At 41.0% G+C, this 72,089-nt stretch overlaps 1 protein-coding gene across 1 annotated transcript; it reads left to right on the top strand.

The window, feature by feature from the left end:
* Positions 1-24,792: 24,792 nt before the first annotated feature.
* Positions 24,793-68,252, top strand: MDFIC2 (MyoD family inhibitor domain containing 2; the record flags this gene model as incomplete). Its single annotated transcript, XM_082288711.1, has 4 exons — positions 24,793-24,880; positions 59,183-59,251; positions 64,197-64,418; positions 67,993-68,252. The coding sequence occupies 4 exons, from the start codon at positions 24,793-24,795 to the stop codon at positions 68,250-68,252; spliced, it is 639 nt and encodes a 212-aa protein (XP_082144837.1).
* Between the last annotated feature and the right edge of the window lie 3,837 nt (positions 68,253-72,089).

Raw genomic sequence — 72,089 nt, 5'->3', positions numbered from 1 at the left:
CTTCAGGTCACAGTCCAACCAATACAGCACGTGCACCTACCCCCTCAGCATCAACACCCCTCTGCATCTCTCACACTGATAAGATCATACATGAAGGAAGATGATCATGCAGGAGGGCACTGCAGGGCCACAGAGACCAGTGTATCTGCTTTTGTATCTTCTTTACCCTCAGTTTGCAAAGTCCCTTATTTTAACTCAGTCCACAGTGGTCCTTGTGAAGACACTGAGGGCCCTGTTTCACAGTCAGTAGTACAATTCTGTGGGCTCACACTTACCAAACACCAACTCGTCACATCTCCCCACTCCAGGAGCTCTCCCTGCACGATTTCTAAAGAACCAGCGAGACACAGCGACCACAGAATCCCAAAAGACCAGTTCCCATTGATTCCCAGACTACAGCCATCATTTAACTCCTGCACCAGCTTCTCCCTGACACCACTGGCTCACAGCCAAATCACCTCCAATTCATCCCCTGACCTGTGAAGCACAGATTTGGGATGTTCAACCCCTGTTTGATATTGTACATGTTCTGATCTGTTCAGTGTTTTTTCATGCTTTCTGACTCACTTTTATCCATAGTACTTTCATTCCCCACTAAATTATCCCAATGCATTTCATTAAAATATCTCATCATCAGAGGTATTATTCTCCACTTTCTACCTCTTTTACCTCGTGTGGATTGATTAAATCAGCATGATGGTAGCTGAGTAGTGTTTAGGACTCAGTGTGACCACATCTGATTTGTTCATAAAGGATTTTCCTTTCTCTGGATGCCAGGGGGGTGCAACTTGATGCTCACTTATTAGTGCCTTTTCTATTTAGAAAATCAGTTACTGAAATTGTTCCAGGTTAGTTTGTTTAATCAAAAGCACCCGATAAAATTAACACAATATTGACAGAGAGAGAACTTTAAACTCTGCAACTGTGCCAGTATTAGCTGCTCCAAGGTAATTCTTGCAGTCTCGTTCTAACTTGTGGCAAACTTGGGATAATAATACCTTAATAATAATAATACCTTAAATTTATACAGCAGTTGTTCTCCAGAACTATCCAAAGGCACTTTAGTGACTATATATAGTCATTACTTCACCTACCACCAAACTGCGGCTACCTTAGGATGGAACAAAGCACTCCCAGCTCCCTGCATCTTTTAGAGTGGGATTGCAAAAGACAGAGAAATTCTCTGTCCTTTCAGGTAAGCAGTTAAGTACACAGAGGGCTGATCTCCAGGAGGACATTCACAGGACAGCTTGCCCCAGTCCTGGGCAGTGTTTCCATGCTTGGTTAGATGCCCCAAGTGCCTGGGGTATTTGTGTTTTCTATGCACATAAAATACTTGTGTCTCTCTTAGTGGGGATGTCTCAACCTGCAGCAAACCCATGAAGGGAGGATAGTACCCAGAAGACTAAATTACACCTCAAAGCCCTTAGAATGGATCTATTTTCCATCTCGTCAGTCCACAAAGCCATGGCTTCCTGATATTTGCAATTCCAAATTTTCTGTGTGTTCAGTTATTTGCATGGTAATTTGCACCAGAATTTGAGCCTTTCACCATGTGCTTGTCACTGACTGCCTTGCTGATAAAAGTGGGAAGATTTCATCTTGTTCCTAAGTCCCTGCTTGCAAAAATACCTCTTTTTCTGCATGCAAACAGCAGAATTTGTTGAGTGAGAAGCCTTATTTCTACATGTGCTCTTCTCTCTCTCTCTCCCGCCCGCCACAGTCCCTACATGGCTACTCGGTTTCTTGGCTACAGCAGCCACCAGCAAGTTAACAACATGTCCCCCTACATGCTTGGCGAGGCTCCACGACGTATCTGCTGGCCCATTCTCTTGCTTGAGAAATGCTAAAAAGCATTGCTGGCATTTACATGTCTCATTGCTGCACTGCCATCGGCCCTAACACTCCCCCTTCCCTTCCCTTCCCTTCCCTTCCCTTCCCTTCCCTTCCCTTCCCTTCCCTTCCCTTCCCTTCCCTTCCCTTCCCTTCCCTTCCCTTCCCTTCCCTTCCCTTCCCTTCCCTTCCCTTCCCTTCCCTTCCCTTCCCTTCCCTTCCCTTCCCTTCCCTTCCCTTCCCTTCCCTTCCCTTCCCTTCCCTTCCCTTCCCTTCCCTTCCCTTCCCTTCCCTTCCCTTCCCACCAGGTACCCAAGCAGCAGGAGCAGATGACAAGCATCCTAACCTGGCCTCATGTGGTAATCCCAGCCTCGGGATTGAACAGCCAGGCTTGCTGGAAGCCTGCTTCTGGACACAGGGATTTGCAGAGTAGAAGGGTGGCCTGTGCTGGAGAGACCCATGGCAAAAATATGGGATGCGCCATGATTTACAGCACTGGCAACTGATGATCTGCCACAAGAAACTGCTTCAGCCATATGGTCTCACTCCAGAAATAAACTCATTACACCAGATAAATACTGTTTCTGGGCATAGTGGAAGCATTTATCCTCTCTGGAAAGATGCAACATGCCTCGGGACATGGCAAGAAGCCTGGGATGAGATGACCCAGCTGTTCCTACCAAGTGGTGACACCCTGAGCTGGTTGGTCCTTGTAAAATCTCCAGTTCCTGTTGCCTCCCCACAGCCAGAAGGTCTTGCTGCCTAAACCTTAATCCCATTTGGATATGGGCAACCAATGGAGCTGGAGCAAGGCAGTATTTAGCCTTTTATGGTCAGACTGAACCAGAGAACAGCCTACTTAAGGCATCTTTCCCCACAATTGAGGCACACGCAATTAGATGACGGCAACAGCATTACAGCATTGGGAAAATGCTTGATCAGAGCTCTCATACCTGTTGGAGCAAAGTCCCCATGGGATGTTTACAAATGGTTTGTCAAAGCAGAGCCCTCAGCATTCACATGGTACCCTTTGGAGACACCGCCAGCACCAGTTCAGGTGATGGCTGCATTTGTAATACACAATTTTCGCACTTTGTGTTCTGTGGAGTGTGTGAGGTGGCACCAGGCTCTGGTGGCATTGGGTCCCACAGAGGTGCTATGAATGTGTCGGGGCACCTGATGTTGGCAGCGAGCTGTGAGTGTCACTGCAGGGCCAGCACTTCCTCCGAACGGAGCAGGACCTGGATGATTAACTCTTAAAGGAAGGCTGCATTGTGCTCCGAGGTAATTTTACTCTGGCATTGATTTGAGGTGCAATTTGAAATTCATGACAATCTATGTAAACGTGCTTTTGACACTGAAGAGACACACAGTGAGGATTATGCGTGACATCTTAAGAGCACACAGATTTTTTCATAAATACTTATACAGTGTCTGCCTTTTAGACATCCTGGACATTCTCTGCTCTCGGATTACATCCATCACATTTTAAATAACCCCCATGATTATATCAATACAAAAGAATTTAGTTTGGCTTCTAATTCTATCTGCAGATTTAATAATCTTCTCTGTGTAAATGTAGCAGAGAATAAGATATTTAAGGGTCACAGGTACTGATCGTCCATCTTTTAAAGTGGGAAATGTAAGAGGAAATGGAAACGGTGAGGAGGGGAAAGGAAATGCTGGACAAAGGAGAATGCAGCACTCCCTCCCTTTATTTTCCCCATGCATTGATAAGGCTGCTTGACCACAATGTGGACACCGGTGATATTCTACTGTTTCTTAACACAGGATGGCCTCCCAAATGTCAATAAAACAGCCATGAAGAATTAGGGACAGACAGTGATGTCCTAAAGCAGACAGTGTGCTGACACTGTAGATAACCCTAAAGGGGTTAAATCCAAAACGAGTTAGAGAAAGAGGCTCTTTCATGAGTGAGATAAATATGACTAATGCACTTTTACTAGAGACGGTTAAAAATAAAACCTTAAAGAAGAAAAACCTGCATTCATTTTACCCGACAGACACTATTATTTCTAGATATTTCAGATTCATTTGCAACTTAGGAAAATTGCGGCTGGGGAAAAAAAAAAATGTTAGCAATCCCATTTACAAGCAGAAATTCTACTGTGTTGAGTCATAAACTGCCCCCTTGCCTCAGCTGTATTCGGCTCCGGAGTTAAATCTATCCTTGTGCTCTTTCCTCACCTCATTTAGCAGTGGGGATATCTCTTGGATTAATTAGAGCAATCCTCTCACTCAGTAACAACCAATTGTTTCCTGGTCAGCCATTCTGCGTAATTGTTTTCTTTGATCCGTACAGACTCAGGTTATTTTTTACGCGCAACTATCGCGGCCGCCCCCGGGGCGCTGCGCGGGGCGCGGGGCCGCTTCTCGGCTTTGCACCGTTCGGCGATGCCGGCAGAGGGCAGCCAAGCAGGAATAATCCCAGCCGAGCAGGGATACTGGCTCCAGGTATTTCTCAGATCGAACAACTGGCCTCAAAACCCCTTTTTTTCTATCCCCCTCTCCAGTTTTTCCCTCCCCTCCATCCCTTCCCGACGCGCGCATCCCTGGCAGGGAAGCTCGCTGCTTCCTCACCCTGCTCTCTCCACCTGAAGAAGAGGCACTGCACTGGCCAGATAACTGGTGAGATTTTTAAAAGGCATGTTTACTAGAGGAAAAAACCTCCATCCTGAAAAAGTGACCACCAGAGTGGTAACTGGTGTTTGCAGCAGCTTCCAGTCTTACTGCGTGATCTCGTTCTAACGAACAGCAGGAATAAAGCCGTGCTTTTTGTCTTCAAATTATAACAGCAAACAAAGGCAAATGTGTTTTGCAGTGGAAGAACTGCTAGCTAAATCCTCACAGGAGGGCAAAGACCTAGGGGTCAATCTCGAAAACATTCATTCATGGAAAACTTGAGGCTTCTGTGACCATCCTCCATGAGTTTAACATGGATATCTTCTACAGATATTTATAAATACCAACATACATATAAAATATATGTAAACACAAAATTTCTTAATACTTCTTACTAAATAAAAATTTCTAGTTCCTTACAATTTGTGTGTGCATATGTATTTATAGTTGCTTGGATCCTTTTAAGGACATATTTCCTTTTTTAATGAAAAATCATACTTGAAATAGGATTTCAGCCATCAGAAAAGAATGTGACATACACAAGAGCAAAATAACACCCAAACATCCTCTGTCTTAGGGAATAGCATTCAGACTACTCCCAGGAAGGTACAGGGATCAAGCTGAAAGGCTCTAAACTACTGGGAATGTTCAGCATAGTTAGGAGCCAATGTGTATTCCAACCTATTTCACTTCATTATTGCTTATGAAAATTCCTTACTCTTCCCTCCAGCTTGAATAGAAAATAAGTTTAAAAGTTTTTTAAAAAAATTGGTTTGAGCAACCAATTATTTAAGAGTGTAAACATGACCAAGATGCTCACTTTAAGTTGGACATTTTACTCCCTCTGACCACAATTTCCTCCTGCTGAGAGCATGGAGGGACAATAGGGATGCTGCTGGATCTCCTGTTCTCCAAGGCGAGATCCTGTTCCCTTTCTCATCCCTGCAGCCCGGGAAGCAGAGCAGGGCCAGGATGTGTCCCATGATGAGCTGCCCTGGCTTGGGTCCAGCCTCAGCAAACAACTTCCACCTCTTCCCAAGATTTCTGCTCCCCAGGCTTCTTCTGGCCCTGTGGTCCTGTCCCATCATTTTTTCTTTAGTCAACCAGACCCAGCCCTTGCTTCTCCTTGGGATGTATTTGAAGGCACTAAGGGTTTTTGGGGAACAATAACAAGACCTCACCTCTAACCCTGCTTTAAAGTGTCACCTATCAGGATGTGTAAATGGAGGCATTCACGACCTCTCTGGGATTCAGTGGCCACAGGGAGGGACCCCCACACCCCTCCTGCAACCCACAGAAGCAGAGATGGGCCATCATCACCCCTCAAATACCAGCCATGGATGTGGCCCCGGTCTTGCAACACCACAAAGTTATTTAAAATTATAATTTTGGAGAGAATATCTACTAGTTTTAGGTTACTTTACAGGTCCATCACTAGGTGCATCCCTCTATCAGCTCACAAAGGACAGTGATTGTTTTCTCCTTTTTATAAGCAGCAGGCAATGCTACTGTCAAAAGAATGTTTTTATAGTAGTGGAAATAATCAGTGCAAGGCTAGTTTTTAAAACCTGCTCCTAAAGTGCTTGGAACATTAAACAATTATTTATGAACACTTGAAACATTAGCTGTTCCACTTGAAACCATTGGCAGGGCTTTAATAACAGCCCAAGCAATGCTCTGGAAGCAACACCAAGGACTCTCGCTAGTCACAAACCCTTTATTTCATTTTTAAAGCTGCTGTTACTGTGCACCAAAATTAAAAGGTTTATCACTATGATTAAAACAAAATCTCATCACCAGCATGAGCATCTATTCCCTTCAATGCTCCACTGAGACATTCCCTTCATTTTTTGACTGTTTGGCATGCCTTTGCTTTCCCTTTGCTTCTTCCTAAAACTAGTTCTTCCTGGGGAAAGCTTGACTGGAGCACTGCCTGCCCTCTCTCCCAGGATTCGGGTGTATTTTCACATCAAGGAGGCCAATTGACACCAGGTTAAATAGATTTTCTAATCAGGATTGCAAACTCTTTGATAATGCAAGTACCCTAAACTTTTACTAAAATCAAACTCTTTCTGGTAAGAGAGGAAAAGGGGAATTCAATGACAGATTTCTCAGCATAGACCCTATTTACTGAAGTTTGAAGGTATGCCTGTTCCTGCAGCCCATGTTGCCCAGGGAAACAAAAGCATTCAACCTTCTTAATTTAATTTATTAACATCAAGATGTTCCAACCCAAAGCAGAATCCCATTACATGGGCTGCAGCACAGGCACATGGTCCCACCGCAAGGATGGCACCTTTGAAGAGACAGGAAAGTAAGAGGCTTTCCTGCTTTGCAGTGAGGAAATCGAGGTGCAAAGAGACTGAGATACAGTTAGGGAGGGGCTGCCTGTCCCCTGGAAGGGAAACCCAGTCCTTCATCAACCTACCTGTGCTCCTGGGTCTGGTACTTCCAAGCAATACACACCCCAGCTTGAACCCATTCTCTATCCAGCATCCTAAACCTGCCCTACACAAAGACCCAAGGAGGGAGGCATTTCACAACCACCTTTTAAATTTAAACTCATATTTCAGTTTTTGTCCAGAATGTGAAAAAGCCCTGGCCCTGCTCCTGGGAGAACACAGCAGACATTGCTCAGCTGTAACCAAGTACCAACAGGGCTCCTTTGTCATTCCTCATCTTGTGGCTATGATGTTGATCTAAACAATTAGATTTATTGATTAATTTTTACACAGAGGAGGACGGAGGCAGGCAGGGGGCACTAAGGTGTTTCCCACCTTGACACAAAGTTTTTGGCTGTTCAGTGGAGGAAACAAGCAGTGGTCGCTTGACCATGTGTGATAAACCCAAGCCTTACCAGAAAGGCCACTTTCTAGTGGATCGAAGGGAAAGCAGGCAGCATGGTGTTAAGAAATAACTGAGGCAGAAAAAGCAGCATAAAGAATCTGAAAGACATGAATGCCTGAGGAAATGCAGATTTTGGGGAATCTGTGAGTAAACAGGCATATGACTGACTGAGCCAAAATATATACAGGATTTCACAATATTTAAATCATGGATCTTTGTGTTCTTAAAAATAAATTAAAACTATACCAATGCTTACACATGGGGATCTGACGCACGCTGGGTGCTACCAAACCTGCAGCCAAGGGCCTCATCCTGCAGCCTCCACAGGGGCAGGGCTGGGAGCTGTGCACAGCCCCTGGGGAGCTCACACCGACACCAGTGGGAGCAGAGGCAAACCAGTGGTGAGTGCCTTTAATCTCCCACATGAAGAGCCCTAACAGCATTTGAGAATCACACAACAGAACGTGCATTATCTGCCGTGGACCCTGTGCCCTCTTCTTAAGGTGGCTGTTAACTTGGGGAAGGTACTGTGCCAAAGAAGCGGAAAAATGATTTGATCACATTCAGTGATATTGCTGAGAGCAACAGGGAAAGACATTTGAAAAGTGGCTTGCAGTCATTTATATACCTCCTTCCACATGTTAACCATTTTTACTTTCAATAACCATGCACCAGCGCTCTTGCTGCATTACCTTATAACTCCTTTTCTTCTTTATGGTCCTTTGTGGACACATTTTCACCTGTTTAAATCTCTGCATATCTACTAGGAAAAAAATGAGAGACATACACACAGGTACTCTGTCCTGAGTTATAAATATATTAGGGACATACAAATGTCATCACAGCCCTTAAATGCAGCTTCACTGGCTCCCACTACAGAGACACATCGTTACCTGCTAGAAATGCACCAGCCAAAATCTGGGAGTGTTTCTAGGATTGCTGCTTCTCTTTCACCCAGGTAATTTCTCACTCAGTGTGTCTTGATCTTATTAAAAGAGCTATTCCTTCCTTTACAACTCTTTGCTGCTCTGCTAGTTTTCCCTAAAGGGATGTAAAGCCTGCTTTGCTTGTATTGACAAAGCAAGAGTAATTATCTTGTCACAATTCTGGAGTGGAAATCTTGGACTTACAGGGCTGCCAACAACTTCTGAAAACTTACCAGAAGTTTGGCCACCTAGATCAAGGGCAACATTCTCGTAAACCATGCATTTGCAAGCAAAAGACAGACAGCTACCCGTGTTTCCTCTCTCTTCCTATCTTAGGTCCACTCACTCCTCCTCTCTAAACTCCTCTGTCATCTCCTGGAGGTGCTGGACCCAGCTCATCTTGCTCATCCCTGACACAATTATATGAATAACAGAAGTATCTGCAAAACCCCTCAGGCTCTTAGTCACCTGCCATTATTCTTGTTGACTTGGAAGAGATTTTGGATCCTCCCTGAATTATATTTTCAGAAAGATTTTGACCCTTCTCTAGACACCTGTGATCACCATATGTTCAGGAGGGCTCAGCATCTGGAAATGTTGGCTTTTTGGGAGTGTGGCTGAAACTGCCACTCCTGGAGATGCTGACTCTTGTGATGGTCCCTACCCCAGCTTTAGACATGGAAAAGGAAGTGGATAGATCTGGAATAGGTTCAGATTGAAAAGGCAGCTTGCAGCTCATGTAGGACTCTTCCCAGGTGCCTCTGGGATCCCTGGTACATGCATCTTATGCAAGGTACTTCTGAGTTTAAAGATACTCCCTTTAACATGGCAAACAGCATCACACTGCATTTTCATGATGTCTCTCTAGTCACACTCTCACATTGGGTAGAAACATTGCTTCAGATTTCAGCAAAACCTTCAGAAAAACACCTTGAAAAAAGGGAATGGATTCTTTACCATTTTCTGTATCCTTTCTGATGCAATTCCTGCAAGCAGATAAAGCTGGGAAATCTTTGCACCTATGAGCAGTCCAGTTAGAAGAGCTGAGATCTATGCAGATATTGAAAAGATTGGGTAAAGCTTGGGTGAAGCATCTAGACAGCAGCCAGAACCACCTTCTGTCTCCTCAAGTTCCATGTCCTTAGCACTGCCTTCAGTAGAAGATTTTTCTAAATGGATGGACTGAAAATGCATACAAGTGGCTGTGCAGCAAATAGCTTTATCAATGATTTCATCTGCAGTCTGGAAATACCAAACAGCTTTGCAATTCAAACTGTTAACACACAATCTCAGACCCGGGGAACTTGCCACTTAGAACTGAAAGTATATGACAAAGAAAAGGAATTAATAAGATGCTCAGGGTGAAGATGTAGAGAATAAATTTAAATTAATCTATATTTTAGGACCCCAAGCTCTAGCTATGGTTCATCCCTTTCCCAGTTATTGATCAAGTTGCAACTTACTAGTTCTTTATGAAGGAGACAAGACCATTATACTACTATGAATGCCTGAGAAATCAAAATATCACCAGCATATGAAGTAGTTGGATTTCCAGTTATGAAACACACGGTTGACTCCTAAGAATGCTGGAGGCTGAATAAAGGTTAAAAACTCAGAAATAATATTGTTCCTGCAACTTTTGCAAAAATCTTTGAGAGATGAATTTAGCAATATGTGGCTTTTAATGGTGTTACATTAAACAGCAGGATTTCCATATGGCGTGAATCTGCTGAATTGTATCGAAGATGGGGATTTTGTTCCAAATTTCTATGGCATTCTGTGATTGTGTCATTAGATACCCGCAAGCCTTTGCTACAATGAAGAATACAGAATGTGCCAAGTAAAACAATCTTGAGTGTGCCTTCCAAGGGAAAATACTGAGACTAACGTTTAAAATTCCCCAGCCCCATTTTCTTTGAAACGCAGCGAGTTCTTTTTGTTAGAAAAGGGTTAAATGGAAATGTGTCATTTTCATAATAATAATGTGTTTTATATTGAAATTTGTTCTTCGCGTCTTTTCTTTTCAGTATAAGTGTTGGTGTGTATGAGTGATATGAGGATAAGTTTGTGAGGGCAATTACCCATTATTGTTGAGTAGCTGAGTAGTCCCCTGAGCAAACTCATGCATAATTTGTTTGTTCATAAGATACTGTAGAGCTGAGGCTGCAGTATCTTCTATGCCCCAGCTTATGGGAAAATGGAAGCATTTTCCCACTACTCTGCATTTCTTACCCTATTGTTTGAACTCTGATCATCCTTCTTGCCCCTCTATTATGGGCACCTTCGCTGAATACGAATCACATATCAAGAGGGTAAAGGTCAGAAATACATCATATAAAAGGGGAAACAGCAAATTCCTTTTACAAGATTCATTATGATAATCATGTCCAAATACATTATTAGAAGCATTAAAGAAATCCTTTTCTAATTTATTTTTGTGCTTCTTACTATCTGCATATCCCTGTTATCTAGGAGAAACAGTGTGGTGTGCAAAGTTGAGGTTACAAACGTGCAGTGGTCTTGGGATAGACAGGACTGGCTTGAGATACAACTTCAATGTTAAACAATTTTCCACTTTTTAAAAAATTCTAATCTTTCCTTACATGGTTTTCTCCTCTTACAGCTCTCTCTTCCTTTATCTGTGAGAAGACTTGCCCTTTTCCTCAGGTAGCAGCATCCCTATTACCTCCTTCCCCTGCACACACTACAGCAGTGATTTCTTGCTTTACTGATCAGCTCTTGTGCAGCTTCACCCTGGAGAAGCCCCACAATTCAAATGTTGCTGTCTGCAGCCCTTCTACTCTAAAGAGCTGCACACATTTAACATCAGGCTGTCTGGGCAATGTGTTTTGTTATTAAAATTGCTGTAATAAGAATGTGAGCTTTTCAAAGTGATTCATAAGTGCACTAAGACAACTGTGTGCCTTCATTTGCAAGGGTTTTCCACCCACCTTTTTTTGTTTTTAAGCCAAGGCAGTTCTGTCCTGTACCACAAGGAGGGAGGCAGGCTGATAAACAAGACATCTTAGCAGGAGATAGAGGTATTTTTGTCGAGACATCAAATTTCTTACAGGAGTTAACACTTACTGTTACCCAAAGCCCCCCACTTATTTTTGCACAGGGGTCACAAATTTTTTATCAGTAGTTGTTCAGAAGTTGGAGACAGCACCAGAAGAAGAAACAGGGATGTACCAAGCTGTGTGCCTATTTGGCATTGCTGCCATGCCATTATTTTGGAAACTTCCGGTTTAAGACAGAGACATTTAAAGGGTTTCTACTAATGCTGCTAAGACATGTCATACAAAAACCATACCTACAATTTTTGGAGTACATTTCGCTAATTCCATAACTGATTTGGGGTGAGGTTTTCACAAGAGACTAGATTTACCAAACCAGCAGAAAATTTAACCCTAGGTTTGTCCTTTTTTAGGAGCATTACTAGGCCAACACAAAGCACTAGACAATCCCAGAGTTACGTTTTCCTGTTTGGACAAAGAATTATCATTTAAAATGAATTATATTTATATTCTACCTGTACCAAGCACTTTTTTTTCATGACGAGATGCTTCTTTCTGAAAGTAATAGTACAGACAGGACAATGAAGCATCAATATCCAGATGTCAAAATTATGTATTTTCAAATTGTTTTAAATAAGACAACTGATTGGAGAAGATCCTCATTTCTTCATTAGATGCTTTATGAGCATTCCCTCCTATTGGTAAAGCAGATCAGAATCTAGTTGAAGCAAGATCATAGTATCTTTAATATCATTTGCATCAAGTCCTAATGCTTCAGTTTAGAAGAAATGCTGGACCAACAATGATGCATCTGTCCCTATGTAACTCTCCTTGGGGAAATCCAGCATAAGGCATTTGTCAAAGCATCTCCCAAACTCACACCTGGACAGAATGAGCTGAAAATTGAACAACATAATCCCATATAAGAAAGAGAAAAAAATCCATTATGTGCCTGAATTCAGTTATCAGCCTCTGCTTGTAACTTATGAAGACACACTAAGTATCCTCGTTCTAGCTCCAGAGAAATTAAATACTCCAAGAAGTTCCAGTGTAGGACTCTCAGACTCACTTTTACCTGATGAAATTTCCCAATAAATACATTGGGGTTCCAGAGGGATTTAGATGACAAAGGCAGTCATTAATTTTGGTACAAACTTTAGACCAGCCCTCCAAGACTTTATGACACCTTCCTTCACACATGGAACTCTGCCACCAGAGCTTTTATCTCCTCTTTTGCTCTGGCTCATGTTATTAGTACCAGAAATGCTATTTGGATGGAAAGAGGAAATGGAGGTATAGCTAATTTCTTAAAAGGTGAGGCCATTAATCCTATCAGAGGAATATTTGGATCTCAAGAATGTAGATCCTCTCAAGCTGGTGGCTCTCAGTTATAGATGAGCCTGAGCACACAGTCTCTGAAGCCAGTTCCATCACTGCACAGCCCTCGAGTGCAAGGTGAAGTCTTTGTGAAAAGGATTATAAAAAAATAAAATATATTTAAAAGAAAAATATCCTGGGAACACATGGCACACCCAGTACTGCTGTAAGAACAGCCTATACTGGACAAGACTTATCACCATAAATGGTTAAGAAAGTAGGAGATTGTAGAACCTGATGTATTTGAAAAGCAGTTTCAGTGGTGTTGACCTTCTGGGGTCAGGACAGCCTGTCTGTGACCCAAGAAGAGCTGCCCCTCCTTGAGGTTGGCATCAGCCAACCATGAGCTGCCAATATCAAATGTCAATATAGTTATGGGTAGGAAAATATAAAACACATTGGTTACAGATAACAAAGCACCTTGTGCCAAGAACTGAGAGATCCATTGAGATCACCAGCAAGGAACAGGGAAGTGGTGGGACAAAAAGGCCTTAAACAGCTACTTAACTACTGAGAAAATATACATTTTTTCCCCACCATTCTCTGGTGACCCTAAAAATGATTCTGGGAAGGGACCTGAAGGGATCTTTTCTTCAAAAGGGAGTCAGTAAAAGAGCTGTGCTGCATTTCATGTTTCTCATGACCATAGCTCTCTAAGGCTTTGTATTTCTTGGGACAGCAAATTTACTGACAGAAGAACAGACCCTGAAGTTCATAAGACCATCCTGTTCATTGTCCCTTCAGTTTTTCTTTTCACTCTCATAGAGTTTTAATTTAAATTAAATACTCAACAGCCTGAAAACAGACATGGTGCTAGTTGTGATTGTCCTCAGGTCTCTATAGGGGATTTACACAGATCCCTCATAAAAACAAAGGACTGACCCTTTCTTTTCAAGGTAGCTGGTACTTGCAATACCACATTTTAGCTCGAAATCATTATTAGTTACTTGAATTTTTAGTGTACTTTAGTACAATATTTATCATCACAAGTCTCAAAGAGTGAAAGGAACACACTCCAAAATAGATGCTATGAAGAACTGTTACCGGGAAAAGAAAAATGTTTAGATCACATGGCTCAAAGCCACATGTAAGGGCTAGGAATTTCTGTGCAATGGCTGCAGGGGCTAAACAGCAGCAGGACTATCCTGACATGGAAGATGTAGTATCTGAAAACTTGAAAGTAGCTCTTGGTGTCCAAGACAGTTCTACTCCTCAGCAAGAACTCATAAGAGCTGAGAAGACACTGGGGAATCACTTAGAAAATATGACTTGCAGTTAAGCCCTTGATCAATCAGTGTAGTGAAAGGAGCAGTATCACTCTTCGGAAGTTAATTAGACACTAAGAGTAATACTCTAGAAAGCTTTGAGAGCAGATTGTGTAAAGACAGCTCCCCATATAAATCATTACTATACCTCAACTCTGAGTTTCCATTAATTATTAAAGCTTTCTAGGCAAGCTAAGCAGATATTTCAAGATGCATATTTCAGAAATTTCCACATGTTAAAAATTAAGTACTGTCAAACAAGCTGGGCCAGGCAATGAGAGCCTTTGGAGCTCCCCATCCCAATGTACTCATGTCACTCATCCCATCTCTGAGGGATGTGTCAGGCTCCACTGTGCCACTGCCCCATCCAACCAACGCTTTTGGGGCTCTTCTCCCTGTATTTGGGCATATCTGAGGATGTTCAGAAACTCTCCCTGGTTCATCAGAGTACTTTGGGTCAGCAGAGTTCTTATATTGTGGCACAAACTAAAGGAAAAGGGGGTGTGAAATAAAGGATTAGGCAGAATGGGACTATGGAGAGCAGCTTGTGTGAAGAACCAAAGCCTGGCTGGATGCTAGGAATCGAGGCACTTCCCCTCATCTTCAAATTTCTCTGTGATATTTTCCTTGCTTTTGTGATCAGACTTGGAAAGAAACAGATCTGGACCAAAGATGTAATTTGAACAAACCCTCCTGGCATACTCAAATGTTGAGAGAACTCAGACTAAGCTGATCCATGGCTTTTTTTTGGAGTTTAAGTAGAAACAAAAATCCACTAAAATGCTCTCATTTGGGATGACGGCATTAAGTTCTCTCTAAGTCCAGCTTCCCAGTAAAGTATTGGAGCAGGAGTGTTGTTGCTGGTTTTACTTAGATTTCCAGTATTTCCATCTAAGACTAACAAAAATATGGTTTAAGGTATTCTGAAATAGATCTGCTTCCTAGGTAGGTATCTCTTGAACTTCTGCAGTTAAAAAAAAAAGAAGAAATCAAGGGATTTTTAGTCATTGCAAATATGTGGGAATACACCCCTATTCTATTTGGTGGGTCATTTTTTTTGCATTAAATACAAGGTAACTTTATTTGTAAATAAAAAATAGGCTTGGCTTTTTTCTTGTTTTCTTTGGGTTTTGGTGGTTTTTGTTTGGTTTTTTAAACAAACAAAACAGAAAAAGATTGGCAACAAAAATATTTCAAGGATTTGGAGGGAATAGCATGGTTTGGATTTGCATGCAAAGCTTTCAATGTGATGAAATGTACCCAAATAGAGTGTCGCAATTTTTGATTATTCAAATCAAGATACTGCAATATTTTTTGGACACTCAAGGCTTTGAGCTGTTTATTTATTCATTTTCTTTCTTTACTGCCTTTTTCCCCTGAGAAACCTAACAACTGAAACGCAGCAACAGCGCAGAATATTTATCGGCGAATACAGGCACTTAACAGGATTGCAAAATTCCAAGTTCTCAAGAAGAAAAAGCAGCAGGCATTAAACCAAAAGCTGCTGATACTGTACAACTTTTCACTTCTACAGATAAGAGACATCTTCTGCTTTCAAGAAGACGACTAAGCTTAGCTGAATTGGAGTGTGGAGTGCTTGGAGTGCTTGTCATCCAAACCACACAGCAGAAGGAGAGCCTTGCAAAAATGTATAAACCCTGTGTGTTACCACCCAGGTAATATTTGAAAACAGAGTCACTGTTGGATTAGCTAAGAGCTAATGACTGCTGAGGTAGCAAACCAGTTGTGGAAATAGAGCAGCCATGGTGAGTGGTTTGAAAGATTGCAGGCAGCAACATCAACAGTATTTTCAGTTGCAGTGTTGGCAAGGATAGGTGGTGCTCTACAAGAGATAAAGAGATGCCTGGTCCCTGGAAGTCCGTGGATACCTGTCTGGGCAGAAGGATGCTGCCTAACGTGAGAACCACAGCTAAAAGAAATGGGCACATGGGGCTGTGGATACAGAGGCTGGACTGCATGGGCTGCCCTTGGGTAAGAGAGCAGAGGGTGAAGTGTTGTCCCCAAGAAGGCAGAGGGTCTCCATGCCAGGACCTCGCAGAAACACAGTTCTCCTCAAAGATTTTATTCGCATTTGACAGATTTTTTTCAGAATGGCCACAGGCCTCCTGCTTGCTTCTCACATTTCCAGCAAATCATGTGAAGTGTTTGAAAAACTGAGACCCTGTCCTCAGACTTTCCGTGGCAGGACAAGTGGTTTTGCATGAATCCTTGTCTGAACCCAAGATACAGCAAGAAACAAGAATTAGCAGCTTCAATCATATGATCACCTCGTATGTTAATGGATGAGGGAGTAGAAAAAAGGTTGCCTGAGCAACCTCAGTTCTGGCATTGCTTAATATCAGAGTATTTGGCTAAACAACAGGAATCATTTCCTTTTGCTACTGAGTGGGTTTCTTGGACAAGTCTAGAGAGCACATTGCTTACTTACACTGCTGGGAGTGAGGATACAGATGAACATCTCACTTCCACTACCTCAGCAGAAATGGGAAGGATCATCCCAGTTTAGGGTTTGAGGCCGTCCATAGGGCAAAATGACACATGCAAGTTCTGCCTGAATTTGCACCCAGGCAAGTTGTTCCCCAAAATAAAGCACGTTTCCACTCTGCTCTGCCCTTCCATGATTACTCTCACTAGAAGCCAACTGAACCTCCAACAACTCGAACAAATTCCTTTCAAGCACAGGATGGAAAGCAATGCCATCCTCAAAAAAAAACAGGGAAAAAGGAGCCAGTTTCAAATACAAACATGAATTTGATACTATTTCACCTGTGGTACACCTTTCTCCACCTCATTTCAGCCTGCTACATATTGGAAAGATTTTGATACTTAAAAGTACAACACAACAAATACAATACAACAAATAATTAAATATTATGATTGTGTTTGAAGTATCATGGTACATTGAATCAGACAATTCTCCCCTTTTATCTACAGTCCAGGGAACTGCATTTTTTTCTTGAAATTCTGTAGTATTTGAAAAGAAACGGTCCCGGTTTAGAATGACAGTGCTCCAAACAGTTCTTGTGTTTTCCATTAATTTTTGGTTGTATTGGTATTCTGTTCCAATTAGCCTCTGTTAGTGCTTCAAAGCTCTGTCTTATCTGCAGATAACATCAAAGATGAGAGCTTCCAGTTTTAAATTTGGTTTGTAGTTATTTTAAAGATACAAAGGCATCATTTGTGAATAGCTGATCAAATAGAATAAATACGTCTTTATTTTGGCTCCAAAAGGGCCAGAAAACTACTTTTCTTTTTGAAGTTCAATTTAGTTTAGACATCAGGCCTTATTTTCAGGGTGCTGAACTCCTGGAGCTCATGTTTTCTTCCGCTGCAATTGCATGTGCTCAGGCAGGAAATGTATTTCCTCTTACACAAAACTTTGAGACTTCACGATTTTCACCTTTCCATAAAATCGTAGGATGGTTTGGGTCAGAAGGAATCTCAAAGATCATCTGGTTCCAACCCCTCTTCCATGGAGAGGAACAACTTCCCTAAGACCAGGTTGCTCAGAACCCCATCCAACCCAGCCTTTAATGCTTCCAGGCCAACTTTTCATTAGTCCAAATCACAGATCTTTACAAAGCATCTCATAGAGGCATTACCAAGAAAGACTCCAAGTAACCCCCTTGATCACCAGCCTTTTGGCTCCCTTAGGACAAGCTCTTAATCTTTCCTGCCAGACCTGTTTCCCTCCAGCTAGAAGGAAACATAATCATGCAGAAGGAGCTTGACCTGAGGTTTCTTATACCCCAGGGAGAGCCTACCTAAGAGTTCACCAAGTTGCTGATTTGTCATTATTGCTGCCTTCATCTGGCCTGAGCAGGGTTTAAACAAGCCAAACAAACTTAGAAAAAACCCCCCAAAACTCATTTCAGTAGTGGTTAGTGTCATGGTTTAGTAGAACCAAACCACTACAGTTAGCTAAGTAGTAATAGTGCTGACTTCAAGACAACTACAAATTCCTTTGACACATTCCTGAAATAATGTAGAGATCTAATTTTCTCTTTTTCTTATAAGAGTAATTTAGACAAAACCCCTCCTTCTCAGCTCTACTCAGCACCTCCGAGAAGCGACCACATTTCAACCACTGTTGGGAAGCAGCTTATTTAAAAGCATGAGGGGAAAACACTCAAGTCAGTTTTCTCTCTGTTTAAAAAGCACAGTGATTTCACTGACATCTTTTCTGGGATAGTGCTGTTTAGGGAGCAGCTGTCAAGCTTTGCCAGTCAGCAAAGAAGTCCGTAAGTGCTCAGGTACCTCTTCATTAGAAAATACTTGCCACCAGCTTTTTACATTTGATGGAAGATGAAACAAATCACTCTTGTGCCTACCTGGCTCACAAATAATGTTAAAGACAGGGTGATCTGCCTGTCAGTGTTCCCAGTATGCATTTGCTGAAAACATGAGGGATCTTTCTCTGTGTTCCCACATGGGTCATACTGATGCTCAGGAAGCTGCCTCTGTAGTTTATCAGACTATGAAGAGTCAGAGATTAAAGATATGCATGGATTCCTGAAAGGGAATAAACTGTGGTGGCACATGTGCAGTTTGGGAAGCACAGAGCTTCATTTCTGGCCTGCTCCAAGCACCCATAAGGCAGAGGCAAGGGATTTCCACAGAAATTCTGCAAATGTCCACCTAATGATGGTGGGACCACAACTGGTCAGGGCTAATGAGCACTTTAGAGGACAGGATGAAAGTTCAAAATGGCCTTCACAAACCAGGAAAACAGTATGAAGAAGATTAGGGTGAAATTCAGGAAGCACTGCTGCACAATCCTATGCTTAGGTAGGAATAAAGAGTTGCATTAAAAAGGAAAACAACTGGTTACATTGCTGTGCTGCAGAAGAGAATCTGGGGAACAGTGTGAATTATAAACCAAACATAAGTCAACAATTTCATGCAGCCATGAGAAAGGCAAACATCATTCTGGGAAGTGCAAACAGGAAGAAAGCTTGTAAAACCTGCCAGTAACCTCACTGCTCTATTCCACATGGGCAAGGCCTTAGGAGGAATGTGACCACTTCTGGACACCTCACTACCAAAAAGGTGACACTCCAACAAAAGTCATGACCACAGGCAAAAAAATTTGATCTAAATGTACGCAGAGATAAATAGGGCACATGTGATAACATTGCTTCATATGCTGTAAGGATTGTTGTAGAGGGACAGGAAACTCAGCTTTGCATGAGCACTATAGAAAGGACAAGAGTTATGGGTTGAACTTACAGTGAAGGAAGAGTTAGGACAGACATCACAAGAAGTTTATGTATTTGTTACCAGGACTGAAAAGCACTGGACTGCCTGGAAGGGGCATGTGCCTGACTGTCTTCATGGGACTTCAAGAACAGCTTGTCTGAGCATTGGCAAGACAATCCTGCATTGAGCTAAACAAGAAGGTGACTAAAAATACTCAGCTAGGGGCTTTGCAATAATCCAAGATATCCAGCTCCTAGACAGCAGTACAGAATTGTTTCAATGAAGACATTACCTTCATTTTTGCACATATTGCACCTGTACACTCCCATATAAGTCATATAACTATTGTTGGTTGCACCAATCTGCCAAAGGATACAACACCTCCATGACATGGTCACATTCTTGTCTCACTTATACCAGTAAGTACGGTGATACAGCACCAATTATTCAGTTTATTTTCCATCTCATCATAACAAGTCTTTCCCAGTTTTTACTGTAATGCCCAAGAGGCTTTCAGTTATTTGTCCAGAAGGTCTCCTGTAGCAGGGATGGATCCCTCCAGGCCAAGGGACATGGGGGGCCTGTTTCACCTGCCTTTCCAAATGCACCAAACTGAGCCTCTAAAAGATCAGATCACCCCATAACCCCAATGTTTTGAAAACCTCTTGAGTTTAAGATGCTTTCCACCCAAATGACAGGGCAATGCAGAAGCACCTGTAAAGACAGCACATACAGAGGTCATGGGGAATGTGGCCCATGATGGGCAAAACATGACACAGTGTGGGAGGATTTCCTGCTACAGGCCAGGATGTACAGAGGCACACATAGCTCGTGTGTTACTACAAACTCATTATAACCTCTGGGCTTTAATTTTGACTGGGGCTTCTGGAGGGAGAGAGAATGCCTAAGGCCACAGCTGCATTCAGAGACCCTCTCCCAGTTTGCATAGGGCTTTCATGGCTCCAGGGCTAGTGTCTGGGTCTTTCTGCCTTCCCCAGCCCAGCACCACACTCATCCTCAACTTTATTTCACTCTGGACCTTCATCCTCTTTTCCTAGCAGTGTCCCAATTGTCACTTTTTCACACAGAAACAAAGAAAACTCCCTGCCCTCTTGGGCAATGAAAGAGGTGCACTCTCTCTCTTTTCTTTACTGTTCAGTGGAAATATGGACCATTCTTAATTTCACTTGTTTGGGCTTTCTCCATGTTATTAGTGACCTCTCTACTAACCTGCCTTTGCAATCCTTTTCAAGGTTTTATTCCATTCTCCAGCCTGAACATATTCCCAGACTTTCATTGACCTACAGTGGCACCGAGTGGAAAAGTGAAATAAAGCCCTGTGTCTCCTTTTGCAGGACACAGAATTATTGAAAAATTATCTGGAGTGTCTACAAGGCAGAGTGATGAGGAGTAAAATCCAGTCTTTGTACTGCCCTGGGTCTCTGCAGCATGTAGATCATTTGTCAGTGCCAGTTTGAGGTAGCCTCTCCAAACAGCCTGTTTTGCATTTGAAGCACTCACAGGACATGATGGTTCGGCTAAAAAACCATGCATTTTACATGAAATCACCAGGATAATTTGGCTGTATATCGTGTTCCCACAACTTAATATTCTACCTACAGATGCGTGATCAAGAAGAGATTCCTTAACTTTGACAGGGCACATCACATTATACTCACTTTATTATTGGAAATGATCACCCCAGGGTGCAAAATGGAGCAAAGACATAGTTTCATCATACTTTTTTTTTTTTAAATAAACACATTTACTGCAGTGTGGGGTATTCCAAAGCTACAGAGCGCCACTTGCCCGTGGACAAGTGGCTATATTTTACCTGGATTGTGCAAGAAAGAAGTAACTGCTTAATTCAATACTGAGATGTATAAAATTCACGCTGGAAAATTCAACTTTTAGGCACACTTTTCATATCCTCCAGTAAAAAGTCATTTTAGGGCATGAAATTAAATGTTTTAAATGCTGTACCCACAGACGTAACCAAAAACTCTCCTCACTATGGCTACAAATCCTTGTACTCAGGATAGGATCCGGTACTGGACTCCTGACCTTAACATTAAGGAAACTTTAACAGTTTTGATGCTTGCTAGGACCAACAACAAGATTTTTCCTCTGCTTTGATAGTTATTACAATGAATTAAAGTTTCTTATTCTCCAAATCTGCAAAGACTTGACTGCAGTCCCAGTTGAGCAGTCCAGAAAAATATACTCTTGAATCTCAACAAGCACTTGATACAGTACATTTATCTGGGAACTGATTGATACCACATCTATTTTGGCATTATGATTTTTATTTTTAATCCTCCATTTAAATACCCTATTTCACAACCTGGAAGGAAAAGGAACATGGGATGGCCCATAGATATTTAGTAGCTATAAAATAAAACCTATGAAATGAAAATGAAATGAATTATCAAACCATAAACTAAAGTTCGGTGTTTAAAATGGGCCAGGGCTTTAAAAATTCAATTACAGCTTTAACAGAAACAAGTTTACTCAATATCTTAATAACCTTCTCTCATAATGTTTTTTTCTTCCTTTGCAAAGCCCAGCATTACTGAGGATGTATGGCAAGGTTGTCTTTCCTCTAACTACTTTAAGATTGATTAGGAAACAGAAATATTGATGCATTTATCCAAAATAATTAAATGAAGCAAAAAATAGCACACAGGAACATGTCTCAGTAGAAAACTGGAGCTGATCAAGATTATGAAAGGTTACATTTAATATTCCTGGACTGAAAACATTAGGACCATTAATGGAGAATACAAAGAGTAGGAAAGTTATTTAATGTTTTCTTAAGTCACTGGTGGGTTATTTCATGTTCATTAATTTCTGCAGCTATACAAGCTACCAACACCTGGGGGTCCTGCAGGGCGTCTCAGGACAGCAGGTGCAGAGAACATCTCAGAGCACTAATCTGCATTACCTTTGTTAAAGCTCAAAGTCAGGTGTAAGGTCAAATACGAAGGTATAAAACCCTATATAAAGTCAGGTTTGTGTTTGCCTGGTGTTGTCAAATTGGCATTGTCGTGGTTTGGGGACACATTCAGCAATGGGCTGCCTTCAAGCACCACTGGCTGCTCACATTCCTGGAGGTTGAGTCCAGGCTCGGTCCTTGCTCCTGATGGCTTCAAAGAGAGTTTAAGTGACAAAATCCCTGAAGGACAAGATATTGGGGGCTGCTATCTCAAGCAACAGCAGCTTTCAGGTCTGTGGTTTTAGAAGTGCTTTCTCCTCATCTGTTTTACTTTCTTTGGGAGATTTTGAAAAAACCTCTAGAAAAACAGCAAGAATGTGCCAGATGAACTAGAGAATTTTCACTCTAGTTTAGTTTGGAAACCACCCATATCTTCATTTTAAACAGTGGCTTCTGAAATGCAGAGAAGCACCAGGTCCAAGTTACAATCAGACAGGTCTAGACAGCTCTGTGTGGAGCGCAGATGATTTTATTAGGACCCACCAGGAGCTCCATAGCCTGACAAATCCAGCTGAAGAACCAGCACCACTGATAAATTTAAAGCATTGCAGATGCAAGAACATGAAAAATAGGTGTTTCTGGGAGAAAGAGGAACTGCAGTTGAAAAGATATGATTCTCAAAGCTGCATCCAAGGAGAATGGAACAAAGATCTTAAAATACTACCCCTACAGTTTTCCCCCCTGTGGTTGTAATTGTTTCTGAAGTACCCTGCTTAAAATAGGTTTTCAAACTATGCAAGACTAATCATTGCTATTTGGAGATGTAAGTAGGCACTTAGCATGCAATTCACAATTAGCTAAAGATGATAGAAGAATCTCAGTCATGTTGGCACAGGAGATTTTAAAAAAAAGAAAGAAAACATTTTTTTTTCTTTCAAGAATGACATGTGATGGGAGAATAGAGGAAGATAATTGTCATAACAAAGGGAATATGTTATTATTTATTGGCCACACTTAAGCACTGGAATCCTGGATTATAGTATCTGGTGACAAATGATGCTTGAAATTTTGTAAATATCACTTAAAAAGTATGATAAATGACTTATTCTGCACCTACTTCACAATCAACCCTTTCAAAATTCAGTTCTGGGAAGCAGAGTGACTTTTTTTGTCCTATATGAAAAGATGAAATGCCTGAGCACCCTAAAATCTTGCTCTCTTTAGGCTTCACCCTACTCCTACTAGCAATATTGCTGGTAACTATGGCAAGAGAATTTTTAAAAACAGCTAACAACCTTAACTTTGTAGTGCCTTCAAGGCATGGCATAGTTCAGGCTGTGCTGCTGTCAAGCCCACCCAGCCCTTGTGCTGTCCCCAGCAGGGACCACTCAGCCCTGTGGCACTGGAGGTAAGGGCTGAGCTGCCCTTCGGGGTGAGGATGGATTGCACCCTCCTGAGCTGGGGAGAGTCAGCATTCAGCTCCCCATGGGCTGAGACCATTTCTTTGCCAAAGTGACAGCTGTAAATAGATATTTAGTGTCTAATTTCTGTATCCCTCAGTATCTTAACTTATATTTAGCCAAAACCATGACACATTTATCTGATTTGTTGCTATTAATTTCCTGGTTCCCTTTCTATTTTCTTCCTTCTCTCACAGATTCACTGGGTTATGAACTGCAGTAATAACATTTCCAAACCAATTTTTTTCTATTTGAAAAGCTTCTGATTTTTTTTTTTTTTTTTTTTAGAACTCCACTAGTGCTGGGATGCTGATTACCCTCCTCCTTCCCTACCCTCCCCAGCTCTAGAAGTGCATGCAAACAACAACGGAAGGGGGGGAAAAAAACCCCAAACCCTCAGCAGTAAGTTGGCTGATGCTGGCAGCAAGACAAATCTGGCACCACACAGCAGGCAGGCAGAGAGTGCACTGCTCATCCTCTCGGTTTGCCGGTGTGTGGGAATGCTGGACACCAACACCCAGCGAGGGATTCAGCCAAAAGCTCCTCTCCTCAGCGCCTGAACCCTGCTGCTCTCTGCCCCGGGTGAGAGATACAGGTAAAAATAGAGAAATGCTTGAGCTAACTGCATTCAGTGGCAATATAAAGCAGTTAGGAGAAGCCCAGACTGCCTAATCTTATTCCTAGCAGGCAGTGGAAGTAAACCACAGTGCAGGGGCTGTGCACGTAATGCCCTCAGGTACCGGGACTTGTTCGGGATTCTTTGCATTACAGCAAATAAATTGGTGCAAGTGCGGTAAAGATTTTTTTTTTTGGGGGGGTTCACTTTGTTCAAGTCTCCTTTATAAATATTTATTACTATTTATATAATTATACCTCTCTGACAGCAGGCTTTACAGCAACTTTGAGCCACAATAAACAGGCAGCCTGGATGCCTCCTCCTCAGCCTGACCGTACCTATTCTATGTGTTATGTGTTTATCTATTACCACCATGCTTTGAGCTTATAATTCATTTCATAATGTAATTTATAGTTACATTACAAAAGCCTCCCTCTACAAATAGCAACCATGTAATATTGATAAAGCATTTAGGGACAGAACATAAATTCAACGGCTCAGATATTATATAGTATCAATAATCTGCAGGAAAAAAAAGTGTCTGTGTAAGTATGCACAATTTATTATGGCAGGAATCTAAACAGAGAACATTTTTCTCTGTCAAACTTTCTTTAAGAGTACTTGACATCCCCAAATTCTTTTCTCTCCCACAGATGTCAGAGGATAAGACAGACAAGGTAAAAATCAAACCAGCTGAAAGTTTTGAACATGACAAGCAAAATATTTCTTGGCTGAGAGAAGGTAAGTTACATTGAGTTATTAGTTACTGGTTTGTGTTCAGACATTGCTCATTTTTAAATTTTTTTTAAAGAAAAATGCAGAAAAGTACCTTATAGGCTAAAATATGGCCTGAAATTTCTACCATAAAAATTCCATAGCTTGACTTCTCTGTAAAATGCATGTACAATCTCTTTTGGTACAGAAAGGCCTAAATTACCAAATTTTAGGGTAACCTGAGAGCTCATTTTTCCAATGTCCTTGCATTCCTGGGTAAGTTTTTTTTTGACCTGAACTATAAGAAGTATTGGTGATCATCTTAATTCTGATGAAAAGTTTTTATTAACTGAAATGTTTAATTAATGTTTTTATTAATATTACCTGTTACCGAATTGGATTAATATTAATTTCGTTTTCTCAAACTTGAGTAAAGATCAAGCCTGAATCTTTGGATTTGGCAGTGCATTATCTTAGAATAAAGTAACTTCAGTTGTCAGCGGTTTGTATGTACAAAACCATGGACACTCAAATGTGGAGAAGTCATAAAAGACAAGTAAGGGGACCATTCAGGTTTTAAAGGCTGAAAAATAAAGGGCATTAAGTAACTAATTTGCAACAAATACCAGTATTTCAAATACTACATTCTACTTGTTAAGCTACTTTTTTTAAAAAAATGAAAAAAATTGGAAATATTTCCTTATTGTTTGTACACATAAAGAAGGAAGGTTCTTAGGATGTATTTCTTGCTGAAAAAAAATTGATTTGCCAACTTAGGACACAGCTTATTACATCTTTATGCATATTTGTTGGTCATAGCAGAATCACTTTATTGTATTTCATACAGACAAGTAGGATTTGAATTAAATAGAATTTCCAAGAGTAGACTTTCAAGATGCACAGGATAGATATTAAATGTCCATGGTTAGGTGCAAATTATGGCTTTTAATGAGAACGGTTGTATTCTAATCCTAAAAAAATTATTTTGTAAAGACTCAACAGGTGACCTCATATTTTGAAAACACCAACTATGGGGGTATTGGGCAAAAGGCACATTTATAGCCACTGTTATGTCGTCGGCAAGATGTGCATCACTGTTTTAAGCTCATGTAGTTAATTGTACATTTGATCTTTTAGTTGCAATGGGGGTTGCAGCAAAGTAGGCCTGAATTAATGCCCCTGCCTTGCAGCATTCCATGTTTACACAGCATTTGAACAGAATGAAAAGCTCCTGCTGGAGCAGGGCTCACTGACTACCAGGGCTCACTGACCAAGATGCAGACTTGGCTTGGCTGGACATCCAAAGTCCTTTGCTTGCAAGGGGTCAGTTAACTTCAATAACAACTCTGCAAGCAGAAACTTTGTAGTTTGAGTGTCCCAGAGGGGGATACAGCTGAATGGGCAAACAGCAAACACATAACTGAATTGAGTATCTATTCCATCACTAGAGAGTAGAACACAAGAGATTTGCAACATTACAAGGGGATTTAAAAGTCCAGAGGACTTTTCTCTGAACAGAGTAAGATGGATGGCAGGGCTCTCAGATTCCCATATTGTTATTTACCCTCTGGTCCAGACCTCCTCCAGGAGCCAGGTACAGCTGTACATTACCTGAGCTCATTTCACTTAGTGATGCTGCTTCACAAGGTTTTATTTCTCCAGTTTCTAAGGAGACTCCATGCACAGTTTCAGGATCATTAGCAACGTTTTGATTGTTCTGTACTTGGAGGAGCTACAGTCTCTCAGAAAGAGCCAAGTCTTGGCTATTGGCAACTCTTTTCCAAAGTGCCACAGAGCAGAATTGGGCCTTGAAGGTCTTCTACAGCAATTGAGTCAATAAATGATTGTGTCTCATGAGGAAAGAAAATATTCCTTGAAATAAGAATATGGAAATTATTTTGTCTTAAATTGAAGTTTGTTTTTTTTAAAAAAATGTTGTTGTTTCTTTGCTTTAAGCACTTCTGTGGTATGCACTGGGTTTTTAGAATATGGTGAAACAAATTGTCTGGAGCAGAAGCTTAACTTCTATGTTTAAATGTTTTAAAAATACCTCATGTATAGATTTCAGGCATTCCAATAAACAAAGAATTGTGGAGAACAGACTTGTACTGTTTCCATCAGGCACAGTAAGAAGACTGTATGTTCTTTTAGCATCCAGTGTTAAAGAAAAGTTATTTTTATTCATGGTTTTGTATTGATTATTTGTTCCTTCTAAAGAAACAATCATGAACCACATAGTATCAGAAATAAACAACTAGGCTGTGGTTTTAGTTTCTTTCCTAGACTTCATTTTTTTCTAATGCTTTGCAAAGTAAAAGCTCATGGACTGGTAGTACAGTGGGTCAACAGCAAAATAAGGTGTCTATAAATTTTTGTTGTCTTTCAGCATTAGAACCTGTTTAATCAGGGCAGGGGGGATTTTGATCTGGCTACCAGTTATTTATCTTCCACTTTTTCTTGGAAGAAGATAATTTACTTCTGTCTTGAACTCTCTAACAGCAGAAATCAAAGCCTCATTCTGAGGGAAGACTTCCCCAAAGCAAAACAAGCCAAATCAGCCTTGTGAAAAGTTTTAGAGAAAAAGAGTAGCTGGGCATCTAGGCTTGTATCTTATCAGCAGGAAGAGCATAAACAGTTCAGCTCACGCCTCTGTCTCTCAATAAGTAATTTTTACTCACTGATGTGCCCTCACAACCCTGCCACAAGTGCACCAGGAAACTGATAGGAGTTAAAGATGACACAGGGACATAAATGTTGCACAAGTTAGCACAGTCTGGGACAGAAACACATACATAATCATAGCCTTGGTCTGTATTTTTTTTTAAAGGACAATGACACATCTATCCTTTCCTTTTCTTTCTTGATTGTACTACAAGGCTTTTTCTGGTGAAGGGTCCTCTGCAGCACCTGCAGACTGTAGAACCATAATGAAATAATAATCAAAATGTGAACAGGGGAGAAAGTGTTAAATGTGTTTCCTAGGTTTGCTTAGACTTTAAAGAAGTCCCAAAACATCTCCATCTCTTGAGGCATTTAGCAGGGAAGTCTAGATGTGGACAACATGAAAGACTCCCAGGGCTGAAAGTGAGAACAAGGATGGTGAAATGTTTACAATTCTATTCCAAGATGTCTCAGGGTAAAGAATATATACACCAGCAAAGTTTTCTGGTAGTATGGAATATTCTTCAGGACTATTATTTCTAAAGATCACACAACAGATGAGAAACCCTGCATCTGGAGGGTATGCATCAGACCATCACATGCAAATCAACCAGAATCAGTATGAACGAGCATGGAGAAAAGGCAGTTCTGCTTGTCTGACCTTAGCAGTGATGTGAACCAACCCAAGGAAAGCCTGGGATATAGCAGCAAAACCAGACACTGACCCCTATTTTACATAGGGGTGGAGACAGCTATTACTTTCTTCCTCCCATGGGGAAGAGCTCGTTGCTGGAGATGGGAGTCACTTTTGGATGGAGATATAGAGATCCCTGTGTTAGTGCTTACAAAACATCAGGGCAGAGTGAAGCATTGGATTCATTAGCAAAGAAGGACTTCAAAAGTTATCTGCCATGAAAAACTAGAGCAGGAATCCCCAGCGCATGTGTTGTCTCCACTTGTCTTGCCCTGACATGCACAACATAGAATGTGAATGTACATGTATAAATAAAGAACAGCCAATATAACTTGAGGATAATATTAGAGAAATGTCCTCTGCAAGGCCTTGAGTCCCCACCTGCTTCATGCACTCACAACATTCCATGGAGACAGAGTGACAAGAAAAGTGGGAAGTGTTTTAAAGTGAAAAAAAAAAAAAAAAAAAAAAAAAAAGGAGATATTTGAATTAAATGTTAGGAAGAAATTCTTCCATGGGAGGGTGTCCATGGCCAGGTTGGATGGGGCTGAGATAGTGGGAGGTGTCCCTGCCCATGGCAAGGAATGGAACTGGATGACCTTAGAGGTCCCCTCCAACCCAAACCACTCTGTGATTGAATGTGCAACAAGCAGATCCTCACACTCCAAACAAGAAGCATCTCTGGGCCCCTAACCAAACATGGTCATTCGAGGGTCCTGTAAAATCTGGAAGCTACACAAGACATGCCTTTAGAAAGGCAACGCTCAAGGATGAGCAGCACTCCCAGGAGCTGACTCTGGGATGGTCCCACCTTGCACAGCACAGCCACGGTGCTGCCTCTTCCACAAGGGCCAGGGGCTCTTTCCACCGTGGCAGTGATTTAGTGCCAGATTAGCAGCCATCTGGTGGGAAAGGAGGGAGGTCAAAGCAGAGCTAAATTCACACCAGCCTCAGCATGTGGCTTTTGGAGTTCCTTACAAACAAATCTCTCGGTATCACTCGATGATTACAGCCATATGGATACGTGGGAGCAGGCAGGAGCTTATCTGACGGACATAAAGCTATAAAAGGTGACACTGATTTTGCACAGGGACCACAGTGGTCTGTTCACTATTTCTGCATCCATTGCAAACGCAGGGGAAAACAATGTGTGAGGGCCTCACACTGCCCTCCCATGGTTTCATCCCAAACTGGCCACGGCAGCCCAGGAACGCAGATCCAAGTCACACAGAAATGAAATTTCATTTCAGGATATTTTCACACAAAGCCCTCCTGTTTTATGCTGCCCAGCTGTGTACACAAATGCCCTCCATATATAACTTGCAGTGAAAAGTTAATGAAATGGCTTCCTTGCTCTCCTGCCAAAAATATAACTAAAATTCTAATCTCAAGACTTTCTCAAAAATAGCCCCTTTTTGCACTAAAATTCCCATAAATCAGGAACATTTTTGTCTAAAATAAGCCTGTTTTCATTGTCTTGCAAATAGTAAAAAGTCTAGCCCCAATTTCTTTAATCCACTTCTCCAGCCAGCAGATTTTCGCTGTAGGGTGAAATTCAGCCCTGTACTGAGGGTCAGTGCAAGGTCAGCACTTAAACCATAAAATAGGGCTTAAGTGGTAAATAGAGCCTCTGTTCAGGATTATATTTCACCCCTTAAAAGGACTGCATTTCATATGAAAAGAGAGATTTACCCATATCATAGACCTGGCTGTAGTGACATTATTCAAATAATACCTTATTCCAGTATTAATCCCATTGGGTGAGACTGGGGCACATTTCTTCGTGGTACATCCCAGAAATCTGACACAGGAGCAGACTATTCCTGACTTCATCAAAACTTCCCACAGCCTGGTCCTGGGATAAGAGGAAAACCTTTCTATATGGCAGCACTCAAAAATGCCTTCTCCCCAGAGCACTCCTCTCCCATTTACCCAGGGGCTTCAAGAGACTTTTACAAGCATTAATAAAATGGGAAGGACATAATGCCACGAGACTGGTTTTGCAGAAGGAGAGTTGTCCTGGAGATACTCAGGGAATTTCCCAGTTTTTACAACCTTCCAGTTTTATCCCTGGTTTGGGAGGACTGGAGTAAAAGTACAAGGCTTGTACTTTTGCTGAGACTATTCCCAGCAGAGTGTTTTGATTTGAATTGGATCCCTTCTTTTAGGGAGTTAAATGACATTTTTAGAATTTCTTCCTAAAATTTCACAAGTCAGTGAATGCAATTTTACATACAAGCTTGGACACTTGTTTCCTGAATTTTGCTGACTTGGGTCCAGAAGCTTTTTTCACTCTCTTCTTTCAGCCTGAATTAAGTCATTGCATTGAAAAGCTTTACAGAAGACTGATAGCAAAGAAAGACTTCTCAGTTTCATGTAACAGAAAATGCCAAATGCCTCTCAGATGAATGTTCTAATCCAAGCAGACTGTTTCCAGATAAGAACACCACACACACAAAAAGAGTGCATTTAAAAACTGATGACAAGGATCCCAGGGGGCTCAAATTCCTGAAAGATGCCTTGTCAGCTTCAGGACTATGACCAAATGAATTAATGAAGACAACCTTTCCTTTAAGTTGTAAACCAGCAGATTTAAAGACTCTTCCAATGGAGAGGGAGTATATGAAACCTGCAATGGTCCCAGCTCACCACTCCTAATTACAATGTTATAAACTGAGGGGTCCTTGACCTTTGAGCTGGAAGATCCTTGCAGATGTAAGACTTTGGATGTACAGTAAAGACAGGGGTACTTCTCTGGGTGATAGAGTTAAAGTTTTTAAGGCTTAAAGTCATGCTTCTATGTGTGGATGTCCTGGATATCTATTATAAAAATATAGGTGAGTGTTTATTTAGGTTTGATTTCCTGAAGTAAACTTGTTCTACAAAGGAAAAGTTTATTTAATTCAACTGTTAGTGCTGGGGAAGACCTGAACACATTGTTTCATTCACTACTGGAAATTTTCCAGACCAATTCTATTCTTTGCTGTACTTGGGCAAAATATTCAGAATTTTGCCCATAGTTGTGTCAGTAGCACAAAACACGAAATAACAGTACAGACACTCTTTAGTTGTTGAGTATCTCAGCAACATAAACATTAAAGCAGAACCCACACGTCCAAGGGCCTCCATAGCACTTCCTACTTAAGATGGCAAACTGCTGCATGGAAAATCTTAGCCTAAGGGTCAGTGTCAAAGCAATGAGTAATTCCATTAAAGCAACAGAGCTGCACTGGCTTGCAAAAAATCTCATTTGTCCCAATATGCTTAAGAATAGATACCACTAATCATCCCAGGGCATCACTGCAGCAGGAGGAACAAAGCTATGGCTCATTTTACCACCTCATTTCATAGAGGGAAGGGTCAAATGCCAAACTGGTCTGCTAGATCTGAGACCATCCCAAGTACAAGCCCATCCCAACAAAAACTATGCAGGCCTGATCGAGTTAGAAGGCAGAATAATCAGGGATTATTCAGAGCCAGTTTTTAGAAGATGTTTTATAGGCCTGGAAGATTACACACTGGTACGTAGAGCCAAACTGACCGTCACAGTCATACAGAGGTGTAGCAAAATCCTTATTATTGGAGGAGTTCAATTAAATATTCAGATTAAATATAATTAGGTTATGAAAAAAATAGATCTCCCCTCATCTCACTGAAGATTTGCAATCATTCTCTAAAATAAAACTGCCTCCAAGTACTCAAGACAAATTGCTGTGAGGATGGACTAAATACTGGACAGGCTGGTGTTCTATTGCTTTTGAAAGATATTACAGGAAAAAAGACCAGACATGAAATTAGTTTAAACATTTCTTGTTAGCTGAGATTCAACAGAATTATTTTCCATCTATTTTTAAAATAAGTATTTAGAACTAAGTCCAAATGGAGAGAGACATTAATAGTGACTGCTCTAAATGACCAGTAATAAAATCCTGGACACAAACCCCTTCTCCAAACAGCTTGGTGATTAGATCTGTGACTTCAGATCAGGGCTCAGAGCACATGAACATATGAAAATACTCAAATTCCCTCCTTCCAGAAGAAAACTCTCATCCCCAGCTATCAGATACTCTATGGAGTATCAGGGCTTGGAGATTCCCAAGTGGCTCTGTCTGGATTGACCACTTAAAGCTAATTGCTCCAGAGAGACAGAGGGAAGGACACCTGAGTGAAAGGCAGGAGATGGGTTCTGACTCCTGTCAGGGAGAGTATTCAGCTATCAGTAAAAAGTGGAAAATCCTTGAGATTCAACACCCCAACCTCTCCCCTCACTTTATTTGTCCCAGTTGCCCAACCCTCTGCGTGCACAGTATAGAAGGTTGAACCTGGTGCCTGCCGGACAGAAGGGCACATACAAAAATTAGGTGCTGAAGCCCTCGGTGTCAGCTGAGTTCCTTAATAACTCTTACTACTCCTGAGATTCATCTCTTTGAAGAGAATTGCACAGGCCCTCTTCACCCCCTAAGTGATATTTCAGTGTTGCAGGGATCTTTGTTATCCCCCTAAACTAAATTAATTTTTATTTTATAGGAGTCAAACAGTCTCTTAGGGTCTCTTGATTATATAGTCTCATTCTAATTTCAGTCTTTAATCTGAATAAACACATTAGAAAAACACAGACACAATTAACTTAATCATAAATTCAGATGGATTGTTTATTATCTGTCTACTTAATGTGCTTATGATTGCAGCAGTTAAACATGATAATGTTGTCTTCTCTCACGTATAAATGAATACACACAGCATAGAAATATGCCCAGGAAGAAAAACTTCAGCCTGAATACATCAGTGGGCTCCAGAGATAGAGAAGTAGATGCACCACTCACTGCTGTGCTCTACAGAAAAACAAACATTGCCATGATATTGTTGAGACATGAGAGAGCTGATTACTGACAGATTATGTTCTTCTTGCTGAAATATTCTACAAACAGCTTCAAAAGAAAGAAGATGCTACTGCAGCAGAGATGCAACTAGGAACACTCTTTGCTTCTACCACTGCACCTGTAATTTAAAGGAAGTGTAGATTTTGGGTAAATAAGACCACTTGAGTTCTTCAGTGTAAGACACAGGCCAAATCAGTGTCTTCCAATTGAAGAAAATTCAGACATCAGACTTAGAGAACTTTCTGCTTTGTGATCTTTGTAAAGATAGTTGTCTTAAATAGAAGTTAAACCATTCTAGCACCAAAAATTTTGTTTAGTTACACACCCATGGCAACTAAAACTTGTGCCAAAATGCTTTCATGTATCCGCAAATGCTTGGATGCCAAAATTTAAATTGGAATATGATTCTTCCTGTTCCTACAGCATATTGAATATGAATAATTATTTCAAACATGCATCCAAGTTAAGCTGGCGACTATTACTCAGACTTCTCTGTCACTAGACTACTTTTTTAATAACCACACAGTATACCATGATGAAGTTTTATTTGCCTTCAGAATATTCAAGTTTTAACTAAATTTAAAACACACTACGCTTTTTCCCCTCAAACAAGAAGCTCTGAAAAGTATTCACTATGAAATTTCACAGGCAAAGGGGAAGAAGGGGGAAGATAAAAGAATGGAAACTCAAAAGTCAATTCAAGTGTCTTCAGTTTCACTTTCTGAACAGTTTCCCTTGTCTGTAAATATTTTTAAAAATATCAAATTTCCTTATTAAAAAAAGAAGAAGTTGTAGGTTAATTTTAAATCTCTGAAATCCATGTTTATATTCCAGGAGTGGGCAAAACAATAAAAGAGATTATGAGATTAGGGGAAGAAAGCCAAGGGAGGGAATCATAGGAAAAAGCAATTATGGCACCTGGTAGTCATTCTGGCTAGGTGATGTGGTGATCAAATTTAATGTCAGCAGATATTTTAAGTGCTTACTATTTAAAAGAATACTATTGCTATTATAAAACAAGGCATATAACGTATTGAAACTTATCCAATTCAGCTTCCAGCTAAGCAATATTTTTTCTTTTCTTAGTTTACTTATGATTTAAATAAATAAATAGCCCATGAGCTTCAGGAAGATATTCACTCACACTCCTGGTCCCCAACTTTATGACCCAACCTGTTCCACCAGAGGTGATAATCACTGAGCAAAGAAATTCCAAACAGCAGTGGAAGCTTCCCCAGCTCTGGCTTGGATGGAACCACCAATACCTGTAGAAGGATAGTACAGTCCCCATGCCTTGAAATTTTTTCATGAAAAATAAATAAAATACAAAAACTAAGCAGTGGTTTTTACAGTATGACACAGCAGTATTACTTGCATTAGGCCAATTTACCACTTATGATAGCAGTAATAGCACTAAAAGCCAATAAAAGCGGTCTGTTCGTTCAGAGATTGGCTTTTATGGCTTATTCTAAATATTATCAAGTGAATCAAAAGCTGTCATTATAGTGTCTAAAAAGCCTTCGTACCTTGTAAGCAAACAGTGTGACTTTGACAAATAATCATTAATATGCCTGTGTGAGACCAGGGCTAAAAGAGAAAGAAAAAGGAAAACCCAATATTTCACTTTACATAAATCATTAAGATCATTTCAGTTAAATTTCACACGAAATAAAGCAGATTTATATGTAAAATGCCATAGTTTTCCCAAGTTGTTTTTTTTTTTAATCTCTGTACATTTTCATAAAACAAAAACTTGTCAGAACACTGAGCAATGGGTGATTGGACTGTAATGATGCATCCTCATCAGCTCTGGGAAAACAAATGATGCACGTGTCTAGATAGTGTCTTTTGGGCCACATCTAAACTAATCTTCCCTTGACTCTCATCCTGCCTGCCAAAAATTTTCTTTTCCATGTTCTCCTGCTGCACAGACTGATGAACCTTACAGGGTGGTATTCAAGGTCACACCTCGCATGGCCAGATATCCCTGCTGGCTGGCTCTGTAGTGCCTTCATTTCTTATTGGATTATCTTGCATAGGCATTGCCTGGGCTACCTGGAGACAGGAAGAAAGATGGACAGGGTAGGAATGCAGCAGGAGCTTCAGGCCATCACGTGGAAAGGGTGAGCACAACACCACATAAGAGCATAGGTATTGGAAAGGCTGGGCATGGATCGTAAAAGAGTTTGACTACATAGTCCAGACTTTTCTCAATTAAAAAAAATAAATTAAAGCATAAAATAAAATAAAATAAAATAAAATAACATAACAGTAAAATCTTAGCTGCACACACACCATGTGCCACTTCTGCTCATAGAATGATTTTTCAGTGCAATGTCAGCAAGAGCATTTGGGAGTCCCAGTTATTCTGAGCACCTTACAAGGAGCCTGCCCTTAGGTCTGCAGGGCATAGCACCTCCTCCACCTCCCCTCGGCCCCCCAAGCCACCCCAAGTGACCTCTTAGCCACTCTGGCAGACATCCAGGCTCTGGGCATGTGACTGTGGCCAAGAGCCTGGGACAAACTAAGCGCCCTGAGCCAGGCACGGCCACCTGTCAAGTGGCCTTGACTACAAGGCTTGGGCAGCTGGATCAAGCATTCCTTCTCCCACAGGTAGTGCTGTGCCTCCGGGAGGTTTTTTTGCCCACTCTATTTACAGTTTTGGGGGCCCCCAGGGATGGCCAGCTGGCACTGACAGCGTTATGTGATCCACTGTCCAGCTGCACGGAGCACATGGACAAGCAGGAACATGTGGTGCTGCTCTGCCAGGGGAATTATCACCCCAACACGGCCCTTGAACAGCCACGTGTGTTTTGCAGGCAATTTATGGGAGCAGAAAACCAACAGACCTCCAATTCCAAGCTTCTAATTTCTTTGTCTGTTTTTTCTTTTTTTTCCCCCCATAAAGAACTTTCCAGAAACACTACATTAACAGTGAGTTAGAAAGATCCCAGGTAAAAGTTGGTACACCAGGTTTTGCCTAAGGTATCCTAAGCCATGGTAGGAAACCTGTTAGGATTTACTACATGCTTGTGTTTATCCAAGAGGTGGTGTATTATATCCTTGAAATTGACACCAAATAGAGCTGCTTCCATTAAAAAAAAAAACCCCACCCACTGAATTACGGGTTAGATTATTTCAACCCAAAAAGTAAAAAAAGCAAGAGCTGCTTACCTATTTAGAATCATAGAACATCTTGGGATGGAATGGAACTTTAAAAGACCATCTTGTTCCCACCCCCCTACCATGGGCACAACCTTACAAGGATAAAAGGACTTCGGTCCATCTGAAGCTCCTCCTCCAGGCAGAGTCCAGCAACTAACAAGGTTCCTCCCAGACCCAAAACACAAATTAAATATCTGCTTTCCTATGCCCAGGCTTAGGTGGTTTAACAGAGGGTCAGCCATGAAGACCTAGAGACCAGAATCTGCTCACTGAAATGAATTATGTCAGTGTTCCTCTCCCATTCCCAACAGCATTTTGCAGTGCTGATTTCAGTCTCCAGCATTCCTATAAAATGGGAGAAAAAGATTTTGCCATTCAAAGATTTGGGTGATTTGGTCTGTTTGGTTTTCAGGCCGCGGGTCTGCAATGCATGTACTCATCGCACACAGTTTTCCTGTATTATTTTTTCCAAGTGTTCAATCCCCTCATACTTTAGCCCCACCTTCATTTCTGTCACACTCAAGTTCTCTTATTACTGCTGAAGAAAATCAGAGCACAGGACACTGCAGGTTGCTGTGCAACCCAAAACAACCTGCACATGCTGACAAAATGAAAACATCAGATACGATTCTTTAGGCCAAGATTTCAAGAGCAAAGTCACCAGAATTACTCATATGTCTGAAGTTAGACTTGTGCTTAGGTCTGTTGCTGAATCTGCTTCTGATAGAAGATGAAGAATGCCTTGGTTTTGATTAGAGGCCACATCTTGGCTATAGTGTTGCCCTGTTTCTAATTGTTGGTGCAGTCAAGAAACTCTATCCTTCCACTTGAGACCACCTGGAGAAATACATTCCCCACCCCACCTCCCTGAACTTCTCCCAAGACCCCAAAACTTGGCTTTAATATAATACATATTTTCCATTTTCCCCCCCACTAATGAGATGCATTGATATTTTTACCTGCTTGTGCTGTATTTTGTTAATGGGAAATGTTTCAAACACTGTGTGGTAATGGGATATGGGATTATATACTTATTAATCTCAAGAGCACAGTGTAGACCATACCAATAAGTTACAAGCAAACTGGCAGCACAGGGTTTGAGTTCTGGCAGGGAAACTCTTCCAAGCCTTCCCTGTTAGGCTGCATTTGGCTCTGCTTTAAAACTTTACGCTGAGCTAAAGCTGCTTGGGTCAACTGTGCTGCAAACAGGCTGCACTGACCCCTCTGCTCTGGGTCAGTCATGTCACAACCAGGGTGACCTGGTGGCCAAGGAGATGCACTTTGAGTAGCTGATCCTTATGGTTTGCTGCATAATACAGAAAACCTTGTTATATGCAGAGAAAACAAAAAACTGTTAGTCATGGTGTGTTTCCGCTGACAGAAAAAAGCTCTTTCCACCCATGGAGATTGTATTTATATGCAGTGATGTCTAAATCTATCTGTATGTGAGTTTACACCAGATGCTGCAGTCAAATACACGCTCCACCTTCTCTCCTGCCCCAGTAGGTCAGCCTAGAGTTCTCAGTTTGGTGGCTTCTGCAGAATTAAAGACATTTTTTGCACAACTGAAAGACTGTCACTTGAAGATGAAGTCTGATTCACTCCCCGAGGGAAACTTGGAGAAAACTTCATGGATTTGCCCTTTGTAATATTCAAGTTTGTGTGCAGCAAGAGGAGGAAATAAAAACTAATGGAAAGAGACATTTCCTCTAGGATCAAAGCTGAATTCTTCCAAGAATGCATTCCCAGACTTTACTCAGAAGAAACAGCTGTGAGGTCAAATGATTCACAAAGTCCAGCTCTGCTCAGGCACCTTATTTCCCTTATGAGGTAAAAAAACCTGACAAATTTTTACTTTTCTTTTGAGAGTCTCAAATCCTTTTCAGCCATTAACCACTAAAGCAGCCTATGTGCTCCATGAAGGTGATTAATAGGAGTGGAGGCGAAGCAATTACTTAGAAGTGTGATTACTTTAGGTACATGTAATACTTAGATATTCTAAATACCCAGCTTTATGGGTATCTGAGACCCTTGACTGCAGTTTCCAGTACCCAGCACTTCTTAATGAAGATGAACTCTCAAGATGAACTCTGCATGTAGCTAAGAAATAAACAGAAATAATTTTAGCACCCAAAATTATTAGCTGCAGGTGAGGTAAAAATCACAAAGGACTGACATTGGTTTTAACAAGAGAAATGAGCCCTTAATAAAAATGCCAGTACCGAATTGTTAGAATCTGGCTTTCCCCGATTTCTCAGTCTCATTTTCTGTTATTTGTTTTATCACTCTTCACACACACCAAAAAAAAAAAAAAAAAAAAGTGGCAACACCTACTTTTCTGGCCTCTGATAACCTTGTTTGTGCAATACCAGTTCAAAATCTTATATTTAATTTTATCAGCTCTGAACTGAAGCCCTAGAATTGGTTTTAAAACTAAACTTTCGCTCCAGAAAATAAATATTTTTGAGGCAGATGCTCACAGCTTTGTACATAAATTTTAAGAGGTGTCTCTCGAGGTCACTGTGACCTCCTTCTCCCATCAGTGTCCCCACTGGAATGCAGGTTTTGTTAAAAATTAGATCTGAATCCTGTAAGTACCTCCAAATCCTGGATTCCCTTGGACTGCCAGGAAAGAGACAGCAGTCACCATTAGCCAGGTACAACACTGGAGTTGTTGGCATGGCTCATGTCTTGGAATGTATGTAAATTTACACTACAGTTATTTAAGCAGCTGATTTCAAACTGCTTTCTTCATCTACGTTGTCCATAATGTACATTATAAAAATCCTTATTTTCACTACGGTGAGGACTGCCTAAACTCCAGCTGGATAAAGACTCTATTTGCTTTGTCTAAACAGTGCAAGCTCTCCCATATTCAATGACTACTGGAATTATTGTGTGATCTTTTCAGCTTCTAATGCATATTAATTTGTAATATACAAAACCCTTCAATAAATAATTGTGCAGACTGAATAAAAAAGCAATTTAAACTTTTTCCCCCCCTAACTGGAGACACTTTTTACAAATAGTTCTTTTAAGTAGTCTTAATAGTATCTCTTTAATATTGCCATTAAAATTCACCAGAGTTCAAGAGCAGAGCAAATTTACATCTGTTAAAATAATGGAATTGACACTGATATTACATCATTGCTATTTTAAATAATCATTCTTCATAATTCTAACCTACTTGCTTTAAGTTGCAAATAAAGGGCTTGTTCCTACTTTCATCAAAGTCGATGGCAAAACTCCCTTTGGCTTTCAGGGAGCAGCACCTAGATTTAGAGACAGAGTCTCTGCTGATGTGTTGGGGTTTGACTGTGTTCCCTAATGCAGCAAAGAATAAATCCCTCTGAAAGAAAAATTACTGAGGAGAGTTCTGTGAGCTCCAGACAGAGAGGATAACTGTACTGGGCTAGCCTGTTCCCAAAAATCACAGAACTCTATAGACCACTCTGAATTCCAAGGTAGTTACAGTTCTTTTGCTTATTTTCACAAGAAAGCAACATTTTATATAGGTGTTTTATGCCATTTTAGTGCAATTTTGTGGTTTTCCTTCCTTAAAATTTTGGGAGAGATTGTTTGAAAAGAAGCGCAATGACAACCCTCATGAATTCACCTTCTCTTGGGAGAACATTAAAACTTTCACTGAAATTACATAAGTGTTCTATGAACAATTCAAACTGAACCTATAGGAATTAAAAATATACACTGTACACAGCTGGAAAGCCACCTAGAAGGTGAATCAACGTAGCTCTTTCCCTGATGACAGCAGAAAATGAAGCAAGGATTTTTAAGATATAGAGAATAAATGCTATAGCTGAGACTATTTGAAACTGGAGAAGAAATAGACTTTTCATTATCCATTTAGCACTCAAATGAACACAGTTTTGTGCCTGACTTTACCTGAGCTGCTTTTTTGTTCTTCAGAAAAAATAAATCTGTGTCCACATTGCCAGTTATCATCTGTAAAATCACCATAATTCTGCTGTCTATGTAGACCTTAAGTTTTCAGGGACAGAAACATTTCACCTGTGTCTGCACTGTGCATTTAGTGTGACAGATTTCTGGCCATGGCAGAAATCACCAGTCACTCCTGACTGCTAATGCACCACTGAAATATGCTGAACATTTACAGGACAATAACCACCAGCTGAGTCTTAACCATAATTTTGCACTGCAGTAACGGGGCTGTTACATGTTATCTAGGAACCAGAGAACTTTATTAGCACTGTCATAAAAGCTAAAGCAGAATCAACCCCTTTTCCTAGCACCACTGACACTGCCTATTACAAATAAGATATCCATCAAGCATACTTAGATCCTAACTGAAATGGCAATTGCCTTGGGTGTCTTTAAGGGTAATTTGATTTAAAAGAAAACCACATGAGAGAACAAATATGTCCCTTTGCTGAAGAAAAGCACAAGTAAGCAGCACCACCAAGACCAGGAGGAAACAAATTATTCCAGAAATATCAAGTTTTCAAGAATCTGCAGTGCTGACTTCTTTACTCCACTTGGAATTACCTACCCGTTATATAACTTTCCACTTTCTCAGTGAGACACCTGTCCTTATGCTTATTTGGGGAAAAGAATGAAACAGCTTGAATGTCAGGGAAATATTTTCCAAGCAAGGATGAATAGGCAATGCTCTGCCCTAGGAACTGTTTCAGGCACCATCACTTGACGATGTTTAAGAAGAAATGAGAGGGAAAACACCTAAGGGTTTAGCCCACAGAGATTTTCATGTCATGAAGACTGGGTCTAGCTGAACTAAGAGGTCCTTTGCAGCTGCATGACCTGTAATTCTTTTTGGCATCATTCCTCAGCTTTAAAATATTCCATCTTCCCCCCCCAATTGGCCCTAACACAAGATGATGTCTGGTGCAACCCAGCCTTCAGGATAGTCCTGAATAAGACAGCAAACCAGGGAAGGGCAAAGGAAATATATTACAAATATGGCTTTAGGAAGAAACTTATTTTATTGCTTTCCAACCATTCTAATAAGGGGAAACATACACCTGACATGGAAGACCAGCTGTTGGCCCCAATTCTTCACCACTGAAAGGAGGAATATTCAAATACGCCTATCCCTATCTAATTAAGCATATATTACACAGACTATTTTTATATTATAAATGTACAGTCTAGATTCTTCACTCCAACACTATTCTCTTCCAACACTAAAACCTGCTTATCTGAAGACTTCATGTAGCTGCAAAAATTTTTATTGGAAGAAATATGTTCTCATGTCATCTATTTTTGGCTTTCCATGCTGCGACAACAGAGGCTGGCCTGGTGTTTCTATATCTGAACATTTCTCAGGTAGCAGAAGAGCTGCCGCAGATTGCCTGGCACCTGCTTGAGGATGAGGTGAACAGAAAGCAAAGCAAAAGTATTTTTATTTCATCAAGAACGTTTTGGCCAAGCCATATTTGAAGAAGATAAAAATTGAGGAAAGTGTAAACCAATGGGGAATGTAATCTCTTAATATTTTGGGAGCATGAAATGGTGAAATCAGAGTTCAGAACTAGAGCAGGTTTAAGATGGAGTGAAACAAAAGTGGCAGGTGCTGGGGAGAAATATCTTTTTCAGGATTACTGTTTTCATGACCTGGTAGTTATATTTTGGTAGTTCTAATCTTCCTTAAACAAAATAATTTCTGAGAAGGCAATATAAAAAATATGAAACACAAATGCCAATAGAAACCTATTGCAAGTATGAATCATCAGCAACAAGCCTATGGCTGCTGAGCTGGGAAAAAAAACCCAATGTACTTAGATGCATCGTCTTTTGCTAATATATTTTTTGAAGATCTGACTCTTTTTAATAGAGCAGCTATTAAGAGAAACTAATTATGATTTTATTTTTAAGGGCCTGGATTTTCTCTTACATGTATCATTCTAACTCAGGAGAAAAGCCATTCAAGCAAATGAGATGAGGTTGGTGTGAACAAGTTTAAATGATCACACAAAGGCCTCAAGATATTTATGGATAGAATGAGTCATTCCTGTTCTGGTTGGATGATTGCATCAGTGGAGAATTAGTCTCATCATGCAGGGCCGGAGCCTCCTTTCTCTTACATCACCATACATCAGGAAAAACTGTGTCTCGGTTTTTGAGACAAAACTTCAGGAGGAAGCACTCTAGAATGAGAGTCTCCTCCGAAGGGAAAAGGGCCTCCCCTTTTCCTCCATCAATGAGACAAATGGGTCACAAGAAGTGACAGTGGAGAAAAGAAACCAGACTGTTTATAAACACACGAACAAAACAGGGCACAACAGGATACAAAAAAACCTCAAAATACAACAAATTCCTGGAAAGGGAACAGACACGCGGGCTCAGACCAGCCAGGGCCACCTCGTGGGCCCATCGGGGCCACCTGCAGGCTGCCTGGACCAGCGAGGAGGGAAGGGAGACAGTGAGGCAAGGGGAAGGAAGGGGAAAAAAGAACAAGAGAAAAACCCGAAGAACCTTTTCCCAGCTAGCTGGAACACAAAGGAAACCCAGAAAAGCAGCACAGTGCTCTCGGTGCACTCCCTCCCGAGCCCTGCCCAGACCCTGGAGCCCTTGGGCTGAACCGTTCAACCGCCCCGCGGGTCCATGGCTCCGGCACCGCCCCCGGGTCCATCCTGAAGAAACAGTGTCCTTGGGCATTGAGCAGACAGTTAAGGAATAATGAGGCTTCATAACATCACCCCAGGACATACTGTGTGAAGTTAGTCAGTGTTTCAGTAGCTTAAAACCAACAAGCTGGTAGAACTGAGCCCACAGCCCCAATTCCACAAAGTAGTTGCACACAGACTCTAAAGAAGCTGCCCCATCTAAATCAGGAGATCATCTGGTCTTTCTTCCTTAGTCTGTTTACCTAAAGTGACTTACTAAAGTTTAGTAAGACCTGTTTCTCATTTAAAATGTAAAGTAAATGTGGTCAAACAACATTCCTTTTTCTAGCAACGCATCCAAAAAAGTAGCTTTTCTTCCATCAGTCTCCTGCAATATGTCTACAAAGAAGGAGACATTAAATAGATAACACAAGCTGGACTACTCAAACTCCCTCCACACCAAATGCAGATCTGTGAGAAATCTTCAGCAATCCAAGTCTTGGAGTATTTTGCGGTGATTTCTGGGTCAAAGTAAAACAACTATGCCAGAATCGACAGGATTATTGCCATTTTAGGCACACACCAGGTTTGGTGGTGCTAGAACAACATGAGATCCATCCATTTTAGCTCTAAGAACAAGCAATGCCAGGTATTCAAGAAGCCAGCTCACAAAGTGTTGTGGTGGGCTGCTGTGACTATCTAGAATAGATTATGGGAGAAAGAAATGGCTGGAATATCTCCAGCAACTGTTGGAGTTCCCAAGAAGTTTTTTCCTCACAGTAATGACTTTAAGGCTAATTAGAGGCAGAAAACCAAAATGGCAAATTCCCCAGGCACCAGGTGTTTACCAGAAAAATCTGTTCCCCAGCCAGACACCATCCCTGCTCTCAATGGTTTCCATGAGCTTCTCCCCTACCAGACAGGAGGTGTTCTGCCTCCCCGGTATGTCTGAGCACTTCTCACTTTGGAGAATTGGGAAGACTTAAAATCACCTTCAAGGTGGAGAAAACCAAGCGTGGATGCTGCTTGGATCCATCTCAGCAACCCCAGGAGCTGTCTGAGAACCAGAGTGAGGTTTTTCATGCTGTAGGCAACCAGAGAATCATGTCTTGCTGCTCTCCTGTCCCTGTCCAGCCAGTAGCCCACCACGAACATGAACCTGGATAACGCTGGATTTAAACAATTTCCCATGCAGTTTTACTTCCTACTATTCCACCTTTTTCTCAAGATATTTAAGCACTAAGCATTGCAAGTATGATGGTTTCATATTCATGTTATATTTTTTAGTACCGTGTTTATCTGCATTGTGGTGTTTTTTCTCTTTTCCCACGAATAAGAGATGTCTGCATATAACAAATCCTATGGGAAGCTCTATTCATGTCTAAAGCCTGAGGATTTTTGGGAGGGGGAAAAAAAAGAAGATTTATGTATTTATTCAGAAATTAAATGAGATTAATAATTTTGAAAGCAATTTACAAATAGCAATCAGCCACTGCAATGAAGGTCAAAAGAAAAAGGACACATTAGCAATTGAATCTCTTCCCTTCCTTTAAAGTTTTAATACTGCATACCTGTTAATAATGGGAAATATCCTTCTTCAAGAGTAGCATTTTCAAAAATTGGTAGAATCCTTTTGCTAATTCTAATCTTCTTTTAATAAAATAATTTGCTAAAAAGGATTATAAAAAAGCATGAAAATTAAACGCCAATAGAAATATTGCCTATACAATAAATAGTTAATGTATTTTCTAAATGAATGATTTAAAATAGCTATTAAAGTAAAGAGAATGAGCTTATGTTTCTAGTAATGACTTCTCTGCCTCAGAATGAAATCTGTAAATCCCTGATTGCAATTTCACATCCCAAAAGAACAAGCAGTCCTGGGACTGATGCTTATTGCCTTTATCATTAATACTAGCACACTACATATGTGATTTTTATATCACTGGTTTGAATATTTAGATTTATACTTGTGTATGCTTTATATTTTAAATCCCACACAACCATTCTGTCACAAAAATAAAGCTCTCCTTCAACAAGGCTTTTTTGTACGTACATGCATACATGTATACACAGACTTTCAGTATAACTACAATTTTATTCATAAGAGTGCATAATGATTCAGGCTGTGATTGTTAATAAAAATGCATTTCTAACCATCAAATTTGAGTCTATTATTCTAAGTTAATTGCATTTGCCCTAAAGAGACTTGCGACTGGCTGTCAGCCTATTTGTGTCAGTTCCATTTTATTCATCAGTCAATCTTGTCTCCTCTTTTTTCACATCCCATATATTGATCAAATAGATTTGTTAGCATGCCTCTGCAGCTTTAAAAAAGTTTTTGTTATTTGTCAGGTTTATTTGATTACTATATTAGTTGAGTGTTATCTTAATTGTTATTTCAATAGAAAATAAATGCCCTTTGATAGTCCCCCAAGATTCACTTTAAAGATAATCCATATAACAAGTCAGTGGATGAAGCGAATGTGGTAAGAAAATAAACACATTAAACCTATTTTAAAAGGTGGTATTAATCTGCAGCTGTATTGTACTTGATCCAAAAGACAGGAATAGAAATAAGTACAGTGTAAAACAATTTTGATAAACATCAGTGCCGTATCATTGCATATTATGCTATGTATAAAATACCTTAACAAAAAGACATGTGATATAAAATAAACTGAGGTCATATCTGGAAGAATGGGGTTTGCAGTTATGTGTGAAATTGAACTGTATTAAATATGGCTTTCGACACTAAAAATTAGGCTAGAGAGGCAGTAAGCAAAGGCAGGTGGAAGTGCTGTTATATGGGGCAAATTTTGGGTAGGGAAAGAAAAAGAGGAAACCAGCTTTCAGGAAAGTATTTACTGCAGCAAAAATAAGCATGTATGCAGGTAGCTTCTTCCTCCACAAAGCTATGATACACTGTTTAGTGAAATAAATGGGAGATAGATTAATATTTTGAAACAGCATCTTGTGCACATCAGTCACTCAGTTTTGGTAATGAAGTCACAATAGCAAAATTTTTACCTCAACCTTATCAAAGGGGAAGGTGATGCAACCAGTTTTCCTATGTGAATGTCCCAGAAACCTGTCTCTCATGTCTTCATTATCAGCAAGGCTACATAACCCTGGCTCCTTGCCTAACCTTAAATCTGGGATCTGCCCAGCTGGTACCTGAACTTACATAGTGTCAGAAATACCGTCCATATGTTTTAAGTCCATATGTTTTAAGATAGCTACTCAAGATATAGAAGCATTGATTTAATAAAAATTTTAGGAAGCAAAATCTACTGCTTTACTTGTATTGAAGTACGTTGACTGAACCCATTACTCCCTGAAACTGAGATGAAGAAACTTATGAAAACCTAAGTTTCTCTCATTTCTTTTGGCCAGGATCATCTGACTTCAGAGAAATTTGGGTTCTCATCTGCATAATTATCTGTAGCCAGCTGCAGGGGGAGGGGATGAGAGTAGGGACAAAACCAGACTTCCAAAAAAGCAGTTTTTTCCAGGCTTAATCTCTTCAGTCAAGGTGAGGTGATTTGCCAGCAGGATGGGCTTGTCTTTCATTGATTTCTGCAGGAGTTTAGGCCAGACTGAACACCTATCATACCTATGAGGCAGAGCTGGAATGATGAGCACCACCCTAAGGGGGACCTCTCTCATTAGAGCAGGAGCATTTTCAAGTGCCTATACCTGGCTGAGGATGCCTGAAAAGTCCAACTCCCAGACTGTTTTTCTTCTGGAACCTCTTTATCAGTATTTCATACTAAACTACCATGCTAAATCTTCAGATGCCCTAAAAAAAAAAAAAAAAAGCTCAAATTTGCAGTTGTCCTAGAGCAGTTAGCAACACTCCTGTGATTCAGAAGCACACGGTGTGATGATAGTTTCAAGCTAAACTGTTATGACCAGCTAGTATGGAATATAAACAGGAACAGATGAGAAGAATACAGCCTCAACATTTGAGACAACAAAGAAAGAGTGAAATGATTGCTACATAAAAGACATTTCAAAGACCTCCCAGAAAACCAGGCATAAAAATCCCCAATAAAAAGGCTCAGCAAGAAAACTGTCACACCCCCTAATCCTCAGCAGACTCTAACAAGATGTTCGCATGAGCCAGAGATTGTCTCCTTCCCTAGAAGACAAAAGGCACAGAAATCAATACTGTCTAGCATAGGATTAGGAGGCAAGAGATAGATAAAAAGGATTCCTTAACCTTACAATTAGAAACCCAACTCTCCAGCCAAAAAGATAACCAGAAACAGACTGCAAACCTGTGTCACAATAATTGCTGCATCTTTTACTCTTTGAAAACTGATATTTTTCAGAAGATTTTTTTATAATTTATTGCCACCCCAAGAAAGGTTTTGATGGCCACTTAGCTACAGACAACTGCTGCTACCAAACCACAATTCAGCACACATGGCAATAGAATTATTTTTCATTCTTTATGTTTTAACCACCTCCAACCAAGCAAAAATTATATTACCAGTGCTTGCACCAATCTCCCAGTAAATTGTACCACTAAAAGCAAAATGATATGTAATGCACTACTTCTAACAAATGATCAGCTTACTGTGCCCTGAACCAAACACTTACACAGATTCTTCATGCCAAACCTGGCATAAGCATGTGCTCTGATTAAAAAGGAAGCAACTTAGTTGTTATAACAAGCGTCTTAAGCTTTATTTGGTATTACTAATGCTTTTAAACAGAAGGCAGGGTACTGGCAAGAGCAAAAAACAGACTTGAAGGGGGAGGAAACCTGCAGGCTGGGAAGAAGCTGCAGTCTCCAAAGTCTGACCCTCCTGCTGTAGATAACGAATGACCATAAGCTGTGAGAGCTGGAGAAGTTTGCTGAATAGAAATTTCAGATTCTTTCTGAAGCTCAACAAGGCAACCACAAGACATTGACAATGACATTTACAAAGCCTGTATTAACTTACAGCAATGACTTGAGCACCAAATCACATATGCTTAGGTACTACATATTCCCACTTTATAGGGGGCTAAATAGCACGAGCACTCATTGAGGGACGGTCAGAATTTAAGCAGTTGGCACATCCAGCGTTACGAGTCTTTCCTGGTCTTCCTGGTGCCATCAGGAGAGGAAAAGTCAAATAATGTCTTTTTTCTCTAAGTGCAACACACTTGCAAACCATCACTCCATGCTCTTGTGATCCCACTGTCTACTGAGCCTTACATTTCCTGCCTTAAGCTAACTTTCCATGGTCTTGTTCAGTGCAAGTTAGACACTACCTCAGAGCTGCCTCATGTTCTGTGGTAGATGAAATAATCCCTGTAAGTAAACTACTTGAAACCACTTAGAAAGATGTTGGCAGAGATGCAACTTAAACCATTGTCATTTGTCATGGAAAGACAAACAAATCACCCTTCCCAGAAGAATCGCAACTCAAAATAAACATATGGAAAAAGGCATGAATTTCTGTTCCTTTTTTAGCAAGCTCAAAGACAGCATAAAGCTTGTCTTACACATTCTTGGAGAATAAAAGGGAGAAATGTTTTCTACAGATTTCTAAGCAAATTTTCTGGACCTCAGTCCAGATGGGAATAAGTAATTCCCTCAGTCCACCCCCAAAGGCTGCAGTGTACCAGACAGAGCAGCCCAGGATGTGAATCAAACAGGGTGGGAGCAGAGGGCAGTGTGGTCTGCATGGTGGCATAAGCAAATTAATCCCTTCTCAGACAGACAGTTCCCCCGGGACTCCACGTCTGGCTTTTGGCAGAGTGTCAGAGACTCATGAGCCTTTGCCTACAAGCACACTTGTCCCCAAGCCACAAGAAGCTGCAATGCTGTCCTGCTGAAAGGCCAGCTATGCTGGATTTGAGTCTGGGAATAGGACCATGGCATCCTGCCTGTTATCTGAATGTTATTTCCAGATAACATTTTCCTCATTTTATAACAAAGCACGCTACTGGTTAGCACTATTACAAGCACAACTTGAGATTTACAAGATAGGCTAGTGTTTTTCACAATTTGTGTTCAGATCAAGATTTACCAAAGAAACTGCAAAACATTATTTTAGTGACCTCTGTGTGGCACAAAATCCCACTTCCACTGGGATCACAAGACCACCCAAGTATTCAGTCATTTAGATAAGGACTACATCTTCCCCTCCAAGCAGGGGAGAAAGGCACAGTGCTACAGAAGCCACCAAGTTTTCAGCTTTGCCACTGTTAGCAATTTTGAGATTGTCAAAGCCCATGGTGGTGAAAGGCAGTGCAAAAGCCTAATACACCTAAAAAGGTAGGAAGCATTGCTGTGCTGAAACAGGGAAATAAAGATGGGTGAGCTAAACTTGAACTTTCAACATATCCTAAGCCCTTGAAAGCTGGACTAGGGTTATGTTTAATAACTTAATCCACTACATTCAAGAAGTCCAGCATCTTCATCTGTACCATTGGTAGGAGCGGGGATGTGATGAAGCATACAGTTCATTATCCATGGTTGCCTCAGTTGTGATCATTTTAATAAAGATTTTGCATAATTAAGATTTTCATTGTGGTTTTGGAATCAGATACAACACTTGATATGGTTTGCCCTGCAGCTGAACATTACCAGCACCTTTAACAGGCATTGGGATGGTCCCTCATGGATCGAGGCAGACTCATCTCACGGGTGCATAAAGAAAACTCAGACACATGCTACCGAAAAAAAACAGCAAAAGACAAACTTTACTCACTCAGAAGCTCAGGGTTCAATGCTGCATCAGTGAATCAGAATCCTCAAGCAGTCTCTGTCCCTTTGGGTAAGACAAGTTGTGTTGACGGTATGAAAATTGCTGTGTTCCCTGGGGAAAACACAGAATTATAGAATCATTTTGGTTGGAAAACACCTCCAAGATCATCTCAGTGAGAGGCCACAGGACACTAACTAGATCATTAAAGAGAAGGGGTATGTCCTAACTTCTATTAAGAGTTATTTTTAACATACTTGTGAAGTCAGTTAGGGGACATAGCTTGACTTTCCTCTTTCCTCTGACAACAATACGGTTTTGAGGTGTTCACAGAACACCCATGTGGGATAACAAAGGCACATCACCAGCTGAGAAGCTTTTCCTACTTAGTGAAACTTTCTTTTCACGTTCTTATTTTCTCAAACTAGGCAGCCCCTTATAAACTTAGGCTTCATCTTGTCATCTCCTTCTCCCCATAGCACATAGGGCATGGAACCACAGCATTTCAACCACTGACATGGCACCTTCCATGCAAAAAAATTAGCTCCATTAGTGTAATTCCATTGGGGGATGTAAGCAAGAGCATTTCCTTAATACTTTTCATCTGTTTCAGCCTACAGCCCGTTTTTAAATCAAGATTATTTTTTGCATTAATCATGCTAAAGAAACATTTTAAGGTTTACTCAAAACAACAGAACAAGCACAGAAATGCTGCACAGGGGGCTAAGCCTAGAAGCTTTAAAGCGTGGGAAGAAGCTCTTTCTTATGAAAATTGAGTAAGAACCCCAAAAGGGTCAGCTTAGGAGCCACACGAAGGCTGCTTGTTCCCATTTGCAGGATCTCAGTTGATTACTTTGGTATCAGACAGCCCTCAAAATGCCTCCTTTCAGGGGCTACTAATTCTGCACATTACCTGGAGAACTGCCAAGATGTTGTTTGCCCTTTTTCCTCTATTTATCTGCTAAAGGAGAAGCAAGGCCTGTGGCCCTCTCCCCTCCCAGCTGAGGATGTTTTCCTAACTGAGGCTTCTCATACCAATTAACACCATCTGAAAGCCTTTAGAATGGGAAGATATGCCAATTTATCTGCTTTCTACCCATCCACTCCAGAAGTGGGTAATGCTTATCTGCTCCAATTACTTCTGAAAATGGCATTTGGAGAGTCCCAGCTGGAGCCAACCCAAGAGACCTTTCAGAATTTGGCAGTGGCCCTCAGTACTCCTCACCATGACCATTAATTGGGGTGTTGCTGATTAAAGGATGAGTACACCAGGCTGGGCAGCACCCACAGGCTGGGCTCTTCCAGTGACAATAAGTTGGCTGTGTTAGAAACCACATCATCCAAAAATTTTAGAAAGCACCATGGCCCCATTAGGACCTTTCTTAATGGGGCACCCAAGACACAGTTGTTGCAACCAAAAAGCCTAAACCCAATGGCTTCAGTACATGATGGGGGCCTACAAGAGAGCTGGGAAGGGGCTTTTGACAAAGGCATGTAGTGATAGACTAGGGAGAATGTCTTATATCTGAAGCAGAGTAGGTTTAGACTAGATATTAGGAAGAAATTCTTTACAGAGAAGACAGCAAGGCACTGGCACTGGTTACCCAGAGAAGTTGTGAATACCCCATCCCTGGAAATGTTCAAGACCAGGCTGGATGGAACTCTGAGCAGCCTGATCTAGTGGAATGTGTCCCTGCCCATGGCAGGGGGCTTGGAACAGGAGGTTCTTTAATGTCTCCTCCAACCCAAACCATTCTATGATTCTGCTTGTACTGGAAACACACATGATGCAAACTTTCTCTGCTGCTTAGAGGACACTGATGAGGCTTTGGTAGGCAAGGTCAAGATGTTCGCCTGCTCTGATAAAGCATGAAGAGGTAAATCATCCTGTGCAACTCAAGTGATTCAGATGGTACTTTTGGCATTTTCCCCCCCTCCTGCTTTTGTTCTGTCAGTCTGAAGAGAACAGCTCGTGTGATGTAATTTAGAATGGAGCTTTTTTAAAGCTTTCACTCAGGAAAAGCTTCAGGAGCTCTGGGGGTATAGCTTAGCTCGGAGAAACAGAAAGAAAGCAAGTTTGCATTGACAGCTTGATCCCAGAGAGAGGTGGCTGCCTGCTTGTCTAACAGGTCCTCTGGGTCTGGATGAGGCAGAGACAGAGGAGCAGTCATATTAAGTGAACGCGCGCTGCCAATGTTAAAGGAACAATTACCATTATTCTGCATAGTTCACTGTTTGCTACTGCTATTTCCTTCAATAAAACCTCTTTTCACTTGGCAATTGGAGCTTGTCATGTAACAATATTTCTTATGCACAATACACATACTAAAATGCCCCTGTGTTTTTAATACATTTATAGTTGTTAACAATAGCGGTATAGCGACAGAAAAAACTGTACTTGCTTTGAATACAGAACAGATTGAAAAAAGAACAAACCAGTGGCCCTGATCTGAAGGATTAATGGGGGTTAGATTTTGCCTAATCTGTGTTAAAACAGTGATACCTCTTCCATTTCTTTGACACCCACTTCTTCCTCTCAGGGCCTGGGCTGTGACCCCCTCGCTTGGAAGGCGTTGTACACCTGAGCCTTGTGCAAAATTTCAGTCATGGTTTTGATGTCAGGGAGTGTTGAGGAGAGGGTTGGGCTCTCACCTGCCCCTGTGCCTGGGCTGCCCCGAGTGGGGTGGACAAGGGGTGCCACTCCGAGGTCCTTGGTAAGCCCAGCCTGCTAAAGGTTGCCCAACAACCCTTCAATCCTTGTGCATGGTGCACAGACAGGTGGGAGCAGTGTTACTGTCCAACAACACCTGAAACTCTGGTGTTCAACTGCCCACATCAGACTAACAAAACTCCTTGTGAATGCAGCTCCTGGTGAAGCAGGACAGACAGCTCTGGGCATCTCCCCAGGGTTGTGGAGCTCTCCAGCTCTCCTCCAAAAGCTCACACAATGGAGACATTGTGTTACTACTGAGCTTGCCAGCACCACAAAGCCAGGTGGAAATGACCGCAGTGAAGGTGCCACGGTGAGAAGAAATTACGTGTTTGCACTTCTGAGCAGGCTGAACCTCATATTTCATGCACCCAAAGGAACAAGCAGCTGTTCGGAAACCTTTGTAGCACAATCATGAAGGAAACTTTCTTCTGCCATTAGATTCGTGTTTTCTAAGAACTCTATTTTTTTCAGAACAAGTTAATATACACAGGAAAAGACATCTTGAGTGTTCCTGACTCTCCTACACTATCCAGGAATAGTGATAGACTGCGAGTTTAAACACATTCTTCCACTGCACAGTGAGAGAAGTGTGTTTAATGCTGTGAGCAGAACACTTACCATGTTTGCCTTTGCCAGAGCCGGCAAGACTACACTGTTTTAAGAGTACTTATTACATACATAAGTAACAGTGGATGTCATCTGTCTGCCCCCAGAATAGATGTTCTGCATCTTCAGTGCAGGTTAAAAAAAGGATTTGTGAAAAGATGCACAGCATGATACATCTTCTGCTTCAGATATTCCTAATTGCTTTGTCTATGGCTTTTTCTGAGGAAAAGAGAGAAGACACCCAGAGATGGTCACCATATTGGAGGCTGATTTGGAGCCTGATCTGAGCTCCCTGGAATTGTTTTCTTTGACATCTGGTGATACAGGATCAAGCCCTTGCGAAGATAAATAAATGGTTTTCCAGCATGGTCCAGCACAGGCTGTTCTGCAACACCTGGGGAGGTGCTCAGATGGCAATAAGATTAATAATGTTTATTACAGTCTGCAAGTCCAGCTCCCAGTTGTGTTCCAGCGTGGCATGCAGGCAAGAGAGAAACAAATGGAAGTGTTTGCTAGGAAAGTCTCATAGAAGATGTAAGACTCTCGCAGATTACCACTCACCATTGGGTTCAAATCAAAGAAAAACTTTTATACCTTATTAGAAGACATTCAGGGTTGTAGTCATATATTATCATGAGTCAATTTACCACTAGTACAGCTCTGAGGACTATCAGTGAGAAATGCTGCATCTTCTGTGATTTGCAGTTCTATTTCACAGCGTTTAAAGTGTTTGAATGTATTTTAAGAATATATATGGGTTTGATGGTGTTAATATAGATGGGTTTGTTGGTGTTTCCCCCCACCAAATGAAAATGCTGACAGTCTTGGAGCTGCTCTGGCATTAATGCCATCCAGGGATATCTTTGTGACCATAACTGTGTGTAATGCCTGCTTTGGGAATAAACTCTTCGAGAATAAACATAACTTCAGTGCCATTCAGAGAGTGGCACAGTTGTCAAGGACCTTGGGACATGAAAGGAAGACACTGTGCTGTCTTTTCATTGGAAAGTTCACAAATTCTGCCTAGAGATCCCTCTGATATTTTCACTTTTCAATATATAGTGCTTACCAAAAATAAAACTGAGAATTTTAAGTGCTTTCCAAATTTAATGACACAGAGTTTTACATGGAAAAAAAAATCTGTTGTAATAAACTCAGCATTTTCTGTTTTACATTACCTATAAATTTCCCCAGCTAAAGAGTGAACAATTACACAAGGATGTCCATGGGTGTGACCTACCCTTAGGTACTGTACCAGGGTATTAAATAAAGCCCCGTCCACTTCTGGCTACTCTGCTCTGGTTAGGATTTTGTTTCTGGAACTTGATCATATCGACAGACAACCTTAACCTCATTGTGGGGGGAGTCGTTAACCATGAGAGGAAGGAAGAGTGAATTAATGCAGCAGGGAAATCGAGGCAACAACAACAACAACAACAACAATAGTAATGTTTGTTTTTTCTTTGCTTTGAAAACAACAAAGTCAATTCAGATGAGACAATGCATCAAAACCTCCAGTTTCACACTGTGCAGTGAGGAATAAAGAGAATTTGAGAGGTTTGAGTTAACCCTGCAAAACAACAAGCAGCTGCCCATGAGCACTGGGATGGACCTGCTCCAGCACCCGTGGGATGTGCAGGCAGCCCCATCAGAGGGTAGCCTCAGGGGAACTGTGTGGTGTTGTGCATCCCAAATCCCAGCCCAGGGAAGAGGACAGGGGCTGGCACAGCCATATGGTGACTGGGGTGGCCTACTGACATTAATAAAAACAAACATTGCTAAGCCCTTCACTTGGAGGGGGAAGGACAGGGCTGTGTGTTTTCAGTTCAAGTTCAGTTTGTGACTTGTTCTGAGTTTTTTTAATTATCCCTTTTAGCAAATATCAGCAGAGTGCAGTCTTAAACAAGAAACAAAAGAACTTGGAAAGCAGACTTTAGCTTTCTTTACAACATTTCTTAGGGCTGTTTCATATAATAGGGCCACCACACAAGTTCCTCCCCATCCCTGGGGTGTTCAAGGCCAGGTTCCACAGGGCTTGGAGCAACCTGGTCCAGTGAAAAGTGTCCCTGCCCATGGTGGCTGGTTGGAACTAGCTGGGCTTTCAGTCCCTTCCAACCCAAACCACTCCATAATTCCATAAAACCAAAAAATCCAGTGTGGGGCTTAAATACAACTTCAGGTATAGCCACTCCATCTCAGTGACTCCCAGAGAGGATGATTCTCTTTCAAGACATGCTGGAATAACAACAGGGTGCCAGGATGCTGTGATCATAAAATTCAAAACAGGCAAAACATAAAAAACACGACCTAACAGCAAGAAGCATGTGAAATACCATGAGATCCTGCGGCTCCCTGGACTAACCCCAATTCCTGTAATAGATTTATCTCATGGAAGCCATTTCATAAAGGCACAACCACCAGGACCGAAATACGGACCTAAAGAAAAATGTGATAGGGAAAGAAAACAGTGGGTGAAGGAAAATTTAGGAGATCCAATCTACGAACAAGTCCTGGGGGCTCAGATAAGGCTCTCCTGAAGGATGCACAGCTGTATCCCACATCCAGCCCCTTGGGTTTCAGGGATTGCCTTGCCTGTTGACCAGCTGAGGTTGTGTTTCTGCTGCAGTTAACACTTGATACCAAAGCTGTGAGGTTCCTGCGAAAATTCAGTGATTTATCTCGGCGCTTATCAGCCTAGGGCTCCCAAGGACCTCTCGCCAAGAGAGCGATGGACAGGGAGGGCTCTGGGCAGGCCCTGCAAACCACCCAGTGAACAAAAACCCACTGTGGATTTTGCTGTTGTGGTCATTTAGGGCATGAATTATGTCCAGCCTTTAACATAGATGATGATGTCTGATGCAACAGGGACTTCGGACTTAGCACATAAAAACCTTTTCATAAAGTGTTTGGTCCCCCTTCTTGCAAAGTTGTTACAACTCCAAGGTGTAAGAGAGCAGCATAAAATTCACACTGATCCCTTCAATTCTTTTTTAAGCATCCTTAAATCCAGCTTTTTTTTTTCCCTGCTATACATCTTACTTTTTATAGTTAAAAGTAATTTTAAAGCAAAAAAGAACATAAACAATATACACTGACTCTTGACACTCCATTGCTTTTTTAAACTAGAATAATAAAAATTTGCAAATGAACAAAAGAGTGGGAGGAAGATATCTGATTTACAATGTTTTTGAGATAAAGAACACTATAAAAAAAGATCAATGTGAATAATAAAGCATTGTTAACTGAGTCATGACATTTCTATTCTCAGTGAAGATTTGAACAGTAGAGCTCTGCAAATGAGCACCTTGTGCCATTTTCAAAGTGGGAGGAAGACATATAATTATAATTTTTAAAGTGAAGAGAATTTAAAAAAAAAACTCTGTGAAAAAGTTTATTGAAAAACATATCGACATATCAATATGACATAAATTACTTTAATTTTATTAAACTAGGATGGGGGAAAACCTCTTTTTGAAGACTGGCTGCAGAAAGCATTCCTTGAAAAGAATTTTCTTTATTAAAAACTCTTTGCTAAGATGAAACAGCACTGAATGTCAGCACTACCGTATATTTATTCTGTAACTCTTCCAACAGCCGAGATCTATAAAAGAAACATATTTTCAAAACAGTTTTAACCTCCATTGTCTTGATCATTCGTATTAGCATTTTTCATGTCACCTATTGAAATCCCTTAAAGGAACCTTTTATTCAGTCAAAATTAATGAAGCCGTTTTCTTAAAACAGCCTCCAAAAAGCAAAAAGGACGTAATGTTGTGCATTTTATTTGACATACGTTTTCTGCCATTTCACTTATTTGTGTGATGAGAGCAATACTTCATATTTATGCTATCAAATCTGCAGAGAAAAGTGATTTTGAGAGAGAAGAAAACCAACTCTGCTCTTGCTGTGTGTGCAATTTAAATCCACAGTGAAAATACAGCATTGATCAGATTACTCCAATTGAGTCATTTAGTGCTTTGGCATTCCTGAAGTTAGGGCCCAGCTGTGAAATCATAGTTGGGGCCAAACATTGCTGTTAGGTGAGTGCACATGGCTCCCATTTTCTTCAAAGGGAATGACACACATGGCCAATATTTAGCTTTCACCTCTTCCATTCTTCAGCTAGCAAAGCCAGAACCAATGGAGTATACGCAGGCAATTTAACAGAATTAAGAATACAATCAAGATTTTCCAGGACTTAGTAGTGATTTGGGATATATAATTCAATACACCTCAAAACGCAGATGCTCAGCCTATTCTGAAAATCAGGCCATCTCAAATGTCTTGCTTTAAGCAGGTAAAATCATAAATTACTCTGAGTATTTTGGCCATTAGATCCTAACAAACTGGGTGTAGTACACCTCTTCAAAATTATAAACTCCAATTTCTGGCTTGGCTGGGATGCCTGAGAGAATTACGACATCCCAACCCATTTTTATTCCTGTGCTGGCACACAATTCTCCCCTTCTATTACCATTATGGGACTTGAACACAGTGCAGGTGCCCTTCTGCAGCAGGTGACCCCTAGGGAAAATCCAAGTCCTGGCTCTGTAGGTCCCCTGGGATGGACTGGGCTGCTGGGATGGCCCACAAGACCTTACAGCATAAGTGCCATGGAGAGAAAAAAGGATGCATCCCAAAAATCTAGCTGCCCCATGCCGCCTGCAGATCTTCATTCCAACTCAAGGTCAAGTGGAAAACTTTTCTACCATCCTTGCTGACTCTCCTCTTCACTTTCTCCTGACTCCATCTGTTCCTCACCCATCTCCTTCGTTCCGCACTCGCCTCCCTCTTCTTCCTGTGTCCATCTGTTCCCTCCTTCCTCGACACAAGTCGGGGAAGGGAAGTAAATTCAGTCATTCACTGAACAGATTTCAAGATGAACCCCCTCCCTCTCCAGTTCTAACTTCATTCATCATGGCAAAAATTATAATGAATAGAAATGTTGAAGGTGAAAATTTATTAGGGATTGTGTTTCTTTCTTGTATGAAAAGCAGTTAAAGCGGCATATAAACATTGGCTTCATTCATTTTTTCTTAATATATGGTATAATTAGTGAGAAATATTAGTGGAAGTGCTTGCTATGCAGTCCATCAACACATGCCTGTCAGAGCTTAGGATCTGGGCCAAAAGTTTTTGCCAGTCCTGTGATAGATTTATAATAAGCCTATAGAAGGCTTTACAGTTAGCTGGGTCACTAATTCATGAAGTTAAAATGTATGCAATGAGGTCAAAAATACACTATTGATAAAATACCCCCTCCCGGGATTGCACCATTAGCTTTGTTACTGCAACAGCAAAATAAAGTAAACCCAAAGCTCCTGTGAATTACCAGTCCATCATCGTAAATCAGCAGTGAAGCACTTGCACGAGTTCATGATGTCATCTGAAGCCCGGGATATATTTATAGCCTTGTGTACTATTTCCTGTTTCCTTATGACAAAAATAAACAGTCTCTAAATCCCCTGCATCCTTATGCCTGAGCTCAGCAGAATGTAATGGGCACGAATCTCTGAAAGCCCCTGTGATATATTGGTCTAGAGCAGCTCCCTTCTGATGGGCCGTGGCGCCCACGCTCCCTCCAGCCTCTCCCATGTGGGCAACAGCAGTTCCCATGGATTTTGCTCCATCTGCTGCACTCACTGCTGGGATAGTCCCACACCCCCTCCTGCTTTCCCCCCCTGACACTTAGAGAGAGGAGGAAAGAAGATTTAAGCCCAGGCCTTAGGCATGGAGTGAAGGGCCTAGCAGGCACAGCCAAGGTGGAGGAGCATTGCTCCATGTGGGGGCCTGGGCTTGCCACCACGGGGACCTTGGGCATCTTGTCCACCAAGACTGCCAGGCCATGAAGGTTGGAGTTTGGGCTGAAATTTCCTAAATTTCCTCTCTCCTCCTTTGTTAATGACTTGGGAACCTCATCTAAGGTTTCTGGGGTCTGTGGGCATGGATGATGCCCCATATTACATCTCAGACCTCCCAGCGCTCAAATTTTCTGTACCTACCTGAATTTCTGTGTTTGCCAGTGGTCCTCTTCACCTCTTCTCAGGTGAAACTTTCTCTCTTAGCAACTTGTTTTATTTTTTACTTCCTTTCCAGCTATGAGACAGAGGGTAACACAAACAGCACACCATCCCATGTAACCTCCCTTTGCAAGGAAGCGCACTTGCTTCTGTTTGACCTCAGAGCAACAACTGCTGAAGTCAATGACTGTCACTAAGTGGCTGAGAGTGATAGCTGTGCCAAACCACATTTATTTGATATTTATCCCTCTTCAATTTTGGTTTTTTTTTTCTCCACCAAGACCGTCGCACCAGCTCCCTGCCTCTGCTGGCCCTCCCTGGGGTGACATCAAGCAGTGAGGACCATCCAGGTAAGCTGCTGGCCCCGTGCATGCAGATACTGCCTCCCTGGTAGAGAATTATATCCTTTAAACTAGCAAGAAAAAGTGTTTTGTTTTTCTTTTTACTTCTGCTTTTTTGAAGCACTGCCATCAAACCCTGAGGTTTGTGTTTCATTGTTCTGTGAGTCCTTTCAAACCAAGTGAGTTCAGAGCAAGCCTTTATATGTACAAGTTATCATCCATCAGGTCTGATGTGGCTCTGCCTGTGTCATCTCAAGACTGAAAGGACATGGCACACAGCTCTTTCAGTGATGAGCATGTGATACATTAAACAGACAGGTAGCAAGAGCAGTGCATGGGATAGCAAATGGCAGGGGGAGCAGCCAGGCGTTCTTTGGTGCTTTCGCTGCACTGATACACAAAGATGCCTCGGGGGAAATTAAAAAGTTACAGGTCCTAAACTGCTACAGTTTTCCACACAGTTTAGCATTAACCCTTGGGATTCCTTGTCACAGGGGTGTGAGACAAAGGGCCATTGCCAGGATGGATTGGAACAAATGCCAGTGTCAAGTAGAGCCACAGGCTCCCTCGTCCTTTGCTTGTAAGATGTGGATGAGACCTTTCAATTCTCCTTCTCTTTCAGTGGCATCTCCCCCTAAACAGTTGCTCCAAGAGCTGCTTTGGATTACCTGCACTGCTGCAGTCCCTGTCCAGCAGAACAGAGCACCTCTAAAATCCTCTGTTCTTTATCAAAAATAGACTTAGAGCCCTTGTATGCCTCTATATTAAATCTAATTTCAGAAGCATGCAGGGAAACTGCAGACTCCTCTTCTCCAGGACTGCAAGATGCTGGTTTGTGCCTAAAGCCAATGAAGAGAAACAGAGGTCAGGGGACATACTGCAAATGCAAGTCTTGGTATCACTGCTCCTCCCTATTAACCAGAGGGATCTGGGGCTGGCATCAGTGGAAAGTAAGTGATTTACTTTCTGCTTTCATGAATTTAGACACTGTAGTCAGCCATCTGAATCACCCAACTCCAAAAAGAAAAAGAAAAAAGAAATTCCATGTGAGTATTGAGACTATCTTTAATACAAACATGGGTGAACGATCCCAGTCTTCTTCTGCAACAGCCAAGGCGAGTCCCAGCTTCCCCGTGTGAGGAAGAAAGTTGCTACTTCATACTATTTAAAAATGGCACATTGTGGGGGTGTACCTTTAGCAGCCTCTGCCTAACAGTCTAACACTGAATAATCTGAGATTTCTTCATCATGATACACTTATTTTTCCCTTCAAGTTCACTTCAGTGGTTGATTTCTATATGTTAAAAACACAGACATATGTGGACATCTGAAGTTGAATACAGGCTCTTAAAAGAGAGTTGGAAAGTTTGACCCTCTTCCCATCTCTAATTGTAATTTAGTTTTCTTTTTATATTGTCATTTAACAGTAATCATAAATAGTATCAGTGGTATGTAATATATTTTTAAAGCCTATTTGGCTACATCTATTTGTTCCAAACTCTCAAACTACTGCTGTTCCACCCAGCAACAAACTATAATAGAAAAAAAAAAGTGCTAACCACCTTTTTTTTTTTTTTTTTCTGCTGGTCTAGCACAATCTTTATTTCTTCAGACACTTTGTGCAAACATTAAATTGATAAAAGACATAATGTAGATGGACCCACAGCTGAAATGAAGGTAATTGCATAAAAATGAAATGGAGACCTATAATTGTACACTGCTTTAGCCTCTCCTGCAGTGTTTTCTGGAAGCAAGGATCTCGCTTGTCATAGCAAGTTGCTTGTTACAGTGATTGCATGAAGACTTGATCTAGCTGTACAAGACAAGTATAACATTACTGAAAGGGAGCTTTTCAAACTAAGAGTCTGACACTAAAATGTACTGTATTTTCCAAGATGTAGTATGCTTTAACAAACAGAAGAGTCCCTGAGTGACAGCTTTTGTTACCCTTTTGTTTGATGGTGCTGTATTGAAAAATTCAGGTTATGTCTATGCCTTTCTATTTCTGGTTTTGATTTCTCTTCAACGGCACTTCAAGAATAAAAATTGACTCAAAGTATGAATAGTAGAAGTCGGTGGATACAGTAAATGTTAGTCTGGCATTTACTGATTACTTCTGTCAGACTTTTTGCAGTCTCGCTCTTGAATGCTTAAAGGCATTCAGTGGGCCATTGTATTGTTGCAGAATTGGGGAACTCAACAGATATATTGTTAATTAACAATATGTCTAGTTCAGATTTTTGGGCAGATTTTGAAAGTGGAAAATAATAGTTATTGTTGCCTAAGCCTTTCGATCAGATCCATGTGTATCCAAAGGCCCAGCCTGGGGATAGCTCTCAGTGTGGACACACAGGATCCATTTGTAATATTGGCACCTGAATAAAAGCTGAGGCTTGTGTTTTTTGGACTCAGAAATAAATTATTATCCAATAAATCTAATGCATAAGCAGGACATCGCTTCCTCCTGAGCCCTGCTGCTTCAATTAGCACAACTTTTCCTGGAGATGGTTTGTTATTGAATGGAAGTGCAGGCAAATTTGTGGAATGTCATTGATTTGTAAACATTGGAAAACAGTCATTACTGTACAAGTAAGGACATCCAAAATACATGAGTTTTCACATTCTGGATTGAAGAGGCTGGCCAAGAAGTCAGAGAGGGAAAAAAACCCCTTTATTTGCTTATTCTGGGGGGAAAACCATCAATAAATCATCACAGATGGGCAAACCCAGACATGCATAGCCCAGGATGCTGATTTCCTCTGACCAAAGGTACAACCTCAGGGGAGAATTGCTGTGCTTTGCACTGCTGGGTCACACCCAGTAGAGCCACTGCCTCTTCTGCCCTTCCCATCTCACCTGAGGCTTTCCTTTATCTTAATGCTCACAAAACCTGACAGTTATAGGTTTCTGAGACTCCTCTCTGTGCCACTTCTCTCTTACTGCCTCCATCCCATCGTTCACTCCCTGCCCAAGGCCAACCTGTAAACTCTCCAGGACAGGAAACTCCACATTTCCATCACAGTAGACTTTGTTGTCATTAAGACTTCAAAATCAAGGCAATACCTTTGCCACACAACTTTAAAGCAGTGATTTAAAATGAAAATGATAGCCTAGTTTTTATGCTTACTTTATCCCAAGGTCTTACTCTACTAACCTCTACCCAGATTTTCTGCTTCTACATATTTCGCCAGGTAAAAATTATCTAAAATGGCATGAGACCCTACTACGAGCAGAAATTTGAATGAATTGCTCACTCATTCTGTAAGTAAATTGAGTCATAGAAATCACAGAAAGATTAGCTTGGAAGGGACTTCTAGAATCACATTGTTGGGCCTCTGTCAGAAACCTGCAGTAAGAGCAGGTTGCTGGGGTCCATGCCCAGCTGAGCTCTTCACACAACCACAGCCTTGCTGGGGTCTGCTCTGGTGCTTTACACCTCCCATGATGAGGAATTCATTCCCTAGGCAGCTCCAGCTGCCCTTGCTGCAGCTTCTGACTGTGCCCTCCTTTTTCCTCTGCGCACTGCTGGGAGGAGTTGGGGTGTGGCTTCTCCGTCACCCTGGCTCTGGAGGGGAGCACAGCATCCAGCACCCTTCTTTGCCTCCTCCTCCAGGCCAACCAAGCCCAGCTACCTCAGCCTCTGCTCACACAGGAGGTCTTCCAGACCCCTCACCACTTCAGTAGCCTTCAATGGGCTTGTGCCAGATGCCACTTAGCCCTCAAATCCTTGCTTCCCCCCTCTTCAGGCCTTATGGTTCCCCTGTTTTTTCACTTACCCTGCAATCCATCCATCCCATCCACATTTCCTCCTCTCGGCCGCAAGGATACTGGGGGAACAACTACAGTCTCATCAAGGTTTCACTCTCTGTGAGCCTTTCCTTGGCTTTTCTTTAATATACATCAGAAGTCAAAGGTACCTAAAACCCAAGAGATGTGCAGGGTCTCTCTTCAGGCTCCTTGCAGCTGAGTGTAAACAAACCACTTTAGAGCACTTACTTACTGATCTTCTCAGAAAGTAGCATTTGCAAAACTGAGGTGTTTGTAAAGATTGATTTTCTGTATATAGCTCAAGAGCAAGCATATCACAAGATTTAAGTAAGATAAAAAGTGAGGCTGTGCTTGATGTGAGGTGCAGGAGTTAATCAGCTGTAGATAAGAACTGATGAGGTTTTATCATCCCTGCCATGGAGAGAATGACTGTGTTTCTTGGCCTCTTGATCACTTCAGAGAGTGAGTGAAACTATATATCAACCCGTGTTTATCTGTGCCTGAGAAGTTCTTCAGGAATAAATTGAACTCAGAACTCTTCTTAACCTTTCCCGTAGTTGGGGCTTAAAATTAAGCTCTCCCTCTGGTTTTTGAGCTGCCTCTCTGGCACGCTGACAGCATGTGAAGTATCCCATCTCCTAGTTGACTTCCAGGCCAACAACGTAAGTGGGGATGAAGTTATGAAATAAGGAATCTGGATGCTAAACAGAGACCATCTGGCTTTCTTTGCTACACGATTATGAGCCACGGTGAGCTGGCACATCTGCATCCAGATACCGCCCACGTGCACATTGTTGGCTGTTAATTTAGGGACACAAAGTTGCAGCTGAAAAATAACAAGATAATTGTTTTGCCTTCTTTTATATCACAAATTGAAGTTAGGATATCAAACTCAAAATCAATGTCAACTGAGGCAATAGTTCTGTTTTCTTTCCAAACCTAATCCCACGAACTGGAAGTGAATTATTACTTAGCCTCTGAGTCCTCTGGGTTTGAGAGAAAACCTTAGAAGGCAAAGTCACAAATATCTTTACTATGAATAAGCCTCTGTAAAGGGACTGAAATCACTAGGTATGAAGGGTTAGGCCTTGGAAGTAAACAACTGTTGGTTTGAAAATTCTGCATATGTTATTCTTTCAGATCTCTGCCTTGGTATCACAGTCTTTTTTTTCCCTAATCCCACCAGATAACCAGCTTACAAATGAAAAACACACAGATGAAAAGCCTATGAAAGGTATTGTTATGAGTTCTGTCGCAGAATTCAGCATCACAGACGCTTCATCAAAGGGTACCAAAAATGAGAAGAAATTGTCAGATGCAAGCAGATCATCCATTGCTTCCCTGGAGAAATGCAGAGAATTCACTTACATTGAAGATGATGCATCAGTACATCAGAGAGACAGTGATGGTATGTTTTATAAAACAGATCACATTTGAGCTGATTTCTAAATAATGCCCACTGCAAAAGAACTATGTATAACCAACTCGAAATTAAATGTTGAACAGGAGGTTCAAGAACATCGCCAAAAGCAATGTTAAGTTGCCCTGCAGACATTTGTGTGATAGATGAGAATTTCTAGAAGATGATCTTAAATTGTCAGTGATATTAAAGTCATAGAAGAGGAGCTTAGAGCCTATTGTGCCACAGAGCATTTGTACTTTAGTAATGAGTGTTTGCACAGAGGCACCAGAGTCAGTGTCAGATAAATGCTATTCCTGCTTATTCCAGTGGATGTTGAAAAAAGGCTCTGTGAAGCATTTTAGAAGTTTCTTTTGAGTGCCTTTCACAATAATGGATTGGTGTGTTATATCCGATGGAGCTGGCATCTATCGTGCATATCATTTAACAATTCCTAAATTGAGCATTTCTAAATACAGATCAACACAATAAAGTGCCATGTTCTGCAGGAATCCTTAACATCTCTATTGTGTCACTGATCCTCATAAAAGGGATGTCTCTGATATATCTATTGGAATACACTTAATTTCAAGGAAGGATCTGAAGTATTTATTTTATTTAGGGGACTTGTCCTCTTGTCCAGATACTCCCTGTTTGTGAGTTTGAGGACTATCTCAACCGTTACTGGCACACAGGTGTGTACCATGTGATGCAAATAACAGATTTCATACTCCTTAAAAAAGCTGAACATGAAGGAAATTAACAACAAAAAAAAACCCCAATCTGTGCTTAATTAATAATGTTAAGGGCTGGATAGAAGCCAAGAAAACCAAAGGAAGCCAGATTTGTGGTTGTCACTGCATACTCAGCTCACTCCACTCTGACAACTTACTGCTTATTCCACATAGACGAGGCCAAATCCTGTTTGCTGGTGCTTGGAGAACCTCTGAAGGAAGAGCAATAGATGAGGAAATTGGTGATTATTTTGTTCCCTGTGCTCAGACAAGAGCAAATCCAAAACTCATTGGTTTCTCCAAGGATGACCACCAAGTCTCCAGCAAGCTTTGGACCAGGGTTATTCTGAGCCTCATCTGTGTGGGCAGATGCCAGCAAACAAGAGCAGGAAAGATTAGAGATGAGGCATGCTAGAAAAATTATTATAAATTCTTCTTTTGTGCTAATTAATCTACTAATGTAGAGAACAAGAGTTGAGGTCATTGTTCTCACTGAGATAAACACTGTAAAGCCGTTTGGCAAACAGCAGGGAAAACAGAGGGGAAAACAAGAGATTGCATCTTCTTTTATGCAGTTTGTGGCTAATTTATTTTCAAATATATAAATGAATGCATAGGAATGGATGTCTAATTGCTAATATCTATTATTTATATACATTACCCCACTTAAAACAGGACCAAAAAGCCTCACGCATGCAGATTTTTTGAAATGTGTTACATCCATTATCACAGTTCATGGTGTGTGCTCTGATGGGAATTTAAAAGCATCTTTACTGCACATCACAGAGTCGGTGCTAAAACATTACTTTATTATTAAAATCTTGTGCTTTTTGTGTGCTCTCTTTCCTGGATGAAGCCCTACGAATCATATCTATTCTTTCCAGATTACATAAGCACCATTATGGTTAACACATTCAAAAAAAAAAAACCCTGTTATTAAAAAAATGGATCTTTGGAGAGGGAGAAAAAAAATTGCCAAATCCTTAATTAAGACATAATTTTGAATTCTGTCTCTCACATCTATGTATAGGAAGGAAATTTCAAAAACATAAGAGATGTAAAAAGAATTGTCTTAATTACACCAAGGACTACTGGATAAAATGATTACATTTTCTACACTGTAAATTTCATACAATTAAATGCAGTGGTGTCACCTTATTAAATGTTTCAATTTTATAATTATTTCAGTTCATTTAGCTAGAAAAAAATATAAGAATGAATTTACTAAGTATCACTGAAATCTAGTCATTCTTATTCAACAGAACTGACTTAGAAGTTAGTTGTGCTTGTCTGAACCTAAATAGATCTTGACATATTTAAATAAGTATTAAAATTGATAACATTGGTGATGATATGCCACTTAGAAAGAAGTTCAATCATATGCTATTTATTCTTGCTACCTGCTTTAACTGCCGTTGTTTTTTTCTTTTTAATAAAGAAGCTGGAATGTTTTTTTTTTTTTTTAATTTTGTTTTTCATCAAGAAAGCTTTCTAAAAAAAAAAAAAAAAAAAGAGCATAAGAGCATAATTCTGGAAACTTCCTGGCAGTGAACTTAATGTTACGTGAGATAGAAAATGCCACAACAGAACCAATGCAGTTGAATGAGTTCACAGTTAGTCATCCTAGGGCAAGAAATGTGGTTATAACCATATGCTTTCCTGAAAGAACCAATGAAAAGACATTCATATTGTTGAAGGCATTTTTCCTTTCCAAAAACAAGAAGGGAAAAAAAAAAAAGGAAAGGTCTGGGTCTGTGCTCCAACTGGATTCACACAGTTGGAATCTCACACCTGCTGCACCCGAGCAGCCTCCCCAGATGCTGGAGGCTGAGGGATGGGGAGTTAATTAGTTGATTTTTGGAGGGCACAAACATAGCACAGAGTTTTAGTCATGGTGACCAAGTTTTCAGGAATATTCACTGGCTCCAGACACACATCCCACATGATCTATTTTCCAAACTTTTGACTCCTTTGAAAAATTGACATTTGTGAACAAAAAAATGAGAACCACATTTAGTGGGTAGTTGGCAGGACCCTGAGCTGAGACTCGACCAGCACACTGCCCTCTCTGAATGCTCTTCTCCAGACCTGCTCTCCCTTCCTGTCCTTGGTGGTCATTAAACATTTTTAGTGTAAACTCTTGTGAAAATGAAAATAAACTGCAGCGTCACCTGTGCTGGCATCGTGGTTTAATCCTGGGCAGCAACCCAGCCCCATGCAACCCCTCACTCACTGCCCCTCTGCAGAATGGGGGAGTCAGAAGGGTAAAAGGAAGAAATCTCATGGATTGAGATAAATACAGTTTAATAGGACAGAAAAGTAAGAAAATAATAATAATAATAATAATAATAATAATAATAATAATAGTGATAAAATAATTAGAATACACAAACATTGCAATTGCTCACCACTCACCAACTGATGCCCAGTCAGTTTTCAAGCAGAAACTCATGCTTGTTTTCTCCCTAATTTAAATTGATGCCATATGGTCTGCAATATCCCTCTGGCCAGTTAGGGTCAGCTGTCCTGGCTGTGTCCCCTCCCAGGTCCTTGTGCCTCTCCAGTCTCCTTGCTGTCCGAGCATGAGAAGATAAAATTTGGTTTAAAGGGCTTGTTCTTCTGGATGTCACTGCCACAGAATATTTTCATTCAAATTATTTTCATGCAGCTGTTGCTTTTCCAGAGCAAACAAAATAGAAAATAAACTTTTCACTTGTCTCTATAGAAGTAGTTATCATCAGTGTATTTTTAGCCCACCCCTCTCACTTCTGTGTAGCTACACTGGCCTAAAACTGGGTAATCTCAGCTCACCCTTGTTCTTACATCTCCCTGCTTTTCCTTTCTCTTAGATGAATGCGCAACACTTATCCTGGCCTGCTTGTTCTGCCAATTTTGGGACTTTCTTATAATGCTGCCTGATACCTGTGAACATTGGCTGACAGATACCTGTTGTCCATCCAATAGATATTACCAGACCTCCGACGAAGACCACGGCAACAACGACTGCAACTGTGACTGTGACATTGATTGCAGCCTCTTTGAGTCCTGCCACGAGACTGGGGAGTGCCTGGAACTCGCCATGGAGATTTCGGAAGTCTGCTATCGCTAATAGGAAAATAATTGACAAAATTCCTCAAAACTACCTGACAAATTACAAAGGAGGTTTTGGGTTTTTTTTTTTTAAATATTAATCATAACCAGAGGTTTTGCCAATGAGGACTATGTGCATCTTGCTGCTCCCTCCCTGGAGGTCTCTATATCTGTACCATTCTGGTGGCATGATATCACAAACTGCTGAAGCCAATAAAGGACAAAAAAGGGTCTTCTCTGCCATAGATGACAACAGAATTCCTAAGTGCCAAGCGTGCTCGCTGCTTTAGCTGCTGTAAATCCAAGGCTTTTATAAACCTTTAATTCCTTTAAACACGGATTTCCCCATTCATAAACACAGAACAAATTAGGATATTATTTTAGGACTGATATATATATTAGTTCATCTTCCTAATGGATTCATACCTAAACATGTATTACACATTGTTGGTTATTATAAATAATTTATGATATAGCATCATTTTATAATTAAAAATTTATTTATTCAATCTCTTGAAACACTCTTATATGCCAGTATAGGTAGAAAAAAAAATCAAATGAATTAGAAACCATGCTACTGGTAATTACAGCAAATGTCACTAAAAATCTCCAGCGAATTTTGTGGAGGAAGCATTTTGATGGGGTAGTGCAATTCAACAGTGTATTAATGTGCTGGCCCACGGTTATGTAATAACAGGTTATGCCTATTGTTCATTAGTTATAGGAAAGGGCTCCTTAAGTGTAATTAGCCTAAATGGGAATTGACTGCAGACTTCCAGAGGAGAATTACCCCGTGGATAGCCAGTAACTCCTTTGCTTGATTTTCATTTGTAAGACTTCTGCAAGAAACAGAATATTGTCACCTATTCTAGTGCAAACAGGCATCTCCACCTGTGCACCAAAGATTACAAAACGACAGTATCTGTCCTGGTTGTGCTTTCAAACTCCCTCTGTCTCTTTTCTGATGGCAGGTCTGATTGATAAAAAGGAAATACATGTTGCACATTACACATGACAACGAAAGCATGTAAATTCTGCTGCCTGAGGGTGCAGAACACAAGTATTAAGCACAGAGAAAAATACAGAGTTGCTTGCTCCCATTCGGTATTTATAGACTAACACCAAAATCAGTGTTTGCTTTGTATAAGCACTAAAATTTCTCCCAAACCCCCCACTGATCTCAGTGCAGAAGTGCCTGTGGAATCCCAAACAAGGATCCTGGGCAAGGTACTGGGATATTAAGCTTTCTAAAATAACTGAAACCACTTGCTTATTAATCAGAGTAGTCCTGATGCACGAATAGTTAATGGGAAAAAAAAATAATGAGGTTTTCCTTTCTTTCTGTAAAACTCACATTTTCAAAAAATCAGAAAGTAAGAAGTAGAACCACTAACAACCTTTGTCCAGGTGTCTTACAAAACCTAGTGACCAGAAGACAACAAACCTCAGCAATGCAGTGAGAAGCCCAGAACACCTCGTTTCAGTGCTCCTTCCGGGACATTGGTGGGGAATTGAAGAGATTTGCTTATCTTACATTGTCACATCATGAGCTGTAGTCACCTAAAGGAAAAAAATCATTAGTCCTTCATCACCACACCAGTACCAGTCTGCTGGCTGTGTCTGGACCCAAACCCCAAAGCACAGCCCACTGCCCTCCAGGAGGCACTGGTTTGGGTCACCCACCCCAGGATGGGCAATGCTGAGTTTTAATGCTTCAATTTGCATTCTCCCACAGACTTTTGATCTTAAATCTTCCAAAGCTAAGCTAAACTCTCACTGCTACATACCAGGCCACGGACACTTGCATCATTCCATCCTTTCTACCACAAGTTGTCCTTGACAAAGTGGCATGTGAGTATTTGTGAATAAAAACTCTGATCCGAGGCATTTAGGAGTCAGAAAAGCAGAAAGCTTGTTCCACATACCATTTCCCAGAGAAGTACCAATAAAGATGCACATTGGCAGTCCTTGCTCTTGATGCCACTCTCCCAAAGGGGAGATTTCATGTCCAATGGCTGGAAGGAGCCCAAGAGGGGAAACCAGAGGGTGGCATACCCCAAAATGTTGTCAGTGAGAGAATCAGAGATAGGGAACTTGCCTTTCAAGCCAGGATGTCTTGTTCCAGTTCTGAGTCTGCAAGAAAAAACACATTGGCCACACTGGGGTAACTCATGGCAACTGAAGTCTCATTCAGGTGTGGAACTGTACCGGGGACTTTTGGCTGAAATGTGGAATTTTTTTCAACTCTTTTCCTAGGAATCATTATTCAAAAGATTTTTTCGTGTTGTAATCCATAAATTAAGGCCTACTGGGGTCATGTCTACTATAGGACACAGGTAAGGTCAAAGACAGAATTACAATGGTCACAGGTATAGCCATGATTAGACAGGATGTCCCAGCTGCTGTTGTAGTGAACGGTGGTGTTTTAAATAACACAGCAACATCTCCCTCCCTGAGGTGTACAATGGCACATTGCTCAGTTCCCTGCTTTAGGAAGTAGATTTTTTGAGACCTTTTTAAGCAATGAAACCTTGAAAAACATGTTTTTTTCATACAACACAGAATCAGCAGCTTATGATAACTTTGTTTTCTCTCATAAAGTTGTTAATTGCAACATTGAACATTTAATTATATTGACACCAGAGAAAGTCAATCAGACTTTTCCATTAACTATTCCAGAAACTGTGTTTCCTCTTTGAAATGCCATCCTATTCCCAAACTAAACTGACTTCCTGGTGCAGAAAAATACCCATTTATCAGATCTGAACATGGGTAGATACTCCAGTGAAACCGAAACATTTGGAACAATTCGGGGCTGTCTCTGTATTTTTTATTTACTGGGAAGGAAGGTCTGGGTGCTTGAGTAGGAGGCGTTTGGGTGGATGGCTGTTGGGAACATGTTGGACTCAGCTGTGCTCCCAGGGAGATGTCAGCGTGTGAAACCAGCTCCTGAGAACAACAAATAGAAGTTCCCATTTTGCAAACGGGAACATCGCTCCGACACGACGCCTCTCCCCAGCACCAGAAATGCGCTGACAGATTGCTTGGGGGAAGAGAGAGACAGAGAGAATAACGGAGAGCTGCATTGCTACCTTCCACAGGAAAGGACCATGGGATGCTGTCTAAGGATCTCCTCTTGGAAATGACCCAGCAGTCTCATCCTTGAGACAAAAATGTCTTTTCACCTCCTTTCACTCTGTTCTCAGAACACAATATGGATTAGGATGTAAACTTTAGAGGAATTGATGTTTGCTAAATATTGGAAAAGCCTCTGGGGGCTTGCAAAAGTTTAAAGATGAGTTATCTCAGAAGATATTAAGTTGTCTGACTGACCATGAGCCCTTCCATAATGTCGTTCCGGTGCCTTACTCTCCATGTACAATATGAGTCCCATGTACACCCCCAAGTATAGGAATGGAACATATTATATTACCTCATTCGACTTTCCTCTGCTTCCTAAAGCACTTTGATCATTCATACTCTCTCAAGCAATCATCAACCTCTTCCAAATGTCCAGACAATGCACAATTCTGCCTTAACTCCAATGCTGCTTAGGGATTCAGGCTGAGTGCTACAGCTGAGCTCTAGAAGACTTTGGTTCTCAGGAAGAAAGCAAAATACAGGAACAATTAAGATGTTTGCAATTGTATTTCTCCTGTTATGCTTGTACAGTATCAAGAAAAGTTCAATAGTGTCGGAACTAAGAATGTATGTATCTATTAAATTTTTCTTTTAATTATATGAAACGGGTGGTTCCATTGCTTTCATCTTCATCTCTTTGGGTTCTCTTAAATGCAAGGTAAGTTTCCTATTATGCAAGAAAATGAGTTTACCAAGCAGACTGGGATTTCCAGGC

Source organism: Coloeus monedula, assembly GCF_965178545.1.
Source record: "Coloeus monedula genome assembly, chromosome: 11".
Classification (NCBI taxonomy): domain Eukaryota; kingdom Metazoa; phylum Chordata; class Aves; order Passeriformes; family Corvidae; genus Coloeus; species Coloeus monedula.
The sequence above is the reverse complement of the archived record's forward strand: the minus strand, read 5'-3'. Positions and strand labels throughout refer to the sequence as shown.